Raw genomic sequence first — 72,089 nt, forward strand, 5'->3', positions numbered from 1 at the left:
GGGTGGATCAAACCAGCAGTCCCTACCCTTAGAGTTCCAATGGTAAAGTGATCACTTACTCGAGTTCTAGCGCACGCACATCGAAAACCTTAGATAACCGTTCGCATTGCTCATCATGAAATATAATTTAAACACATAATCGCTTGCATAGCTTGTAAGTATACCATGATAAAACATTATTTAAGTACGTGTCCCTCGCCCCGAAAACAGTTTAAAAACAGTGAAAACAGCGAGAATAGGGGCTGTGAGACTCACCTGTGATTCTTGTTAAGGGATTAATCGAGATTCGGGTTTTCTTGGTGTTGGCCTCGGAATCGAAGGTCTAGAATACGATTAAATAACAAGTATATATGTATTAAGATCAAGAATTAGGAGAATATAAGGGTTGGAAAGCAGATCTCAAGGTTATATTCTAGGCTTACCTGGTAACAGGATCGGAAACGAAAACAACGGATGCTTGGGAGATGATTAGTGCAAGTTGCAGTTCTTAAGAGAGAAGTTTGAAGTGTGTTTGGTGATGATAATTTAGGTTACATATTTATAGGCAAACTCAAGGGAACACAATCCCTTGCTCTAGGGGATTGTAATCTTTTCATATCTAGGGGTAATGATGATAAAGTATGGAAATTATTATTATTTATTTAAAAGTGGAGCAGTGGATAAAAGATTTTGATTTTGATTTGGTCAGGACATGCAGGTCTGTGGTTGGTGGGAGTAGGGTGGCTGACAGTTGACTTTTCATGTTACAGCGTGCTTTTTCAGGTACTTTGTCAGTGTACAGTAAAAAGTGGAAAATCTCTGAAACACGCTACCGTTTCTTTTTGGGCGGGAGTAATCTCCTTACAACTGGAGAATAGACTAAGTGTTCTGCGCGTATTACTTTGTGCGCATAGCTTTCTGCGTGAAGGACATTTCTTTGCTGCGGGTAGGTGCGTGACCTTCTCGCAGTCAGGGACATTGAGTTTCATTTGTAGATTCTCCCGGTGGTCTTGGTATTTCAACATAGTGATCAGTTATGTTGAAGTCAATTCCATCTTGGAGCTTCAGACAAACTAGCTCTCAATGTTCCCGCCATGCGGGGAGGTTAGTTCCCTTCCGCACGCGCATAAACAATTTAGGGTGCACCCGCCTTAGCATCATGCGTGACGGTCAACCCATTAGACATCATAACGTTAAGGTACATGGAAACATAAAGCCAAAACATTCGCGCATGGCGCATATAACATATGCTCACGCTGGTTCTTAACATGGCGCGCTCGCGCAGGGCGCACATAACAAATGCACGCGCTGACTAACATGGCGCGCTCGCGCAGGGCGCACATAACAAATGCACGCGCTGACTAACATGGCGCGCTCGCGCAGGGCGCACATAACAAATGCACGCGCTCGATATTTACAATCACCTAATTATTAGGTTGATTACTTAGTTTATAGGATTGAGAAATTTACCGGGTGTCACACTAACTCACGTAACTTTGCTACTAGAAAGTTTACACTTTTCTTGCTTAACAAGACCCGATTCATCTTAGTCTTTGAATATTAACACAAACCGAAATAAAACCAGATCTTTAATCTAAGACATACCTTTCTAGAACTTGGTTTGGTTTGGAACTTTAACCTCTTGTGAATCTAGACGGGTTACTTTGTTGGAATATAAATCAACCTTGCTTAACCTTGAATCTTGAGTGAAATATGGAAGGCGGAGAGTGTTTATGTGTGTACAGAGAGTGTGTGTGTCTGAAGGTTGAAGATGAATGAATGAGAGTGTTTAGGGTTTTAGTTTAAATTTCCAAGTCCATGAACCTTAGGCCGCTAATCATTCTTAAGTACATACTTAAATCCCAAGCCTATCACTTCACCCCATTAATATTTAACAGAATTACATGACAAAAAAATAAATAAAAACTTCTTTTATTTAATATTCTTAAAGTACGGATGTTACACCACCGTCTAATTGTATTCTTTCTATATAAATAAATGATTAAAGCAATTTAAATTAAAAACAAGTAGGTTAAAAAATAATTAATTTAAACAATTTAACATAATTAATTAAAACAAGTAGGTTAAAAATAACTAAGTTAAAAGAAATTAAATTTACCGATGCAAAAATTCTCCAAAGTGTCTTGCGTCGTTTTCTCCACCATCTTTAAATACTCGTAGTTGATATTGGTCGTGTTTCTGTATGCGAGAATGCGTAGCGCCGAAACACATTTTTGAATGGCGGTGAATCCTAAATATCGTCTTGCGATGCATTTTTTGTTGAAAATATGGATACTCATGCTCCAAATCTTCTGCAATGCGCAAAAATAAACATCTAGACATCCGAAAACAACGTTCAAATTTAGCGTCGTCGTATCTAGGCGCGTCGCTGAAGTAGTCTTTCATCAAACGATCGTTCACATACACACGGTCTCGAATTATATACAATCGCCTACTACGCGACCAAGAACTAGTAGAGCTAAAAGCTATCTCATTTGCTACGGCCCGAAATGCACTCATGATCTCACCTTCCTGCTCCGCTGTCTCTTGCATGATCTAATCTATCTTCTTTTTATTCTCAATAAATTGTTCCATCATGTAGGAAGTATTTGTTGAATCCATTTTGGTAAAGGAAGTTGGATGATATTGGTTTTTGTAGGTTGAATTGGTATATTAAATGGTGAAAATGGTTAAATTGGTTGGGTATTTATATTAATTTTATAAATTATTCTTTTTTAAATATGATCGTTTTCCAATGGTCAAAATAATAAGATAATATTATTCTCCAACGTTCTCAAGCGACAAATACATGTCGCCCTCTCCCCCTTGTCGCCCCTCTTATTGCCGGGGGGGGGGGGGGGGGGGGTTGCCACTTATTGCCTTGCCCACTACACTTTGACCAAGAGCATTTGTAACGGGTTCCTTTAAAAATATGGCCTAGTTGGCACTATAGACGTAGGGTATGACTATGCTTACTATTTGTTTTTCACTTTGGTGTTGGTGGGGACGAATGTCCACGGAGTAGGTAAAATGGGCCTTCGATATTTTGTATTATCTCTCTTTTTGAAACAACCGAAAAACCTGTATAAAGAATTATATAGGGGGTGTTTGAGATTCCTTATTTTTACCTCCTTATAACTTATGACTTATGATAAGTTAAAAAAAAGTGTGTGGGTTTTCTTATTATGTGAGAGAAAAGGCTGATAATTTACACATTTGTAACTTATGAATTCTCGTTATAAGTTATAAGGAGGTGAAAATAAGGAATCCCAAACGGCCCCATAATGTTATTTTTCGTTAGGTAACCTAGATTTGGGGATGGCTGCTTTAGACTTTGTGAAGTGTGTATGGTTCAACTGAAAATTTAAGAAATACAAGGGGAGAATGTGTACAAACTTTATAAGTTTATGTAGGTGTTTTGGAAGTTTTGGTTTGGTGGGTATCATTATCATACTATCATAAGATGGAACTATGAGCCATGTCGTACAGAGTATGTGCATCATTTTAGATTTTTCATGTTATAGGACAAAAGACAAATTTACTAGGATTTAGGCAAGATCTGTTTTGTGATTCTATAGCTATTGAATGAACATATGTAATCCTAAAGTTGATTCTATAAATATTTGTTGGATATGGTTGTTAGATTTGGAAATTATTGAATTGATTCGGTGAGGTCACTATTTATTTTTTAATATGTGGTTACATGGAAACTAACAATCTCACTTGGCTCCTACTTCAACACGAATTTCATCTTACTTAAAACAGTTAGAATTATGGCCTAATCACCAAATCAAGTCCCATCCATATCGAATTATGGCCTAATCCAATCTTAAGCCATCACTTTTCCATCGCGTGGTATTTATTCTACTTATGGGTTGATTCTAAGAGGTTGTTTGGAACCCACCACTTGAGCCATTAAGATTGTTGGTCGATTCAGAGGATACATTCAACATGTTTATAAATATAATTGATTCAGGGGGTACCGTTATTTATTCAGAGGTTTATAACTGATGAATCAAACGTATTTTAGTGTAGACGGATTCTGAGATAGTTCTTTAATTGAATTATTAATAAGATGCTACTAGAGAACAATAATTCATTACAATATATTGTGATGAATATCAAATCCATAGAATTTTTTTTTCCTTTTTTTCTTAGTGAATGTCAACTAAGAACTAAATCTTAATAGTTCATCATTATTGATCATAACACAAAGTCTATAAAATTACTCAAGTACTGAAAAATAAAACATTCATAAGCAGTGTTGCTAGTTCGCTTAGGTGATCCTTTCAATCCCTAACTTTCTAGTTTATTGCTATTTCCATATCTTGAGCATTCCCTTAATTTCACGTCGCTGGGCCGCTTAAGTTTCCCCAAAGCCTCAGCTATTGCGGTTCCCACTTTTTGTTGCATGTGTTATCCCTCCTAATAATATTCGATTCCATCTAGGTTACAACTTGAAATTGAAAATTGGACGAGGAATAATTTATGGAACACTTTGGAAGGATGGTTGTTGCTATCCAAGAGGATACATTTTATAAACTCAAAAAATCTCTTAATGGCATCAAACGAACATTAAAGTAACTGCACAAAATATTTCCCATAGATATATAATGGTTTAAACAAAGGCCATATGTTGATAGTTTACCTAAAGTCCTAGATAGATGATGGTTAAACATATATAATCTGTTTCTAGTAGAAAATGAACCATCTCCTAATATTGTATAGATTAATATCAAGTATGAGTCACGAGGATTATATATAAAACATTAGTTTCAAAGTATAAATGCTTTCTTGTTTAAAGATGTATGATCTTATTATGAAATTTGAAAACTGAAGTTGTTACTTGAGTATGAATCACAACTAAATAAATGAATATCACCGACGACATATATTACCTAGAGGTGTCAATCGTGTCGGGTTGGCGGGTTATCGGGTTAATAGGTTTCGGGTTGGCGGGTTGGCGTGTCGAGATTCTTCAACCCTAACCCAACCCATATATTTATTCGTGTCGGTTCGGGTCGACCCATTTAAATTCGTGTCGTGTTCGGGTTGTGTTTCGGAACAACCCATTTTATGTTCATTTACGAATATGATTAATATCTAGTGGCTTAATATTAACCTAGACAATCAATTACTCTTCTCCATATAAAGCATTTTAACAATTTTGTGATAGATCTAATTGTTTTTGTCAATTTATCTCTCATTTCCAATTAACAAACTTAGGTTCACATATTTTGCTTAAGATAAGAATAAACGAATGGAGATAATAAGAGAATAGATGGTTAAAACTAATAAAATATAAATAATGGAAGTGAAGAGTGGACAAAAATATTTAAAAAGTAATTAATTTAATTTATAAAAATTAATAGATATATGAAAAATTATAAATTAAAGTATTTAAAACTTTAAAATTTAACACTTATTATCTCTAAAATCAAAATATTAACTTCTATAAAATTTTTAAACGGGTTAACAGGTCAACCCATTTTTTGACGGGTCGGGTTCGGGTTGACCCATTTTTTAGATGGGTCGGGTTCGGGTTGACCTATTTAAGAAAACGGGTCGTGTCAGCCGACCCAAAACATATATTTTTTCGTGTCGGGTTTCAGGTCGTGTCAGGAATTGACAACCCTAATATTACCTACGGTCGATGTATAGATCTACCTTGGACATAGGACAGGCATGTGCCCACCGTCCATTCCCCGCATTTGTGAATATGTATTATGGGCCTTTTAAAAATACCAGCTTTAGAATCCGTGTAATGTACAGGGTGCTTAAAAGAAATACAATTAAAATATACATGTTAAATAACTAATTGTTTTTTTAAACCGTATATTTATCAAATTAAATGGTTTTATAAGTTGAAATTATATTTTCTAATGGTCAATTCATATGAATACGTGGTGTATTCTTACGCAATTTCTTAATAATCACGGAAACGTAAAAGATGCATCTGGTGATTTTATAAGTTGTAATAATTTTTAATAAAATAGTGAATTATAACAAAATATGATAAAATGTTTCGTTATTAATGACATAAAAAATAGCATCATATATAAAATTAGGGTTCTCAGTTTTACCCGAAACCCAACCTGAGAAAACCCGTAACCGAACCCCAAACTAACCCGACCCAAAAAACCTGAACACGAGAAAAGACTAACCCCAACCGAAGTAATTCAGGTTGGTTCTTGGGTCTGATTTATGGGTTTCGATCAACCCGACTAACCCGAATAAACTTTAAGTTTTAAGCCAAATATAATTTTAGATATAATAGGCTAAACCATAGCCGCTAAAATTATCAAAATTTGGCCTTTCCACCTATTATAGACGAATGCTTAATTAATTTATAATTTACGTTTATGACTAATGATAGCCATAATTGAACAACCCTATAATTTACAAAAAAATCACTACCTTTCTCCAAATTTACAAAAAATCACTACTTTTTCTCTCTCCACCCTATAATTTACACTCACGACCACTCACAACCACACCCTATAATTACAAACCATCCTCACATAATTTTAGGGGATGGGTTGAGAATGCTCTAATTAGACTAAAATCACTATCTTTATCTTACTTCTTATGAATTAAATAATATTTTTATACATTTATTATATTGTATTTTCTCCTTTTTCCACTTATATCCACTTTTAATAAATATTAAAAACCTAAATATGATAAACAGTGTCTAACCAAATTTACTGATGATCAGTAATAATTTCTCTTTTTTCTAATCACAACCACTCCATATGATATTAAGAACCTACTCACATAAATATGAAAGAAACAGCTATATATATGAATGCTCTTAGGTTGCTTCTTTATATTAGGAACTATGAATTTATTTTAAAGTGTTATCTTCTAAGTCAATCTTGTATATTCCTCAATCTACCACTACTTCTTTTGTCTGAATGAATTAATTTGGGTAATCTTATACGTGATACGTTTATAGGATAAGAATTTTTGATTATTACACGCATGTACTTGGTTTGTTAACATGATAGTCGGTTTAGATATAATGTAAAACAGACAAAAACCTTCTATCGTTTACTTTTTTTATATCCAAGCCTATTCGATCGACTCGCATTGCATCCCCTAGCGAAATTTCTTGTATTCTCCGTGTCTTTCTGCCGGGTTTTACCAACATATTTCCATATGAAACCCTCCCCCCCCCCCTTCCAAAAAAAAAAAAAACTATTACATTTATTTAGGCGAATGGTGATGCGATCTCAACATTCTATCATTAATACCTTGCTACACCATAGGCAATTGATGTTTGAATTTCCGATTAAGTTAACAAAATAGGTCCCGGTGTATCTCACACTAAACAATGGCGGTCACGTCAGTGCATGGAAGATCGTCTACTAGCATGGGCGAGGTCAAACGGTTATTAAATTTGTGATGGCTAAAATAAAATGTAACTTGTTTGTAAGATGTGAAAACGTAATACGATTTATCTCTAAGATGCGTGTTTAACTTCAAAATGAGTTGTTACCCAAAAGAACCAATTAACATGCAAAGGCGGAAAGGCCAATCATGGCTCAGTAGTGAACCATTAATTGTACATGTGTTTGGAACACCAAAACGATTCATTATAACTTATCATATTTTTTATTAGCAAAACAAACCCACCTAACACATGTCAAGGCCCATCATGGCCCATAACAAACCATTAATCATATATGCATATTTCATAGAAAAATAACTTGTTATGCATAATATGACCATGTGTAACAAAACCAATCTTATAAGACATTACAAAGCTCATGGATGATTTGATGTCTAATTTTTCTGAAGATTATGCTGACAGAAAGCTATATAATAATAGTAATGATGCTAAATAATCTCCATGCAAAATCAGGTATATGAAACTGATCGGAATTTGATGTTATATTAAATAGAAAAAATAATTCTCAATAATCTGCATGATATTCATACACCCCTATTAGATAATCTCCACAATCCTCTTATACCCACCTTGATAACCGATGGTTCATTGATTGATCGACGGTTTATTTACGTTGTTCCAATCTTGATCAACCTTGTATCTAACTCCCATTTCAACAATTGATCTCACATATATTCATCATACATATCATTCTCTTCTTGACCTTTGTTCATTAATGAGTTACAAATTCAATATTTCCACCGTGATGAACTGAACATTTACCTAATTCTGTACAGTAGAGGGCAATACATGATGGAAGCAAGCTTCAATACTTGAGACCCTAATACCCCATAACTATATATTGTCATAAATCATAATATATAAATATATGATGAATTTTTTAAACTTAAATATATGTTTTATTAAAAAGTAGTGTTTAGATTGATACAGATGGCAAACATGTAACAAGTTGTGTCACTAATCCTTTTGGATGACAAAACTAAGTCGTTTGAAAATAAAATTCATAGAAAATAGGGTCATAACATTACTATTCATGTCATGTTGGAATATAAAGTGCGATCTTTATTTTAAAGGCATATATAAAGTGCGATCTACAATTCCACAGTCATACATATACTGACAGTGCCAACATTTTGATGTCAGCTTTTGTTGTTGGAAGAAAGATCATGAGTTTTGTGCTTGGTTGTATGCTTTATGTCTATCTTTGATCCTAGTATCATTAGCACATTATGGTGTAGCCACATACTTCAGTATCTATAACTTAACTGAATATGCCAATGTTCCACTCAGTTATATGCAATTTAAATATTGCAATCACCAATATTCTTTCCTAGTTTCAACATGCGCAAGCGTGACGGTGGCACTTTATGGTCCAGAACTATAAAAAAATTGGCCTAAGGCAACTTTATTTTACAAAAATAAGCTGCATTAGGTGAAGTTGCATTAGACCTAATGCAACCTTTTTATCATATAACGCAACTGTTTCTTTCAAATGCAACATTTTTAAAATGTTGCATTTGAAAAAAACAGTTGCATTATCTAACAAAAAGGTTGTATTAGGTATAATGCAACTTCACCTAATGCAGCTATTTTTTTGTAAAATAAAGGTTGTCTTAGGCTAATTTTTACACGACACCCCATAATGTATTAACTCAATCCAACTGAACCACAAAGTTGTTAAAAGAACTAGTAATTATTACTAATTTTGTGATACACTATGTGAGAACTTCGTAACAAACCAAACAGTGTTTAAAACTAAATTAAGAGGAATGAGATATCAATATTAAAAGTTATCATGTGGTTGAAATTACTAAAGAGAGTATATTATTATCTTTCAAACAAATGACCGATTTTCATGGCATGTGGTGTTGTGTCGTTTGATTGCTTATTCTACCCAATGGTTATTGAAGGAGCAAGTCTTAAAAGAAACGGTAAGGTTTCTGCAATGTGACATGGAGGTCGCGGGGTCGAGCGTGTAAACATCACTTGTATAATGCAGGGGCCGATGCATACATCAGGCCAAGTGGCTTAGGAGCCTTGTGCATGACTATGTTTTCCCTACCCACTAGTTGTTTGAGTGCCGATTATTATGAATTTGATTTTCGTCCATAATTATCGCTTTTCAAATTTATGAAAGTTCTAGATGTAAACCAAACTTTGATCGACAATGCGGCTTAACAATCTATACAACCCTACAAACTTGTAACATTTGCAATTCAAACCATAAAAACCCTACAAAATGAAAGTGATTATAAAACAGTAGTCTCAACCATGTTTTTTCCTGTTAACATGTGTGGAATTTTATCAATGATACAAGCATGAATGCTTGAGGCCCCATTATAATCATAGGAATATTTGGTATGTTATGATGAGAAAGGGTGACATACATTTCCATTAAAACAGTGAATTAGTTGGTACGAAATAACTTGCCTCCATAAATTCTGCAACATCATCATAAGATATACTATTTTAGGTACCAGGAGACTTGGCCATCAAACGTGGGATGGGATGTTGAGTGTTGACGGTGCATGATTCACTACATTATAAGGACAATTTTAAGGTTAGAGTAAATCAACCTAAACCTAAACATATGTCTCATTCATTCAATTTTAACATATGATTTATAAATTCTCTCCTTTATCTTGACCCTTGAATTTACATGTTTATCATCTTTCTAGCCAAATATCCATGTTAAATTATTATGCAGGGTTAGGTTCAAATAAGAAGTTTGATTTTTCTAAGAAGGCTAGGAAGGAGGGTATTTTTGTCTTAACACATTTATATCAAAACCTACTTACTTTAATCTCAAAACCCACTTACATCTTCACTCATCTCCTACAACCACCACCACTCCACCGCTCACCGCCACCACCTCGCCGGAAAAGTCCGAAAAAACACAATGGAAAACACTATGAAAAACACAATGTAAAAAACACTATGAAAAAAAACAAAATGATAAAAACACAACAAAAAACACAATTGTATGACACAATGTAACAAACACAATGAAAAAAACAATATGAAAAATACTATTGTATAACAAAATTTTGGTAAAACACAATTTGTAAAAACCCACTAATTTTTTTTTTATTTTTATATAACAATATGGTACTCATATAAAAGATAAAAAGACACTCGTTATTATGGTGAATTTGTTTTTCAATAAAAACGTCGTAAAAAAAGTTATGGACGTTTTAAAATGATAAGGGAATTTGGCATGTGCCTTGCATGTGGAGAGAGAAAGTCAATGAAAGTGTTATTCTTTTATGCCCTTTACCTTGTGTTCACACTTGATTTCCCCATAAACTAATCTCAACCCTTCATTTTCAAAATTAATAAACAAGATTACTTCTTATCCTTCCTATAAAAATTATACTTCCTATTATAACTCAACCCATCAGTAGTCAAAATTTAAATGCTTAACTCTATACATCATTGGTTTGTAATATCTTTTGATGTTTTGTTTTTAACAAAAACTAAAATTCCATACATAATACGTACACCAAATGAAACTAGCAAGAAGTAAGAAACAAATGGGATATAACATGATATATACAAAGGAAAATTGGAGATGTTTAATCATTGTGACTGATTAAGAACTCTTTGTTCCCATCATGTTGACTTTTTAAGTGTTAACTTACATAGACCACTCCTAATGTGCGTATTTTTAGCTCACATAGATGGAATAGTGGCAGATATAGAGAAGAGAGAGGAAGAGATGCTTTCATAAAATTATAAAAATGGGACATGTGAGGAAAAGGCATTTTTGAGCCCTTTTTTTTTTATTATTATTATTATTATTATTATTATTATTATTATTATTATTATTATTATTATTATTATTATTATTATTATTATTATGTTGTGATCAGAGAAGCAAAACCTATACACGATGAACGGGAGTGACATTATGAAGTTTTTTATTCTTACTCGTTTGTGCATGAAAGAAACTACGGTGATAATTAGCTTCCCGGCTAACAATTTGCGTAGATCATGACTACATGAAAAGTATCGGGTTATTGAGTCAGTGTTGGATATTCTAGTGCTTTTGTTATTCTTTTATGTAACATCTTTGCGTATAATTCATTCGCTTATTGAAAACGTGTAATATTATACATTTGTCAAGTGATTTATATAATTGGACTTCCAATTTATATAACATCTTTGAGGGTTTAATAGATATGTGTGTATACATGCATGCATGATGTGTACACATACACATATAGACATATACATATGCGTACGCATACATATACATTCATGCATACGGGCATATACATGTAGAGAGATAGTCAGTATGCATTAAAAAGATCTTTCTTCATCGGAAGAGTGCATCATTTTAATGACTTTCTCTCTCGATGCAACCACTATTTAAAAACATATAATGATTCCCTACTCCTAGTCTCCAGTGATGATGAAGAACTAGAGGCTCTGCAATCTTCATGTCCGTTTCTTTCCAATTTCTTCACTTTCACTTTTTTATATTATGTACAAACGAAATGGATCGATTGATCACATGCACATGCTACTTTAACCTAATATATATTCTTCATAATAATAGGTGCTCGTGATTTTTTTTAATGATTAATAAAACAAACATTATATCTTTATAGTTTACAATCCCACAAATTAGAACCTATATCGTTAGAAACCGATTCAAGATGGTCGATCTTCGAAATTGGAGAAGAAGGGAGACACATTTTAGTAACTAATATTCACTCCTTTCATGGTCTTGGCTTTACAGTTCGATGACCATGTTTATATAGTCAACTACTAATTAAGACCACTAAACTAAATATTTAAACTACTCACCAAACCTATTATTACTATATAATATATAGTAATAATAGGTTTGGTGAGTAGTTTAAATAGTAATATAGTTTAGTTGTCTCTTGCATTTCTTTATTTTCTTTAATTTCATAATATATAGTATATATTATGAAATTAAAGAAAATAAAGAAATGCAAGAGACAACGTAATTCGAAGTTTTGCGTAGGATAGCATGAGACATGGGTGGTTGGCTCATATGAGTTATATTGTCGTCCCCGAGAATCGTTAAAAATTTTGGACTGAAGGCGAGAAAAACAATCTAGACCTTAAGTAAATTTTTTATTGAGTGTAAACAATTAAATATTTAAACGGGCATATTGGGTTATGGTTTGGGCTATACATTATTTTTTTCTTAATAAAAGTTGGTTTAAATGAATTGGGGTACTTGAGTTTAACTATTGGTTTAAATGAATTGGGGTTGTTGGGTTTAACTATTGAGAATACACTTAGATATATTTTTAAAATTTTTGGGCCAATCGAACCGGGAGCGGTAATGATGACTCAACCCCAAGCATGCGGGCACACATAACATGAGAACAAAACGAGGGAACTGCATGTGTGACAATGGCCGGGTTCGAGTAGGGTATTACTTACTTAATCTCATATTCAGTTGTAAGATCATGTCCCATACATGACCCAATACTTGCTATATATGAGAAAATTTCCTAAAATGACCATTTTAATCTACCCTTTCCAAGACTAACCACGTTTCTAAAAATCTCAAAATAACCACTCATAAAACTTTATAAGAACACACGCAATTATATACACATGCTCTTTGCTAACTTAATTTATCAACTCATGCTCAAGTCAAATCCATACCATGAATTTTTATGCCAGGTTCGCGTTGTGTTTAAATAATCATAACCATAGTTTCGCAATTGTTTGTATAATTAAACTCTTTTTTTTTAAACCTTATTCAGCCGGTATAAGGTATAAGTTGTTTATCTGAAATTGGTTAGTTAATAGAATATGAATCTAAGTTAAAAAGCCTATTTCACTTCTTCACATGGAAGACAAATGAGTACGTTGCCGCTTGATTTTTTAGAGGTAAAGTGTCTTTTTTTTTTGAACGGTCAACAAAAGAAAATTTTATAACTAGAAAGGAGAAACGTTACAAGCAATGTACTCATAACAAAAAACCTGTTACAAGTGAACAAACACCCAGGAGACACTCCTTTTCCATATTAAACGTGAACCCGTACCACCTTTCCCAAGTTAGCGTTGGGATTTTCTACCTATTTCTCACCCCACAAATAACTTAGGGCCTTGATTTCACCAATCATGTTAATCAAGTTAACCGGTTTCCGTTCGAGCACCAACGCATTCCTCGCTCTCCATAAACACCAAATCGTACTAAGACATACCGCATGAAACACCTTCGCCTTTCGACTAGAAAGCAATGAGTGCCTATGTAGTTCCAACACATCTTTGACAAAGAACGCGTAAATGAAAGGTACCTTGCACCATGTTTCTATGACACTCCAAACCAATTGAGCGAAATGGCAAGAGATAGTCACATGTTTCTATCAACTTGTTAGTTTCGTACATCGAAGATGGGCCCATTTTATTAACTTGCTTTTAAAATAAACACTTTATCAACTTCTTTTAAAATAAAAACTTTCTTTCACACTACATAAAATTAAATGTCGAGCCAATTTAATTGCACATTCATATTAAAATAAATAATTTGAGCCTCTGCTCATGCTCGACTTGTCTAAAACCGAGCCAAAATCGCACAAAGCCTTTTTTCAATCAAGAGTCAAGCAAGTTTCAAGCGTTGAGCAGGTTAGATAAGCCTATCCAAAATATATGAACTTATGAATAGAAGCACACACAGAAACCGGTTTCTAACCAAAAAGCTAACCGGTTACTAACCGATCCTAACTGCCGGTTAGTAAGCGGTTTATATTATTGATCTCAAGACCGGTTACTAACCGGTTAACCGAACTGGTTAACCGATTTTTTAATTAATATTTTATTAAAAACCAGTTTTTGCCTGACCGGTTAACCGATTTTTTTTTTATTTATCAAAACCGGTTAGTACCCGACCCGATTAACTGGTATAACCAGTTATTTCCCGCTAAAAAAACCAGTTAAAAAATTAACCGGTTAACCGATTTGTGCACCTCTGCTACTTATGAAGTAACATATGATAAAAGCCATAAAGCACAGTTTAACTCAAACCCAAATGGGCCAATCAAACGAGGCCCAACCCAATACGAAATGGGCCTATTGCAAATGAACCCCGTCACCGCCGACGGCCGTCGTGGCCATATTTTGGTCTAAGCAAAGCAAAGCAAATCAAAAGGAACAAGTAGAAACATGAAACTACAGGATTTGATCTAATCATTCTCAAGGTTCGATTTCTTGCTTGAAATTATCTAATATAATAGTTGGTTCTTGTATTTGACTCTGATCTGTAATATTTGAATAAGTGATGCGATATTATTATTAGTTGGGAGAAATTTAGTGTTAAATATGAAGAAGGTAATTGTTTTTGTTTATATGTGTAAATGGAGATTTGCTGCAATTACTTCTTGACATTAATTAATGTGATAAAAATCCAGATTGTTTACATAGTGCAATGATAGTGTTTATAATAAATATATAGAAGAAATCAACAACATTTTTGGGGTAAATCGGCTAATAAGAATCGAAGTCTTTATGTAAAATTTGTTAGTCACCCGCTTAACCCGAAGCCCGAAACTATAAACCCATTTGGGCTGGCTTTTAAAAAAACTACCCATTTACCCATTTTGATCTGTACCCATTTTTTGTTTGGGCTGTATTGACAAAACCTGCGATCGACCAAGTTATATTATAGTCTAGCTTAGGGGCATGCACGGGTCGGTTTTGTGCTCAAGTTGTACAAAAAACTGGAAATTTGTTTCTGGGTTTTTGACAATAGTTAGTTTTCGGTTTTTGCCATTTGGGCTTGAGCTTTTTGAGCCGAAAAAAGCCAAAATAATGAACTTTGTGCCTAATTTGTTATTTATTACACATTTAGGCCTAACTTTTGTGGTTTACATTTTTCAAAAACAAGTTACTTAACATTAAAAATAAAAAAGTTATAATCCATAAGTCCAATAACAAACCCTCAAATTAAGCGATTTAATCTATCCAACAAACGAAAGTTAACCCATTAGCGTTGAAAAAAAAGCTAATGCATTCAAACAAACATTAAGGTTTTTTACAAGTTCACTTTGGTTTTATGGGTTTGGTGTTCAGGGATGAGTACATGCAAAACTGAAACCGATTGAGAAAACATAAATGATAAAACCAAACTGACGGTTTTGGGTTGGGTTCCATTTGTTCGGTCAGTTATTTTGGTTTCATACACACCTTATACTCTATACTTCTATAGCTTATAGACTCATGCAAGAAAAGTATATCAATATTGATGTTATATGGAAATTCATTAGATACCATCATATTGAAATCCTACTTGTTTATTGTTATGCAGGACTAGCAATCAGAGAAATAAAACGGTATACTTGAATCTAAAACCGAAGACGAATATATCTTAAAGTAACATGCGATGGGAGCATCGCGAACACCAAAGCTATCAGGTATTCAAAAGCAAGTTCTTTCATTATACAGAGGATTTCTTAGAACGGCGCGCTCTAAAACTCCTGAAAACCGGGCCCATATTGAATCACTTGTGTCAGCCGAGTTTCGAAAAAATTCGCAGTTGATTGATCGCAAGAATATTTTACATATCGAGTATTTGCTTCGTCGTGGTAAGAAACAACTTGATCAACTCAAAACCGTTGATTCCGTTAGGTTATCTTCAACAAATGTAGAATTGTCTGATACTAGTTCTAACTGATGTTTGATCATCAACTGTTGTTTAATGGAGGTTGCTTGTCTCCTATAATAAGTTTAGAGAAAGCTTATTCTTGTGATTATTGAGATGTTTGATTCTGGGTTAAAGATGCCACATTTATTTATTTAAACCATTAAGTTATTTATGTTTTTTTTCTGATCATTTTAATACTTGTTACAAAATAATTTCTGCTTTTTTTATTATGGTTTCCTGGTGTGCACACAATGATAAAAATTTGACTCTTTTAAGCTGCGGTGTGGCCTAGTGTGTTGATAATGTGTTTAAATGGATGCAAGTCGCTCTGTTTAAGATTTATGTGGTTTCAGTTTTGGCGGTTTACTGGTTTATCTATCTGGCCGAGGGTTTGGAACTGGCCATGTAAACCGAATTTATATATTCGTTGGACTGAAATCCAACGATTTTGATAATAAAAAAAATATATAAAACAGCTAAAACAGTGGAAACCGAACCATCAAACTAGAGCTGCACAAGAAAAAAAAACGGTTTGGGAACAGAACTGGTTCAGATGCGACCAGACTTTAGGTTGGAATCGGGTTGCAACCCTGTATATTTAAACGGTTTGTACCCAACCCTAACAGATTAAAACCTGGCTTCAAATTGGTAAAACACAATCCTATCACCCTCAAAACTGGTTCTAACCCGACCCGGTTTGACTAGAACATGGGTTTGACTTTTGTTAACCCAATCGAACTGGTTGGTAACCCGAACCGGTTTGGGCCCAGAACCCGATTGGTGCACGCCTCTACGTCAATTCGTTAAATTGCTATAACCCGCCAGCATGGCCGGCCCATTTAACCTGGCTGGTTTGGTTTGTCGTTTAAGTGGCTTGACTTAAAATGTGTGTAAAAATTGGTGGTACTTGAGAATCATGGGCTTGGCCCGTGTAGAATATTGTTAAATGGTAACCCTTTTAAGTTTTAATGGTCCGGAAAGAAATGGAGAATTATGGGCTTGGCCCGTTCAGATATTTTAACCCATACTTTTATCTATAAAAACAATCTGTATTTAAAAGTAACAGAATGTTAACGTACAAATGAAATGAACGTGCTAATTGTGAGAATTATGTAGTTTAATTATTTATACAAGTAAAGTAATTATGTAATTAAATCGTAGAGTAATTGATTCATATAATTGACACGTTAATTTCATTTGTATTGATCTAAACAAGTAAATCTTGAAAAGTCAATAAGTCAAGAAAACTAGTTGATCCAATTGATTCACTTAATTCAACCGGTTTAGTTTGGCATTTTCTGGAATTATAATTACCTGTTTTTCTCTAAATTCTCATTAAACTCGGCTGAACAAGACCGTAAACATCCATACTTTGTTTGATCTCCATACAACCGCCTTTGGTTACGTACAACCCTTGCTCTTTTTCAAAGTTGTTCAAAAATCGAAATCTAGTTTGGGATATTTAGAAACATGGTTATTGTTTGCACGCCATCTAGAGATCAAGAAACGACATTAGCATCAACATCTTGCAAAAGAGTAACCAATTAGCCAACCACAACTCTTTGGTGGACCATCATTGGCTGCTCAATCTTCTTTCTTGTACTACTTGTACTTCCAACAAGTTAAAACACGTTTGTACTACAAATTTCTCATAATACTTTCCTTCACCAACCAAAAGATATTTTTGGAAAAAAAAAAAATCTTGTTGACTAATAATAGTTATTGATGATTTCATTAATAATTGAATCAAAGTTAGCATAGATCCTATTATTACATGAAAATGTATTCATAGAAGCATAGATTCTTCGTTCGGTTAAGGTTGGGCTCATGCATTTTCGCGTCACATGTGCCATTAAGTGATATGGTTATAGTGACTCGAGAGGTAGACAACAAAGTTATACCAATTGTAAACATATTTTGACATTTTGGCATATCTAAATACTTCATTAAATATGTATATGTTACACACGTCATAAGTCACAACATGTGATCTATTGAGTTCATCACATTACATCAAACCCTTTTTGAGTTTTTAATCAAGAAAGATAAAAAATAAAAAGGCTCAACTTTTGTCACTAAGAATGTGTTGAATAATATTCCAATATAAGTCTTTGATATAATGATGTATCTTTGTATGCTATTTACATTCATAAGTATATATAAAAATCTAACTTTTTTAAGTGATCAAGGATCTACAAAGAGAAACAATAACCACCCGCGGTGGGGATAGTGGTGGTGGAAGATTTAGGTGGCGGGGCACCTCTTGAACGATCACCAACCGCCTCCCAACGTCGTTTGAATGACGGTCGTGGGAGGTCTTCTGGCACGATTGTCTCCAATGAATTTAATTGCCATGCCGGGCACATTCTTTTATTACTCCACCTCTTTACCTTTGCCTTTGACTCTATACCGGTCTTTGGCTCAATGGCCATCGCGAGATCATGGTTATTTCCTACTATGCCCTCCATTTGTAGACCAATTATCACACATGCCATCCCAACTACACATTGCTTCTTCCAAGAAATATCCCTCTTTGGGCAACATGATCACAATCAAAACGTGTCAAATACTGTTTGATTAGATCAAAGTCATATATATATATATATATATGGTGGTTAACTCGACGTACCTGGCGGACGGTGGTGGTTGAGTGATGGCAGAAGGGGCGGTAGGTGGCCGAGGGTGGAGACATGAGGTGGTTGTTATTGTTAATACCATCTTTCTTTCTTTGTTTTGACAATTAGCAATCTTGCCCAAAAATATGGGAGATGATGGGCTTATTCAACACTTTTTATAAGGAAACGTTGGCTGGTCATCTACTCAACTATGCCACAAACCATGGTTCCCCACGTGGGTTGGATCCACAAGCCTAATTATCACATGTCACCAGAATTTTTATTTTTAAATGGAAAAATAGTTAGTGATAAAATGGTTTTTAAGAGAGAGAAAAGTTGGTGATGGTTTTGTAGGAGCTTCGCTATTTGAAATGGCGGATCTCAAATTAAATATAGTCATTGTTAGTTTTTGTTTGATGAGGTGGACAAGACACTTGTGTTTCGCCATTTGAAATGGCGAATCTTATATATTTTATTCATGTTCCGCCATTTCAAGTTGTGGATGCCAGTTTATAGTTGATTGGCTGTACGCCTAACTTACCCCTATATGTCAAAAGCATTTTTGATAGACATCCGTCATTTGAAATGGCAGGTGTCTTCTTGACATCCGTCATATCAAATGGCAGATATGTGCCATGTACTTTCTTCTGACCACTTATTGACAACCTCTTTGTATTTTATTATATTTGACAGACATCCGTCATTTTAAATGACGGATGTGAATAGATACTTGATTTGACAACTCTCCTTTATCTTTTTATATATTTTTTAAAAGCTAATATGTAGCCTGTAAAAAAATGAATGTAAATTAAATTCATTTTCTTTTATCATCATAGACTCAAAGTTTTAAATCATTTAATACTTCATTGCATATCACTAAAACACTTATTTTTATATTGTTTTAATATGAAACCAAATCATATAATAACTAATGTTTTACTTGGCGCGTTGCGCCGGGGTAGGTTGGTAAAATCCGGACGGTGGTAAAGCCAAGCGTTGTTGGTCCTGAGCGTTGAGACGGTAAGTCGACGCGAATTCGATTAGTTTTGATTACGTGCTTTATTATACTAGAACTAAAACCAAATATAAAACAAAAAATATCAAAAAATTTAGGTGGACCAATGAGGTGTAGCCGGTTGGTAAAACTCGAGCGTTGGTAAAACCCGATCGTTGTCGATCCCGAGCGTTGAGGCGGTGAGTCTACGCAAATTTCGATCAGTTTCCGTCAAGTTCGTTATGGTACTAGAACAAAAAAATCGGCATTCGGTCGGTTTTGGTTACGATCGTCAAACTTGAGCTAAAACAAAATGCGGTGACTCTACACGAATTTGATAGGTTTTCGTCACATTTGTTACGGTAACTAAACAAAATCATATAGCTACGGAATGTCTTCGACCAAGTGGTCCAATGAGGTACTATGACACCAAAACTCTTATTTATATTAACTTATTTAAACAAAAAACTCAAATAAAATATTTAAAAAAAAATAAAAAGAAGAAACCAAAAAAATATATATTTGAAGGAGTCTCACTTAACAAAAGTGAAATGTTAAATGTTGCTCTATGTGTCTTGAACTTGAGTAGCTTTATCATTACCAAACATTAACAAATTTAATATCAACCAACACAACAAGATGTTACAATTGATTAATCACCAAAATGACCAACGACGCTTGGCTTTACCACCGTCCGGGTTTTACCAACCTGCCCCGGCGTTACGCATCAGGTAAAACTAGTTATTATATGATTTGGTTTCATATTAAAACAATATAAAAATAAGTGTTTTGGTGAGATAAATATTAAATGATTTAAAAACTTTGAGTCAATGACGGTAAAAATGAATTTACCTTACATTCATTTTTTCTTACAGACTCCATATTAGATTTTAAAAAAACATATAAAAAGATAAAAGAGAGTTGTCAAATCAAGTACATAATCACTATTTACATTCATCATTTGAAATGACGGATGTCTGTCAAATATAATAAAATATAAAGAAGTTGTCAATCAGTGGTCAGAAGAAAGTTTATGGCACTCTTCACATCTGCCATTTGAAATGACGGATGCCGAGAAGACGCCTGACATTTCAAATGGCGGATGTCTATTAAAAATACTTTTGACATATAGGGGTAAGCTGGGTGTACCACCAGTCAACTATAAATTGACATATGCCATTTGAAATGGCAGAACACGAATAAAATATACAAGATCCGTCATTTCAAATGATGGAACACAAGTGTTTTGTCCACCTCACCAGACAAAAACTGACAAGACCTGTATTTAATTTGAGATCCGCCATTTCAAATAGCGGATCTCCTACAAACCATGCATCACCAACTTTTCTCTCTTCTAAAAACCATTTTATACCTAACTATTTTCCATTTTAAAAAAAATTCCATGTCACTATGCTATTTTTCTAATTGTGACAAATATGATGATAATAATATTATCAAAACCGTTGATTTTACAAAATAAACATAAAAATAGAAATGAAATACACACAAAGGTTGAAAACTCAAAAACTTTGAATACTAGCTAGTCGTGTAGTGTGACACATGTTTTCCAATTTGGCGTGATGGGCGACGGTACTCTTCAATTGACACGTTAGAGACTAGGGGTTACATGCTCGTACGCTACCTTATGGAAGGGACCACTTGATTTTGAAGCTAGCTAATTTGGTTAACTGATTTGTAATTAACAATTTTAACTAATGATTAAAAATACATAATATTAACATATTAAAATATAGGCTTTAAGTTCTTATATTAACAAAAAAAAATAAAAATAAAACGTCACCCCTTGTTTTGGAATTGAATCCACAAGTCCAAAACCTTTGGTTCCATTACGCCAAAAAGAGTCATTTTACTGTCTGCTGTTTAAAAATTATAAACTCCCTTCCCCAGAGAGTGGGCCTTGTGCACCATCTTGCTACTTGATTTAGTTCATGTAACTCAATACATCCATACAAAATCTCTTTTAGTTTTTTTGGGTTATCTTTTGTAAATCTTATGTGCTAATGTACTTGCACTTTGAGTAGAAATCCAGACACAGTTTATGTATTTGATGTCCATATCTTTGGGTTATTTTTGTTAATATTTAGCGTTAGGATGCTGTTAAACGAATCCCCTCCATCTCATTTTAACTAAATATACGCCCTCCCTCAAGTTTCATGTTTATACAATTCAAACCTTATTTATTTATTTATTTTTGTCATTTTGTTATATTTTATTATTATTGTCTTCAAAACACATTTTTTAAGAATATTTTTTACTATTATATATTTTCAAAACGATTCTGTTTTTTTTTAAATAGGAAAAAATATTATTTTTTCTTAATTAAAATAAACATTTTTGATAATTTAATAATACATTTTTTTCTATAATTGTTTAGAGAGTGTTTTTTTAATAGTTTTTTGAAGCTAGTGTGCATTTTTTAAAACAAATTTCTTAATGCTTGTTAAAAACTAAATAGTGCATTTACGTAATAAAATGCACAAAATTTATGTTATAAAATAAAAAAAAATGTTATAGGGGAGTAACATGTTAAATAAAATTGTTAAATGAACTGAAAATTTAGAAGAGAAAGTATGACAAGTAAAAGAGGGAGTACATTTAGCTTAACCCTTAGCGTTAATGGTTCATAATGCGTGCTTTGAGTAGACATCCACGCACAATTTATGTATTTGATGTCCCTATCTTTGATTTCATAGTCAAACTTTTATAAAATATATTAGAATTCAATTTTAGGAGAAAAGAAAAAAATAAGGGAAAATTCCCAAAATAGCCCCTTTTAGAGAGAGAGTCCCTATTTTAGCCATTTTTTCCTCAAAATCTTTTGTAATTTGGACTGACCAGACGTTTTGGGAAAAGATAAAAATAATGAAGGAGCAGTCCAAATTTTGAAGGAAAGTCAGGTAGGAGACGGGATTTATGGAAATAATGAAGGTAAAGTCCAAATTATTTTGTAATCTTGGAGCAAAAGTCCAAATTTTTCCAAATCTTTTTTATTCATAAAACCGTCTTGAGAGACTGTTTTTTTATGTTTCCTACCTTTCCCGTCCACATTTTCAAATTCTTGGAAAAAGATATTTTGAAATCTCGTCTTGAGAGACGCATTTAGGATGAATTTGTTCTTAATAGACGAGATTTCTTACTTTCCTACCTTTCACGTTCAAATTATATAATTTAATATCTATTTTCGTTCTTATCAATCATCAATCTTCTTCATCGTCGGTTGATCTTGAGCCGGCCTTTTAACTTTACCCTCTTAAAAAGTAATTATTATTGAGTTAACCGACTAATAAGTAATGATTGTGATATCATTTAAAATAACTTATTTAAGGAAACAAACGGTTTAATTTGAATATCCATCTCGACTCCGAGATTATAGCAACTTGTAAGTTGTAAGCAACCCTCAGTTCCCTTAATTATATATTAATGATCTTCACAGTACTCCGTCACAACGTAAAACAAACAAATTAAAATAGCTATTCTCTCTTTCTCTCTAAATTACACCTGTCGTTCTTTTTAAATTCTTAAAATCATACCGGAAATGTACGGAATTGAACAATATACTCATTACGGAACGTTGAGATTATGTTGCCGTCGTAGTAGGAACCAATGAACCCGAAACCTAAATCTTTAACTTCCACATGATCTCCCCTCTTAAACCTTGTCATTTTGGCTAGCACAAGATCAACCGACGATGAAGAAGATTGATGAAGAAGATTAATGATTGATAAGAACGAAAATGGATATTAAATTATATAATTTGGATGTAAAAGGTAGGAAAGTAAGAAATCTCGTCTGTTAAGAACAAATTCATCCTAAATGCGTCTCTCAATACGAGATTTCAAAATCTCTTTTTCCAAGAATTTGAAAATATGGACGGGAAATGTAGGAAACATAAAAAAATAGTCTCTCAAGATAGTTTTATGAATAAAAAAGATTTGAAAAAATTTGTACTTTTGCTTCAAGATTACAAAATAATTTGGACTTTACCTTCATTATTTCCATAAATCCCGTCTCCTACCTGACTTTCCTTCAAAATTTGGACTGCTTCCTCATTATTTTTATCTTTTCCCAAAACGTCTGACCAGCCCAAATTACAAAAAATTTTGAGAAAAAAAGGGTTAATATGGGGACTCTCTCTCTAAAGAGGGCTATTTTAGGAATTTTCCCAAAAAATAATAAGACATAATTAGCATTAATGTGATATTTTTTTCTTTTATCAAAAAGCATTTGGTTCAATGGTATCAAATAGTGTAATGAGTGCTTCCTCTCTTTAGAGGTTGAGGGTTAAAATCCCATAGTAGGATAGTTAGATGGATTTAGGAGTAGAATATTAGTTGTTTAAAAAATATGAAAAATATTTAGAAAATAAGATATAAATTTAAATAATAACGAGTTTAGGTAAACTATAAATAGTTGAATGAAAACCTAATGCAACATAAGTTGGGCTTTGCGTGATGTCTTTGTAGCTGTAATTTTTACTTTTTTCAAATAAAAGGAGAAAATATCAAAAAACTAAAAAGCAAAAGTAACAAAGATGAAAGGAATGGGAGTAAGTACACTACCGTAAAATACCAACTATATTTTTCTACCAATCGACCATCTAGTGAAACCTCATTTTTACTTAAATTGGTTGCATCAGCCTCAAATGAACCCGGACCCGAACCCAAATTGCAACCCTTACATATTTTTTCATCATTCAAACTTCAGCTTCACATCAGGTTCACGAACCTAATCAACCCCAAATGGTTAGGTTTGCTTAGAGATGCTAATCTTTTCATGCTTGCAAAGTGGCGGTGGAGATTCAAATCAGAAAGATAGGTTGTGGAGGAAATTTGTTTGGTCGCTTCATCATAACTCAAGATCTTGGTTACTTGGTACGTGAAAATACAATTTATAAAATTTATTTTTGGTTACTTGAATTGATAGATCAATAGTTGGGATATTGGGCTGTGGGTCCAAATTAATTTCTTCTTAGACAGTTGGGCTAGGCCGGAACCATTGGCTGAAATAGGCCAAGCCGTATTCGAGTTGGAGTTGAGCACATTTTTTGTGTGTAGGGGATCGGTTACCACTTACAACAGGTAGCTGGGGACTTTAGTTGGCAGTGGAGTTGGAAAAAAAAAACTCCTAGAACTGATAGGGAGTTAAGCGAGTTGGATAAGGTGGTTACGTTAGCAAGCTCGGTGGTTGGGAGTCCTGGATGTTGGCGTATCCAGTCATCTAGAATTTTTTCTTTAGGAGTATCCCAATTTTAGTCTTGAGGTATCCTAATATTTGCTCAGGGAGTCAGGGAGCCCGATACATAAAACTAAGAAGAATTTTTTTTTTTTGGCACTTAGCTGTGAAAGTTGAGGGGTATCCCGGACACCATAGGTGGAATGATAGCTAGTTGTCAATGGTGGCTTTTTGCGATTAAGAGCATTAAGGTATTGATTCGGGATTGCAAGTTTGTTGCTTCAAATTACGTTTACCTATGGAATCATTTGATCCCAAAAAAAGTATTTTTGGGTGAAGAGTGAGTCCAGATCGATTACCTACCTTAGTTGCCTTGGCGAAAAGGAATATTGTGGCTCCTTTGGTTAATTGTTCTATGTGTGGTGTCTAGAGGAAACAACGGAACATTTGTTCATGGTTTGTCCGGTGGCAAATTTGCTTTGGCAAGTACTTATCTCACAATGGTGTAAAATTTGGTGTTTTTTTTTTGCCTTTGGAGTTTGAGGTTAATTGGATATGCACAAATTTGTAAGGTTAAAGGGAAAGAAAGAGAAGGTGATACAAATTATTATACTTACTACGATTTGGTAGAAGAAATTAAGATTATCGATCGAATTCCTTTTGATTCGGAGTTGATCTAAAGACATCATGTTAAATTATACTAGCTAGGTGCCCGCGCGATGCAGCGGAGCATGTATGCAAACATGACATCGAACACGTAACCGGTGTTACTGTATCAGTAAGTGCGTGACTTCACAACACTACGCGGCAACCTGTCGATAGTACGCTCATAATGCGGCATTAGAAGCTTAATCAGTGTTAGTAAGCACGTCACACAACGACTGTGCGCGCGCAATCAAGTGTTTGTGCACACGTAACGCTACATTAAACGCATCTTGACACGCAATACGTTCCGCCTTGCACTGTTTTAACACGAAATCTGTTCTGACTTGATCCATTTCGACCTGAACCCGTCCCGACCCAACCTCACCTTTTTTGTATCGACCCATTCCACCCTTAACCTTTTAGACCCATGACCCGAACGGCCCCGCCCGACCTGTTTTCCAGCCCTTAATGGTAATCACGTAACACATTAAGTTTTTAAAATGAAAAAATATAGCAATACCATGCTCAATTTAAAGAGAATAAAATACTCGTTTTTATGGTATAATGTTTTTTTTATTAAATATTAACGTGTGAAAAATTATAAACGTTTAAACGTCGTGAGGGTAGTTGGTTTAAAATAAGGAATATATATGTAACTATTTTGTAAATTAACAAAATGTGATTAAAGTTAAAGGATTAAACTTGTAATTATTTTGAATAAATTAAAATTAATGTACATAATTTTGCTAAAAGACAAAATTGTCAAAAGACAAAAGTGCCCCTAAAATGTCTTAATCCTATGCATTATGCTTTGTACTTAAAGCAACCACTTTGGTACCTTTTAAAAATTAATAGGTCCCTCACTCATGCTTTATATATATATATAGGGGATGGATGATGAGAGAAGTCAAGTTATAGAGAGAAGTGCGAGAAATCAATCTGAACCATTGATTAACAATGACTATGTGTAGTTAATGGATTGGATTAGTTAAGGTAAATTTGTAATTATGAAAATATCAATTTACTAAGAATTTAATTAATAAGGGTAGTTAGGTCTTTAACTTATGGAGTGTTTAAAGTGAAACTTAAGTCATTAATATCATTTAATTGTTATTATTACTAACTAATTGAAAGTTACATGTAAATTTTTAATTTATTCTATTAATCAAACTAATGTTAAACAAATATAATTTTAATCAAATACCATAATGTCTTTAATTATATTTATTCAAATGCATCAAATATCATGTATTGCCTACAAATATTCATATATTATGTAGGTGAAGTCACGAATGTGTACGTGAAAATTTTACAACGGTAAGCTATTAATATGATACGCTATTTATTATATGTGCTTTAATATAAAAAAATAGTTCATTTTACACTGTGTAGGGTTTATATATGTATTGTGTAGGTGGTATCACGAATATGTATGTGAAAATTTTACAAGTGTAGGTTATTAGTATTATTCATTATTTATTATATGTTGTTTAATGTAATAAATAAATGATTATTTTGTACTGTGTAGATTTATATATGTACTGTGTAACTGATATTTCGAATTTTGTATGTGTAACTTTTATCGTGTATAGGTTCATTTATGTACTATGTAAGTTCATTTATGTACAGTACGTATAGGCGGTATTTTGAATTGCGTGTGTAATTTTTATCGTATGTAGGTTCATGTATGTACTATATATGTTTATAAATGTATTGTGTATGTGGTATTTCTGAATTATGTATTATGTACTGTGTAGGAGGTATTCGAATTGTGTACGCGTAATTTTTATCGTGTGTAGGTTCATTTATATACTGTGTAGGTAGTATTTTGAAATATGTATGCGTAATTTAGATTAAAATATTGAAATTAAAAATAAAATGAAATAGATGTATATTTGTTTGTTGATAATCTATAAATAGAACAATATCGATTATGGGAATTTGAATTGTGAATATATCATAATAAAACATGGTTAAATTTGAAATTAAAAAAATGCTTGTTTGTTTGTTATAAAAAAATAATAATAATAAAAACACAAATTTGTTTGTTGATTTGTATTGATATGTGTTTTATCAAATGTATGAGGGGTTAGAACGCTATGAGGTTGGATCAAATGTAAAGGTGTTAAATGATTTTGAAGATAAAGAAAAATAAGAATTTTAAAATTCATTTTGTGTTACTTTTCATGAACCGGATAAGTTTGATATGTGTTATACTTATTTTAAAATGTTGGTTTTCATGTACAACATATATAAATAATTTCATGTTTTAATTGAGTAACCTTTTGTAAATATTTAAGAAAAATAAATTGTTATCCAGAAACCTCCTACGACATTTACTAGTTACCATATAAACACATCTGTAGAGATTACAACTATACCCTTTTATATAAATTAAAGATAAAATTACAAGAAAATTTATGATTGGTTATAATGACTTCTCGCACTTCTCTTCCTAAAAATACTTCTGAAATGAACATACCTATGTGTGTGTATATATATATAGGGTATGATTATATTGAAAACTCTTATAAGTTGAAAAAACTTTGAAAACTCTATCATAGCCCTTGATTAATAACATCTACGATCCACATTCTAAGATGGTTCTTTTATTGATAAATACAATATAATATTAAGAATAAGCACAGATAAGGGTAGTTTGGGAAAAAAGAATAATATATTCTCTCTATTATGGTATTCATTAGTTCTACAAAAATAGATTTTCATCTAATATTATAATCCTTTTTCTTTCTTTGTGGACGTAAGCTTTATCTCTCTCTATCATATATAAAAATCAAAATCATTTTATCTCATGCTCAAAATCCAAATCAAGAAGTATGAGCACCATTGCTACTCGCAAGCCAAAATCACGACCACAGTTCAAGAACCCGGATTTATCTAGCGGCTGTTGGAAGATTTGGATTTCAAGGTACTCGTTTTCATTGTTCTTAAAAGCTTCCATGTGTGTAGATTTGTGTTCTTAAAACCCATGCTTTTCTCTCCGTAAACTGTGTGTTCTTGGTGTTTAGGTGTGTTCTTGAAAGCTTCTTTATAGTTTCGTTGTTTTTTATGGATGCGGAGTATACACTTTCGATTTCTGGTGATCCCCTCGTCATCACCGTCGTTTCAAATTAGTTTCAACGCCATCCTATGTAACATTTTGGTTTTATCCATCTTTGTATGTGATTTACTTTTGTAATAATAATATAATATGCTTTTAAACATGGTAATTTATGGTAGTTTATGAGAGAGTGAATTGTAATTTGTGATGAACCTAATAGAAGAGAGAGAAATTGTGACCCTTTATTCTAGTGGCTTGTAAATTAGGAAAATATTATTTAATTCTTTTTTACTATTCTAATTTGCTTCAAAAGAAATATAAATTAGTAGATGAGTAGATGTCAGTAGACTGAAAAGAAAGGATATTTCTTTTTTATTCGAAGGACAAAAAAAATAATATATCTAATTCACCAACAATCTTTTAATTGTTATTTAAGATTATAAATTAAAATACTAAAACGATAGCAAACATGTAAATTACAATGTTATATAAATTTACATTATTAAATAGAGGTTACATTTGTAAAATAATAAAATATTACAATAAATTAAAATATTAAAATAATACACAAGAGTGAATTTACATTTGTAAAGTAAAGTTTACATATGTTAGTTATATAATTATAATACTCTATAAATTTACATTTGTAAAATAGAGGTTACAAAATTTACTTATATTAATTACAATATTATATAAATTTACTTTTGTTAAACAAATGTTGCAAAATCTTGCTTATATAAACTAAAATATTTCTTGTGTATTGGTTTTAACTACATTTGTAAAATAAATGTTGCTTATCTAAATTACAATATTATTTAAATTTACATTTGTAAAATAGAGGTTACAAATATTACTTATATTAATTACAATATTTTATAAATTTACTTTTGTTAAATAAAGGTTACAAAATCTTACTTACATAAATAGTTTTTGTTTAACGTTTTTAGCTATATTTGTAAATAAATGTTACAAAATGCTACTTATGTAAATTACAATATTATATAAACTTAATTTGTAAAATAGAGGTTACAACTATAACAAATATAGAATATGTAACAGCTATATTACAATAAAGTTACAATAAAATATAAAATATGCAACAAAAAAAAAACATAAACAATTAAGTTACACAATAATAACTTGAAAAACAAACTAGAATATGTAACAAACATACCCAAGAACTCGTTAACTATTAGTTGTGTGATTTAATGATTGTAATAAAATAATATAATATTATAAAATAAATTATAATAAAATTCATATATCATATCGAATAATATAGCCCTAATATGGTAATATGGTAGGCATCAAATATAAGTGTTAAAAATAAATCAATAATAGTACCGGACCTAAAAATTTATTAATAAAACCAATAATCTAGAATTTGGTTGAAGCATGTGTGAGAAGACATTATAAAAAGAAAGTAAAAGAAAAACAATAAAATAAATAAAGTATTAACTTGGCCTTGGTGTTAAAGCAAAGATCATATAACAATCTACAAACATATACTTGGATAAAATAATTACCTTTATTTTTTAGATAAAAAAAATATGGTGAAGTGATGTGTAAATATTGGTTTTGGAAAGAGAAAGAAAATGATTGATTGTCAAAATGTGATAGAAACATGACAAAAATGCCCTTCTCATTTAATCTTTTAACATGTCAAAAGTGATGACTTGGTATCATGGTATTCACAACATGAGTTTTTATTATATATATATATAATAGGTTATCAAAGAGTGGGAATTCATCTGAACCATCCGAATTCAACCAAAGCCATGAAATATCATAAATAAACAGTTAATTTATTTTCCATCACGTGCGTTTGCTCTTCATTTCAAGGCGTACGGTCCCAGCAGGGCAGTTTTATGCGATTACCCTTCCCACGCTTGCTGCTTTAATTTCTCTCTCTCTCTCTCTCTCTCTCTCTATATATATATGTATATACAGTTTCTGTAAATTATATTGGGTAAAAGAAAAACTCTAACTTAACATCATTAATTATTAATTAAGTTTGACGTGCATTCAAAAAAACAAATAATCAAATATGGTTGGAAAATGATCCACCAATTAAACAATTTAAGTAGTGAACTATGTTGTAATTTAACTTTATTGTTTGTTATGCTTGCCACGTGGAATTTATAACTTTTTTTTAATACAATTTAGAATTAATTTTTTTGATATTATGTATTAAAACTCGTATGTAATAACATATAGTTTGACCTTTGGAGTTAAGCCAATTACTTACCATATAATAACTTGATATGCATTTATGTATGAAAACAAATAAATTATAGCTATGATCAAAATTAAAGAGTTCACGCCCTATCTGAAGTTGAAAAACAACTCAAAATTCAAATTGTACACTTTCTATAAGTTTTTTTTTCCTAGAACCAATAACATTGTTTAAAATCAAAATTAGATTTTGAGTCGTGAAGTTAATCTAGATACATTGAACGCGAATGAAATTGAAAAATCAAAAAAACTTGCAGAGTCCCCCTCCCAAGAATATGAGGAACAATTGACAACATATCACGAACCATGCAGATGAAATTTTAAGGCATAATCTGCTGCTTTAACAGTCTTTTTTTTAAGACAGTAGTTGCACAATGCAAGAGGAAAACACTTGAATTAACCCTCAAAATGAAATAAAAACATCTAGAACTTGACTATACCACTAAACCTTGTATGCATTACATAAAAGTGAATATGCGATGCTTGAGGTTCTCTACTTGGTTCTGCAAAGATTAAACATAATTGATAATCTCATCCAACACATTACTGCCATGCCCATTGACTGGAATTACAAAATGTAGCAAATAAATCTTTTTTTTTGAAAGGCAACTTTATAAAGATCACAAACCCGGTATAAATCCTTTAGTAAAGATTACTTCCGAGGGCTTATCTCATGATATATCCCTGAAAGGTTTTCCTAAACTTTAAACCCCGACCGTTATAATTAAACAACAAATTGCATGTTTAATTAATGCAGCAGACGAAAGCAATTTGCATTCTAAACCAAATTAGTATTTGTTAAAGATAAATGCACGACACAGTTAATGTGTGAACTGACCTACTACGCCAACCAAACGTAGGATTCAATTCCCATCGGATGGTTCTTAGCATATCAATGCTGACACATGTGTAGCTCCAACAGGATGCAATTTATGTATATAATAAGTTCATTGTGATTTCTATTTCGTATTCTTTGAAATAGTTGAAATATTAATCTAAACTAATTTTGACTCGCTAAAAGAAACTGATGCTTCTATTAAATTAAATAGTAATGCAGTGTGCACTTTGCAGTTTGCAACATGGTTGAACTTATAGAAAAGCAGGATGCTTATAAACTGAACTGAGTAACATTGTAAGAACTTAAAATACTTACAAATAATTAACAACAAACCACAAGGACTTGATAATATTTTTGCGATGATCTTGAAAACTTATGCACGTGAGATGTTTGCAGCAGGCTCGGATAGTTCTGCAATGACCATTGATGGGTGATGTCAGAGCTAATGAAGAATCCATTTCAAGTTCAATATTTGTAGATCATAACAAAATACACTTTTTTTTGGTCATTTGCTGTCACAAGGGTAAAATGGTCCAGTTAAAGTTTAGTAAGAGCATAGTTTGAAGATGCATTAATCCGTTAACGGGAGACCATCGATCAACATTATCAAACTCACTCTTCCGTTAGTCAAAAGTACCAACGTTATCACTAAAAATGTCATGGAAATCTTCTTTGACATCACTCATTGCACTTCCTTTTACTGTGGTACTAATTTCTATGCCTAGCTATGATATCTTATTATAATATGTTAAAAAAATAAAATTCATTCTTTGACAGTAATTAGTTAATTTTAGCTATGATGGATCAATCAATTCATGAAGGCGATATTCGTGTAGCGATGGCTGACTTGAGGGCGAAATTAAAGTCGTTCACGCTGTATGAAAAAGACTCTTGAAAGCATATACCTCAAAGGGAATATGCCCGGGTTGGAGAAGATGGAGGTGACTAGTGAAGCCGTGTGTGTATCCTTAAACATGCCCAGGTTTGAGATTCAGGACGTGGAGTGCCATTTTGTTGAATACAAGACTTAGATGATTGAAGGAAAAAATAAGAAGGGGGGACTGTATTGAGCATTTTATGACGGGCATAAGAACACCTGAGGGCTTTCACAGGGAGGATCATATGATCAAGCGAGAGATGGAAGATGGAATGTATAAGGTAACTCTACCCCATGCTGATGTGATCAGTGAAGAGGCCAAAAAGATGACTGGTGCACTTTTTTATAAAGTACGTCGCTACTAATTAGCGGTTATGGTTCCTGACTATGTGATAATGTTAGTTCTAAATCTAACTACTTAGGTGGAAAATCAAACTGGTTGTAAACTTATTTTGTGATCATTTGTAAGGTTTATTTGGATCTTGGTCTTTTGCGTTTTGCACTAATAGATGGTTTCTATATCTATGTAAGAAGTGGTTTGCTATTTTGATCTTTTGATTGAACCAACTGTTTTCTAGGAGATGGGTAAGTGCACACGCTTTTGACTTTTTAGGTCAAATAGACTATTGTTTTTTTTTTTTCAATCACAACTTTGTTAAATTATCAAATTCAGTATTAACTTTCTATGTTTTTATTGAAGCTCGTAAGTCAAAATGTACATAAGCAATGTGCTTGTTTTTATTGTTTAGGTACACCAGTGTATTAACTAACCTGGCTGATTTAACTTCTTGAGGTCAAAACTGGCTTCATTTTTTTCTTTTTCTAGTATAACATACTAGAAATCTGATAGTTTTATTAACAACAAATCTAATATTGTATTACTCTGGCTGATTTGAGGTGAAACTTTTATTAGAAATCTTTTCTCTTGCTAATGGAATGGTAAGCAATTAAGCATCTATTCAATTAACCGGCAATCTTACAATTTTCATGTGTGACTCGGTGGATCAAATCAGTTTCTTTAGCTGCTAACTATTTGTGATTTTGTGTCGTATAAAGCACTAGAAGTGGAAACTTTGACCCAAATACTCATTATTGGAATAATTCGGTCAATTTAATTAGTAACTTTAGCTAAAGGGGAAAAGGTCAAACTGAGTTAAAAATCTCTCAAAGCCAATTTAACATTTTAACCTCCTGAATCATTTCAGTACTTACTCAATTAGAGATGCACATTAATATTTTATTTTGTACAACAAAAATTCTAAGTAAAGCGCACTGCTAGTGATTAAAAGTAAATACAAAGATGAGTAACACAAACTCACAGAAGTAAAGCGTGCCTCAACAAGAATATCAACAAAATATCTTACCTTTTGTGAGTAACACAAAGCAACCGTTATTCTTGTTCCTTCATATGGGAGATCCGAATAATATAATAATGAAGATAGATGTTCTTCAAGTTCAAAAATCTTGGTGAATTGAAGTAATGTGGTCTCTCTAAGTTCACAAAGGTTATCCAAAGGGTTGGTTTCCTTGTTCTTGGGTGAATCAAGCCTGAAGCGTCAAAATCAGTATGAGCGTTTGACATTCCGTCTCAGGAAGGCTCACTCGGGTATTAGGGGTGGTTCCCAAAAAAAAACCTCAGGGTATAAAAAATTTGAAGCCTGTTTGACCTCAAGAAGTCAAATCAGTCATATGAACTATGTCTAAGAATTCAGCACATAACACACTTTGCTGCAGTGATATTTTAGAACGCTTATGGACTTATGGTAACTACAGTTCCCAAATTGGCAATAAAATCTATGAAAACTTAGAAAAGTTAAAATTCACCAATTGTTTCAATTTCATGCCTTTATATAAGTTTGGTTTTCTACCTAGCTAGTTAACTGCTTTCTTTTATTAGATACAGTATTAATATTAATATTAATATTGATATGTTTATAAGTTTCAATTGATATAGAAGTATAGAACTCTCCATTAGCCTTCTTTTTCTCTCGCTCTCCCTCTCCTCCATCTCCATGGTCAATGGTCATAAGGAAATGAGTTGCTTTGTACATTCCGTCATTCATCTCCGTCTTGATCGTATTATCTTCTTCTTCACATAGCCCTCTGGTATATGTATATGCCCCGTATAGTGAGGTAGGTGGCTTGTTTGATTCGGGCCTAAGTTGGAACAACTTAACAAGGTTGAAAGTTTGTTATGGGGTTAATATGGCAATCTCTTTATTTCTTGTGGTTATGACAAAAAAGTGAATGCGTTTTATTTCTTACAAGGAACAAAGATTACCAGATACCAATATCATTGAAGCATCCCACACCTCATTCATCTTTTCAGGAACTTCAATCTTGTTTTCGCATTCCTGCATTTTCAAATCAAGGGGGTTTCGGTTGGACCTTTGGATTTTAGAACCACTAGGCTCACGGGCTACTGATGGGGCCTAAAATATTGTTTTAGTTGTGGATTTTTTTACACTAATGGATTATTTTTTCCATACATCTTTTTGGATTTCACGTTTTAGAAATAGTATTACCCTTAATTCCAAGAAAAACAAGAGGTGACAATTATATGTGATGATGTATAACTATTATGTTTTATTAGGACTCCCGGTAGGCGTAAAATGGTTAAAATTTGTGGGGTTGTATGTACGCATCAAATATTGTGCCATTAAAATATGTTATATATAAAAGTTTATATTAAAGAATATTACTTTTCCAAAAATAATTGCGGTCAAAAGACATGCGCACTAAGCTCATGAATTATTGAAGTCAATATACAGTTTGATCCAATATGATTGAATTAATTAATTAGTGTGCTTCCCATTTCTTCTCTCTTTCTCTTCTATCTTTCTCTCATTGTGCTTTCGTCTTTCCTACTATGTTGTTTCATCCTATCTTCTTTTCAGACTGATTTAAGCTGCTTGCTAGCTTAGTTGAAATGGAAGCAAATATTCATTTGTGGCTCCAATTGTATCAACAACTCTTAGCATTGATTTTGATTCTATTTATTCCTTTCATTACTACCAAAACCATAACATGCCTTCCATAAAAGAGTTTAACCACCTTAGAGTTCCCCTTGATGATATAAAGTTGGCCACCAACAACTTCAGTGCAAAAAACTATATCAACAAAGGTGGATTTGGTAAGGTTTACAAAGGAGAACTTATGCATCGTGGAAAATTGGTTATGGTTGCTATCAAGCGCTTGGATCGGACTTATGGACAAGGTTCACCCGAGTTTTGGAAAGAAATCATGATGCTTTCCCGTTATAGACACAAAAACCTTGTCTGTCTCTTAGGTTTTTGTGAGACGAGAAGAGAGAAAATACTAGTCTATGAGTATTTGTCCAATAAAAGCCTTGACATGTATCTAAGTGACTCTAACCTCTCGTGGATTCAGCGTCTGAAAATATGCATTGGGGCAGCCCGTGGTCTAGAGTATCTTCACAATCCTAGTGGGACCATGCAAAGAGTGTTACACCGTGACATTAAAAGTTCCAACATATTGTTGGATGAGAAATGGAGTGCCAAGATTTCAGATTTTGGGTTATCCAGATTTGGTCCCGCTAACCAAGAGCACACGTTTCTTGTCTCTGATGTGGTAGGAACGATTGGATATTGCGATCCACTTTACATTGATACGGGGTACTTGACAAAAGAATCTGATATCTACTCTTTTGGGGTAGTGTTATTTGAGGTCTTGTGCGGAAGGCCCTGCATTATGAATTATGATGATAGTCGGAGGTTTCTTTCTAAGTTGGCGCAAACCTGCTACGAAGAAAATAAAATAGGTACAATTGTAGCTGATTTTCTAAGGGAGCAAATAGAACCAAACTGTTTAAAAAAGTTTGCAAACATTGCGTATCAATGTTTGCGAAAAAATCGAAATGAACGTCCATCAGGAGCCCACGTCTTAGAACAACTTGAAATTGCACTTCAGTATCAAGTAAGTTTTATTATTTCAGGCATAAATGAAGTTGCTTTTATTCAATATCATATTTGAACTTTATTTCCCACATGTTTAAAGTATGTTTCAGTAAACAACTTAATGTTTGTGTATTGTAAACGTACATACTTTATAACTGAATTTTGTAAATAAGGACAATACGAAATTAATACTTTAATACATATACTGAGAATCCTTTGTTTTTTTATTATAGTGCGTTCCCTCATCAAGATTAGAGTATCCTTCATTCCATGGGGATGAGTACAATTTGATAAATGCCCCAGCAACTGTCCGGACAACTGCTCATGCTCGTGCCCGCACACAGGCTGCATTTGGAGCCCGCTTGTTTAGACCTCAAACAAAAGAAGCTTCGGAGTACTATGATATTGATGAGAAACAACACTATGTCATAGAGGCTATAAAGATTCAACGTGCATATCGGTGCTACCGAAAGAGAAAACAAATGGCAGCTGCTGCACACATACAATATGTTTTTCGTAAATGGAAAGCAGGAAATGTTTATAAGAAAGCAATGTTATCAAGTAACCAGCATTCATGTAAGATCTCCCATAGTATATATATACTTGCACCTCCATTTAGTTAACGCATATGATGATCGGCCTTACTTATTTTGTATTAATTCAATGCAGGACGTCATCATATTCGCACACAATTCATGAGACTTGGGAGCAAATTAATTGAAGCTAAAGGATGCCAGTGCTAAAAAACATATTTTCCATCCACTTTTGCAAACATAGTGATAAATCAGCAGCCCCAACAATATCATGCATTCATGTGTTGTCACGTGTCACTTATTGTAAGCTCGCTAAATTTTTCGGCGGGTATCACTTCTTGGTAATAAGATTGGAAGAATTCTAGCCTTTCTTGAGTTTAGAATGGAGCTGTCACATGTAGAGAAATCCCTATATGGATGAGGAGCCGGCATGCTATATATGAGAGCCAGGGCCGGCCTAACTATTTTTGTGCCTAAAGCGAATAAAAAGTCTGGGGCCCTTTTCAAAAATGTTTGGGTTCTTATTTTCGATTTCTATCTGATTATCTAAGGAACTTATGAGCTTCAAACCAATTTACAAAATAGGTTAATATTTTCTTACAAAATAAAGTTCGTAACCAACTTATAAACTACATTTTGAAATAAAATAGGCCGAGTTCGTCAAATAAAACAACAAATGACAATAAAATATTATAGTTATCTCAACACGTTTAGGATGGTATTTTATGCAACAATAACGTTTTTATTTACATGGTTGAAGCATACTTGAATAACAAAACTATTAAAAAGTAGAAATTTATTATACGTCTGATCTCTTTAACATAGTGTTAAACCACTACACCACAAACGAAAAACAAAAAAAAATGAATTGTCCTACATTTTTTTAGCATTTTACCCAATGGCCTATGCTATAATTAATGTATTATAAAATCTTGGCTACAAAAGAAAAGAAAAGAAAAAAAGATTTAAATGTTTTCCATTTTTTCATTTCAGCCAATGGCATATGCTGCAATGTATTACATCTCAAGAAAAAAAATTACAAAGGGATTCGAACATTGGACTAGAGTTTGAGTTGTTGAAAAGTTAAATTTTACCAGCTACCACTAAGGCAACATGAAAATTAATTATTGATCGAGTAAGAGAGAATATATATTAATTATATATATTTCTGAAATGGGGGCCTCAAATATTTGGGGGCCCAGAGCCCTAGCGTGGGCTTGTAATGAAGTTGGGCCGGCCTTGATGAGAGACAGTAGACTAAAACTTTGACGTTAGTTCGGCTACAAAAGCATCCAAACACAAACTTAAAATGGGCATAACTTTCGTGACATCTGAAGTTATGGGAGCCGTAGGTAATGGACAAAAACATCACAACGGTCAGATTATTTGAGCTATGATTTCCAATTGAACAAGTTTTCCCAATTTAGCAACTTAAATTTATTTATTTTCTATTGTAACGTGCAAAAATATTTTATTGAGTAATCTACGTGTTTATTTAGACAACACCAATTATAGAAGAGTTACAAGTGTAGGTCCATAAAAACGGATCAAACACTCTTAAATCAATTTCAATTATATGCTAGCAGAAATCACATGTAGCCAACCGAGATCTCGAATTTTGCTTGTGTTGATTATTACCCGAAATAGTAAGGTAAAGAGAGTTGGTGAAGAGATAAGGTAGAGAGAGAGAGAGAGATTTTCTTCAAAAGTTGTTGGTTGCATGTGTATACTTCACCTTTGATAGGTGAAGCCATGCTTCCTTCTATTATAACGGCCCAATGGGCTTTTATTTACAAGGGCCAAACTTATAAGAGAGATAAACGAAAGCATACAAAACACAACGTTAATCAAACTAAACAAATACAAAAGACTTAATATAAGAAATGGGCTCAACAATCTCCCTCTAGTCTTTCAGTATTTGTTGTAGCTTTCGTCTTCAATCAGTCTCGTACTCGAAGGGGGGCTCATAGTCAAATAGTTGGTTGTCAACACGTGGAAAACAGAATTGAACTTCCCAACGATTGCATCGGTGTTTTCTTTCCCATGATCTTCAAGAGTACGCATAGGAGACTTTTACAGCTTCAATGTATCCTCCTTGCTCATACCCATCAACTCGTGCTCGTCAAACACACGAAGATGATGCATGCATTTACACCGAATAACCGCTTCGCCAGTATCATTATCAAACTCCCAGCAAAGGAAATCATGAAGTAGGTTGGTCTCAAAAGGTTCTCCATGATAAATCTCATGACCCTCCTTAGGCATTTTGTATCTCCATGCCTTTCTTCCCTTGCTGGTAGTTGGATCGATCTCGGTCGAATGCAGGTAGGTTCTCCTCATGCTAAGCTTGAAATTGGGATAGTCTTTTTTTGCCTCTCGGTGTAGATGTCTCTTGAACCAACTCTCCAGCTTCTTCTCACCAATACCTTCACCAGCTGTTCTCCAAAAGAAATTCATGTCGAGATGAGACCGCGAATGCATCTTCATATGATGCAAGTAGGCGAGGTCTCCATTTGCACGTTTGATAGCCCAAGACTTGCTGTCGGCATGCCATTTGTGATAAAGGATGAGAGAGTCATCGTGGTACGGGTAGTTCCTGCATCTAATACTGTCACGTCTGCTGAGGCAATGCCACTTCCTCTTTCTTGTCTTGGGCAATTGCGTAGTATCTGCAGCAATAACTGGAAGTGTAATAACAACATCAGTTTCTAGGGCATCTCTGACTTATGGTTCTGGAGTATCCGGATTTAGAGAAAAGTTGAGGTAATCCTCATAGTCAGAGTCCATCTTCTTTCCCCTTTCATCTGGGTCAGTACCTACAAGATCGTCAACACCAAAAATAGAATGAAAGTCTTCATCCAGACCGGCATCCCGGTCTCTTATTTCTTCGCAGCATCATGAGCCAATCATGATGGGCCATATCATCATGATGGGGCTTCACTTCCACCACCAACACCAGCACCTCCATCACCACCATCATTATTTCCGCCATCAGATTTGTCATCATCATCATCATCATCCGACTCGTAATTTATTTCACCTTCTTTTTCCTCCTCCTCCTCATCATCATCTTCATTGTCATCTTCTTCACCACCAACAGAAGATCCACCAACAACAGTTCGAACAACAACTGCCTCTTCACCAGTCACACCAACACCAGTACTAGTACCACTACCACTACCACCTGCACCGCCATCACCACCCGTAACTCCAAGACCAGTCATAGCAGACTGTTTCTTCTTATTCTTTTTACCATAATCCTCATCATCGGAATTCACCCAATTTCTTCCAAATACCATCTTCAACCAATCATTCAGATCATCAACATCTTGATTAGTCATCTTTATTATTTCAGAGGCGGCCAGATATTTACTGACTAGGTCCTCATTGATCTTGATATGAGCCTCGTTCAAATGACTCTATTCTTCGATATTAGCTTTTAACTCGATCTCTGACTTGTCTAAAGACCCTTGATTATTTTCAAGGAAGGCGATCCTTGATTCCAACCTTTCAATTTCAGCCTTCAACCTGTCAACCTCAGAAACCAACTCAGTTGTTAGACGTGCAGCGAGGGACGTTGATTGGTTGTTCATCAAGATTTGTTGACTTTCCGCTCACGACTGGAGAGTTGCAATCATAGTCTCGTATCTTGTAATCTGCCATTTGTCGGAATCTCTTTCTTTCTCCAATCTCTCAACTCTTTAAGTCATCACAACCTTTTCCTTCTTCGACTACACCGTCTTCTCTTTTCGTTTCTTCACAAATTCCAACATCACTTCTCCCGTTCAGCCTGTTTCTCATTAGATTCCTCCAGAGCCAAAATCCTATCTAAGATAGGATCTGTGTATACTGGAGCGTTTTTATACTTACCACTGGACAACTGTTTTGGGGTTAGGATTTGTGTTAAGGGTGGAGTGTTGGATGGGGTATGTTGGTTAGTTGATTGCAAGGGCATGGTTATGGTTTGGGTTTGTTAAGTGGTGAATTGGGTTAATGACAGGGTTTGGGCTTCAGTTGTAGTTTGATTAGTATAGTGAGAGGTAGGGAAGTAGGTGAGGAAGTAAATGTGGAGGTCTAAAGGGATGTAGTCCTAAGGGGTGAGGTAAAGAGATTTGGTGACTTAGGTGCGGAGGTTAAATGTTGGCCAGGTGAGATGGGTAGATCTAAGGTTGAGGTAGTATGTGGTGGAGAAAATGGTTGGTGGAAAGGTGAGGTTACTATGGGTGAGGATTGTGGATTTGGTGAGGACGCAGGGCTCAGTGTTGGAGAGTCATGAATTTTAAGGGGTGAAGGTTTGGATTTGGGTTTGGTTAGGGGAACTTTAGCTTGTTTTCCTTTAAGCTTGGCTAGTCCTCGTTTTAGCGAATCAGGGGAGGCTTTGTAAGGATCAGGTTAGGTGGTTTGTGGCGGAGGAGTGGTGGTTTATGTCCCAGTGGTAGCAGAAAGCTTCATAACCAAGGAAGTGGGCTTCTTGGAGTCCCTAATCTTTCTTAACCTTTTCTACGGTTGCTCGGGCTCTTCTTCTTTTTATTCCTCTTTATGAGAAGAACCACTAGCAGAAGGCTTGCTAGCAGCCTTCCTTTTCTTCTCCTCTTTCTTCTTCTCAGGCTTAACCACATTCTTCTTCACAACCTTCTCAGCCTCAGTCTCTAATGTGCTAAAAGTAGTTATTAATTTATTAACTAAATAAACGCTAATCTAGACACTAAGTAATAATTCTAGACTCTTAACTTAACTAAAACTACTAACCGGCAAGTGAACCGGTCGACTTTAGTACAGCTAAGTAAGTCCGGATATCGAACCCACGAGACTCTTTTAATTACGTTAACTAGCTAAATTAGACTTATGATGTGCTTGAAGTAGTTTAATAATTATTAACTAAATTAACTAAAAATAAACACTAAGTAATACTCTAGACTCTCTAAAACTCGACTAAACTACTAACCGGCAAGTGAACCGGTCGACTCTAGTAAAGCTAAGTAAGTTCGGATATCGAACCCACGAGACTCTCTAAATTATGTTTATTAGCTAATTAGACTCGACTACAAAACACGACTTATTAATTATATTTTTTTGGGGGGTTTTATTTAAAATACTAATTTAATACTATAATTAAAAACTAATTAAGAAAACAAGTAATTTAAACAAAAGTAAGAATTTGTTATTTAAAATAAGATGATGATGAGAAAACTACCTAGGCTAGAATCCCCTAAATTTCAGTTATGACTTAAAAGAAAACCCGAACAGGACCCCTGACCCTTCTCAAGAAGACACCTATGAGTTTCTAATAAATTTTAACGCACACCAGTATTAAAAATCAAGTTCCCTTACGGTCACCTAATTAATTATGATTTAGTTCCTTTATACGAAATCCCACCTTACAGCGCGGAAATCAAAGGCAATTTAAAATATTTTATTGACTCAATAGACAATAATAAATAATCAACCCTAGACGGACTCCTTACAAAGAACTAAATCTAGCAAGATTAAATAATAAAGATCTATCAATAACCTAGCACTTTACAGATTTTAGGTTAGCAGCACACTTAGGTTTATTTGACAATATTATTCCTATGATCTTATCATGAAATCAATCATAAAATAATCAAGAACACAAAGTAATTGACCTAATAGCAACCTATCATATGACAAACAATAATCAAGGAAAACTATGGAATAAAACTCATCAAACAATCCTAAGTATCCATATGCATCAATTTAATATAAGTAAATCTTTACTAAACCATAAAAACCATAACAATAAATAATCCCAAGTCAAATCAAAACATCAAAGTAGGTTCATCATAAGCCTAGGCGGTCTAAGGGTTTAGCCAACAACCATACTCAAGAACAAAAGAAAGTAAATAGGTTTAAACAATAAATTCATGACGAAAGTAATGGATTCAAACCAAGTAATAATGATTCTTGGATGAGTCGGTGTTGAACCCGGACGCTCGATGCTTGAACCAAAGTACTTGCTCTCTCTTTGCGGCTGACCTTCTGTCCGTCTCCTTCGTGCTTAGGGTCTTTCTGCCTTTCGTCCGTGTCTAATTATTCCATGACTTCCAAAACAATCATCATCCCTCCTGTCAACTCTTTCATCTCTTTATATTAATATAATATGGCGGCTTATCAACCTCCCTATTTTTATTTCTTTTTCCTTTTTTTCTTTACACGCCGACTTAATATATGACATAAATAATACAGGGGACAAATAATTCTCATCACTTTGAATGATCACATGCATATTTTGTTTTCTTTCATCTTTCAAAAAGTGAATTAATTTCACTTTTTCACAATAGCCCCCTCATGTTTCCTTTCATATTTATTTGGTTCTCAAAGTAATTTCTATTAATAGTTTCGATAACCACTTTAATACGCGTACCGAACGACATTTTATGAGAATTTGGGGCGTTACAACACAAAGCTTCCATTTTGTATCTTTAACGCATCATAACCTACAATTCAAAACAACGCTTAAAGTATCCACTTTCTTACTAATAAACTAAATAAAACTAATAAAATATTAAATAAAATGTACACGGGATTTATATATATTAAACGTTATATCAACTTAACTACGAACACGACTATTTATTTATTATTATTTTGAGGGGGTTTTACTAATAAACTAATTTTAAACTAATTAATAAAACTAAAGACGACTAAACTTAGAACATGGACTTAATTCAAATGATAATAAGCAACTACCTAGGTTAGAATCCATAATGTATCAATTATCAAATAGTTGGAAAATGCTAAGTTATGGAACTGGGATATTAAATTATTCACTTAAAGAAAACCCCAACAGGACCCCTACCCTTCTCAAGAAGACACCTATGGATTTCTATTAAGTTCTTAAAAACACCAGTTTAATTAGACTCGTTTACGGTCGCTAACTTATTTTATGACAGGTACCTCCAAACGAAATCCTACCTTACAGCGCGGAAATCAAAGGTAGTTTAAAGCATTCACTCGACTAGATAAACTAGGCTGAAAAATCAAACCTAGACGGACTCCTTACGAAGAACTAAATCTAGCAATCTTAAACAACCAAGACTTATCATATAATCTATTGCCTTACAATTATTTAGATTAGCAGCACACTTAGGTTTATTTAATTTATTAATATTATTCCTATGGCTTTATTGCAAGTCAGCCATAAACTAGTCAAAAACACATAGTAGATGACCTAACAGAACCCTATTATATGACAGACAATCACCAAATAAACTGTGAAACAATAAAATTCACCAAACAATCCTAAGCACACATATGCATCGAATAAATAACAAGAAACCTCTTACTTAATCATAAACCATAACAAAAGCAAAGTCCAAACTAAAATCCAACGTCAACAAAAGTTCATCATAAACCTAGGTGGTTTAGGGGTTTAACCAACAACCATACTCAAGAGCAAAACAAATAAATAAGGTTCAAAAACTGAATTCATAAAGAAAACAATAAAATCAAACCAATAATAAGGATGCTTGGATGAGTAGGTGTTAAACCCAAATGTTCTCTGCTCGAACCAAAGTGCTTTCCCTTGTCTTTTTCTCTCTTCTTTTGCGATCCCCTCAGTTTTGTCCTATCTGTCTCTCCCTTACGAAGACAATAAATTCGGCCTCTTCAAGAATTTATATCTCATTCCTTTAATAGTCATAGGTTAACATAACCTCATTCCATCGACTTAATTTTGGGCTGCTAAAACAGTTAAATGTGGGCCAACAATAATTTCATTTCTTTCTTGAGGTCCTTTTAGTTTTTCTTTTATTTGTGGGCTCAACTGCATTTGTTGACCAAGACCTATAGCTTGAATAGCATCTGCCTGCATTGTTGATTAAATAAACAAATAGTATCATCATCTCTTAATTAAATTAATTGGCAACAATAAAGAGAATTGATTGTCAATATATATATTTATGTTTCCTCGTAGCTTTTGAAAACCATTTATTAATTAATAATTGCAACAATAATCAAAACTCTTTTTTTTTTCTTGGAATAGCTCGTTGTCTCAAATTTATTATAAGTACTTCATTTTAGCTTATTTTCTTTTGAAACTATTTAAATTTAAATATGAACCAAATAATAATAATGTTCAATAAAAACTTGGCTCAAAAGTGCACTAGCCGTTTTTACGGTTCAAAAGTTCGTTTTTGTGCACTAGCCGAAACCCTAAGTTAAGGGCTTTTATGTTGATGAAAAATTGCTTGGTTTGTGATATAGGACTTGTATCTAGTTTTCATAGAAGCACAAGAACCTGAAAACTTGATTATAAAGTCGGAAACGAGCCAAACCCGCTAAGGTAATGCCGAAACACTCGCTTATGGGCTGTTTGAGTTAAGGTTGTGATGTGCATATTTTTAGACCTTGAAATTTTTCAGGAACATCAGGGACCATGTCAATGAGCCCCTTTTCAAATTTGGTAATTTTTCGACCATCCGAGAGTATTTGGCAAATTTATTACCGAATTGGGACGTTTAATTGGGAAAAATAGCTAAAATACTTCAAAAATTATGAAAATTTTCTGGGAACTCAGATTTGATGTATTTTGATCACATATGAATTTTGGGATCATTTGGAGAATTTTAAAGGTGTTTTGTTTATTTGCGTTCGTGTGAATTTTTACAGCCGAATTTGGGCCGAAAAGAATATCGCACGAGCTTTTTACATTCTAGAATTGATACAGGTTGTTTTGGGACATGATTTGAGTATTCAGGAATTTTTGTTGAATTTTTGGAAATTTTTTGGGGTAAACGGACGATTTTCAGGCCAAATATAGCCGATAAAATGAATTTTTATAAATTAATAAGTCAGTAAATAAATTCCAGAAATATTTTTTTAAAAATCTGCATATTCTAATTGATAAGTGGTTAAATTTTCATAATTTAATGATTAACGGTTAATTAATTATGCTAATCTGAATATTAAACAAATTCAGTTTTTATAAAAACCGGCAAGTTCGCGACTAGTGAATCTGCGGGAAAATCAAAACACCAAGAGTGATCAAAAATCATATTTTTGGACTAATTAAGTGAAAATGAACTTTTCTATGAGAAACCTGGACAATCCGGGTGGATTGTGTGCGTTTCTTCTCAAATAATGCTTAATATTATAAATTGTTTATTGGATTACATCGAAACAGAAGGCAAGCGGGCAATAAGCTGCGCCGCTACCCCTTTTTGAATCGCAAAACCCAATCTTTTAAAAACTATATTTGCTGATCTTGGAGTCGTAACATTACTATGCATGACCCGCTAAACACGGGTAAGTAGCTCCACAGCTTCAGGCGCGAGGAAACCAAAAGTGTCAAAAGCAAAAGGAATAAATACATGTTGGTTGTCAAGACACGCCTTTTCATGTTTTGCCACCTTACCTGAAGCAGCTTTTAATGCGGCTTGACCGACCGCGAAACCACTTATACCTAAGCCCACCAAAGGAGAAACCCCTGTTAAATCCACACACACGTGTTTCCCTCCTATCCATCCAAACACCAAAATGTCAGCCGGTCGAAGAGATGATCTTCCCTCTGACGGGTCAGTCAGGAAATTCACAGGTGCTTCTTTCTTAACAGAAATTCCAGCTCGCCTGAATATATCAAAGAGCACATCCCTAACCAGATCGTGTCGGTACTTGAACCCCGGGAGCTCTTTACAGTGCACCGCGTGCTCCCCATATGAGTCTAAACACGCTTTACGACAAACAGGACATATCTCATCAACCGGAAATAGAGGAATCATAAGGCGATACTTAAGGATACTACGATACTCTACTGGAGACATATGCTGGCCTAACCTATCTATAGGGATAGCAAGAAGAAAATCTTGAGCAAGTGGTGCTTGTAGACACTCAAAAATGGCTTTTTGTCTGCTTGTCATGTTAAAGTGTGACTCCAGGTCGTGAACAATTTTACTAAAAAGAGTGCTCGCCAATGCATGCTGGGCTTTAGAGGGGGCGGTCTCAAATCAAACTGAATAAACGGAAACGGGTCCCGTGGCTAATCCGGGACCCTAATAGGTGATCCTTCTTTATAACTTAATCATTTTATTAACCAATACATTTACTCAAGCTTATTTTCCCATAACTGTTTTCTGAACGCGTAAACGAACAACTTGGCCCAGCTGGGAAAACGGGAATCTGAGCCAAGTTCAGTTCTAAGTATTAGACATTGAACAATATCACAACCTAAGCCTATTGCCACTTTCTGGATGTTCCAGCTACACCCAGATTAGTTATACAACCCAGTTTAGTATTGAGATTATAATAATATTAAAATATTAATATTATTATAATATTGATTATAGGAACTACTGATAGCGGACCGAACAAACCACGAGCTGATACAGTACTGAATATCTACTAAACCGTGAGTTTCATGACCCCACTTTTAAACTGTTTTACGAACTTTTGGGGTGAAAAGCATTTTTGCTTATATCTATATAATTATCTGAAACATGTGATGATGTGAATTATCTAAGTGCTAAAACATGAAAGTCCCCACTAACACAGTGATTAACTTCGAGCCGGTGGCTTGTGAATAGTACTATTGGTTTGACAAACCCAGGCGGGGCCAGCACGGTTGCTGAGACATTATCCCGTTTGCACATGTCCATATTTTTACGAACCAGCTATGTAGTGTTAGACATAGCTACCGGGGCATGTTGTGGGCGGAAAGGGGCCACAGTGGTTGATTGAGCGTGGGAAATGGAGGCACGCAGCACGAACAGTCCAGGCTTCACTGTAGCTTAGCATAATTACATCACATACATCATTTACATACATACATACTTTTTTCATGATTACAAGTGTTGACTTGTGAATGCTCATTACTGTTTTCTTGAAACTCGTGAAACTCACCAGCTCTAGTAGTTGACCCGTTTTAAACTGCTTTTCAGGTGCACCTAAATCGGAGTAATCTGGTGATCTGTTACTTGCCTGAAGTGTGTGGTTGATGCTATGTGAATAGAGGCAAGGGTGTTAGTAGTAAGAATGTTTAGTTAACGAACTAGTTTTGTTTGTACCACCTAGACTGTAAAACAATGATAGAACAAAGAAATGTAATATATTGTTAATTAGTTTATAATGTTTCTTTATAAACAATGTGTTGATACCAGAGGTGTCTGTTACATTCCCTTTTTACGCTTCCGCATTGTGCTAGTCGGGGTGTGACAGAAGTTGGTATCAGAGACATTGGTTATAAAGGATTAGGTTATCCCTTAGGGTACCTAAAATATAACCGTAGGCTCGATTAACTCTGGGAAATATTTAAATAATAAATTAATATAATATACTGATGGATGTCGGGATGAACTGGTAGGGCAAGTGAGTTATTATGGTCCGGAACATAATAACATACTTGCTTGTACGAGAGAATTATGGGAGAAGTAGCGGAACGTGTGGTTAGGTAAAAATGGCAACATATGTGTATAAAAGATAATGTGTAAGTATATATATATGTAACGCTCATACGTGCTTATGTAGAACAAAGTGTATGAATACGTGTACGTACGATACTGTTGATGACGGTACATTTTACTATGAATATTATATTCATTTATATTCAATATTGATTTAAATAATAATAATAAATAAACATTTTAATAAAACTAATATTATATTCCGATATAATTAATATTAAAATTGGTTTAATTAATTAATCTCCTCGACAATAGTTAGCGATAGCAATAGATATTATTCTTATAATTAACCTTATGCAGAGTCATGTCAAGGAATAACGGCTACGTACCGGAAGAAGAACCGGTAATATCTATAGAGGAGAATCCCGAGGAAGAATCAAAGGAGGATCCAGAAGAAGAGGATCCAGAAGAGGAGGACCCAGAAGAGGAACCGGAGGAAGAAGAGGAAGAGGTGGAAGAAGAAGTTATCTGTAGAGAGCTACCCAGGAATGTGCCTGATCTATCTGGTTACAGATGCGATAGTTATCCACCCAGGTCACCACGCAGGGATCAAGACGAAGTTAACAGTCAGTATCGTTCACCTGCTAGAGTAGCCAGATTACCCACTCCACCTATACACCTGTCGCCGATGACTTCAGCTACTGCGCGAGTCCGGCAGACTGCTCGTATTCGGGTAACCCCGATTGACCCTACCTCGATTCCATTCAGATCTACCCATGACCGGGGAGGACCTTCACGCCCTAGGATAGATACTTCATCTTCTAGTTCATTGAATATACCTACTCCTCGCCCTGACCTCCCAAACGCAGGAAACAACTCTTGGATTGCTGTCCTGACTGACCGTGTGATAGACCACTCGATAGCCATAGCTAACATTAACCAGGAGAGGAGGGACGTGACCCAGTACTTATCGACGTTACATCAGATAGTACTGAACTTGCAGCAGTCAGATGCCTACCACCACTGTTGTTTGGATAGGGTGATAGTTCGGCTGTGGAACTGTTACTGGGTGATTACGGTGCTGTTATTTTTATGTTTGTGGTTAGCCTATCGTCTGTATGGATAGATGCGGAATATTACAATTACGTGTACATGATCTTTTGATACCCCATGTATGTATATAGTAGTATGTTATGTTAATATGGGGCACAACTTTGTACATTATTACAAGCACTGACCCTTATAGGGTTAAGTCTAACAGTCACTTAGTGACAGATTTTGATATATACATGCAAGCACTGGCCTTTATCAGGCTAAGTCTATGTACTTTTTGATATCAATGTACAGAACAATTTGTGAAATGTTAGTATGTTATCTGGTTACCTGTACAACATTGATTGTGATTATTATTACACAGTGCCGTAGACTGGAATTAGTACTAATTGGCTTATATTTGTTTATCATTATAGATTGGCCCCAAAGAAAGCAAACCCTATGACTGAGGCAGAAATAGCCGAGATGATTGCTCGGAAAATGCAGGCAGTGATCCCACTTATCGTAACACAAGTGACTGCCGGTGTAAATGCGAATATGCAAACAAACCAACAACAAAACAATAATGCTCCCCCAACCAACAATGAAACAGTTACGAATAACAATCCCCCACCTAATACAAATACCCCTACCAATGCAAATAATCCCCCACCGAACCCAAACAATAACAATAACAACCCTAATCCCCCTCGAAGGGAATATTCGATCAAAAACTTTATGGCCTGTAAACCGATTGATTTCAAGGGCACTGAAGGGCCAAACGGGTTAATCAAGTGGATCGAGAAAACTGAATCTGTTCTCAATATTAGTAATTGTCCACCGGAAAACATAGTCAAGTATGTTGCTTCTACTTTTACTGATTACGCATTAATGTGGCGGAACACTACGGTACAGATAAAAGGTCAAGATACGGTGAATCGCATGACATGGGCTGAACTCAAAACACTGATGCTGGAACATTTATGCCCAAAGAACGAAATTCAAAGGTTAGAACATGAACTTTGGAGTTTGGAAATGAAAGGAGCGGATCATTTGGGATACACGAACCGCTTCAATGAATTGGCCCGTTTAGTACCATGGTTAGTAACTCCTGAAGATAAAAGAGTTGAACGTTATATTTGGGGTTTAGCCCTGGAAGTGAGGAGTTTGGTGAACTCCGAGGGGCACACATCATTTGAGAATGCTGTGACCCAAGCCGGAATTGTGACTTTCGATTTTGGTAAGGATCGGAGTGTTGAGAATGGCCGGGGAATCATCAGGTATGAAGCGAACCAATTATGGATCAGGATCACAAGGAAGGCCAACAAATAAGCGTGCACGCCCAACAATACAGAATTATGTCATGAGTAGTTCTGAGGTGAAACGAGACAGGTACAAGGGACCGTGGTCAAAATGTGATAAATGTAGTTTTCATCATGTGGGTGAGTGTAGACCGATAATATGTCAAAGGTGTGGAAGGACTGGACGCAATGGTGGTCCCAATTACCGAATCGGTATGGAGATTGTAAACCGACCAGCCCAGACAACCCAACCCCGTCGTCCCCAACTACCAAGACCGCAACCAATTCGTCAGCAACCAGCTCAGCAAAACTCAACTGTAGTGAATCGTCGTGCTTGTTTTGAATGTGGGAGCACGGAACACTTTAGAAGGGACTGCCCCAAGCTGAATCGAGGAGCAGTCACTGATCAAAACCAAGCATCGACTTCAAATGCGTCTCGGGGACGCGCGTTCGTTATCGGGTCTGGAGAAGCACGACAAGACCCGAACGTAGTAACAGGTACACTTACTGTTTCTGATCAATATGCTTCTGTGTTATTTGATACTGGTGCCGATAGAAGCTTTGTTTCCACTAGTTTTGTATCCTTGGGTAACATGCCAGTTAGTGAACTAACAAATCCCTATACTATAGAACTCGCTAACGGTAACTCTATAACTGTCAGCCAAATAGTCCAAAACTGTTCCATCATTCTTAATGAACACCCATTCCTTATTGACCTACTCCCAGTAGAGTTAGGAAGTTTTGATGTTATTGTCGGCATGGACTGGTTAACCAAGAATAAGGCAGAGATTGTGTGTAACGACAAGACAGTTAAAATTCCCTTTTCGAATGGTGAGGTGATTGTAGTACAAGGAGAGAAGTCTGGTTCGATATTGCCTCTCGTGTCTCATCTCAAAGTGTTGAAATGTTTACGCCAAGGTTGTATGGCATTTTTGGCAAACGTGACTATAAAGAACCCTGATGAGAAACGCATAGAAGAAATTCCCGTTGTACGTGAATACCCCGATGTCTTTCCTGACGATTTACCCCGATTACCACCGAACCGACAGGTTGAATTCCGTATTGACTTAATCCCAGGATCAGCCCCCATTGCTAAGGCACCTTACCGGTTGACACCCTCTGAAATGCAAGAATTATCCAACCAATTGCAGGAATTGTTAGATAAGCATTTCATTCGTCCTAGTCATTCTCCTTGGGGAGCACCGGTATTGTTCGTAAAGAAGAAAGATGGAAGTTTTAGAATGTGCATCGATTACCGGGAATTAAACAAAGTTACTATCAAGAACCGATACCCTCTTCCACAAATAGATGATTTGTTTGACCAACTCCAAGGGGAAAACTATTTCTCGAAAATTGACCTTCGATCCGGTTACCATCAAGTTAAGATTCAAGAGGAAGACGTGTCTAAAACGGCGTTCCGAACTCGTTATGGCCACTATGAATTCTTAGTTATGCCGTTCGGACTGGCTAATGCTTCCGCAGTTTTCATGGACCTTATGAATCGAGTTTGTAAACCATACCTCGACAAATTCGTTATCGTGTTTATTGATGACATTTTGATATATTCGAAAACCAAGGAGGAACACGAGCAGCATTTACGTACTATTTTGGAGCTGTTGAGGCAGGAAAAGTTGTATGCCAAGCTGTCAAAGTGTGAATTTTGGCTACAAGAAGTACAATTTCTAGGACACGTTAACCGACACGGTATCCATGTAGACCCGAGTAAGATTGAAGCCATCAAAAATTGGCAAGCCCCAAAGTCACCAAAAGAAATTCGCCAATTTTTGGGTTTAGCTGGGTATTATCGGCGTTTTATTATTAACTTTTCCAGCATAGCCCAACCTTTAACTCTTTTGACTCAAAAAGATCGTGCTTACGTTTGGGGAGAAGAACAAGAAGCTGCTTTTCAATTGCTGAAACAGAAACTATGCCAAGCCCCGATACTGAGTCTTCCAGAGGGAATTGATGATCTGGTAGTTTATTGTGATGCGTCCCAGAAAGGTTTAGGGTGCGTACTTATGCAAAGAAACAAAGTCATAGCATACGCTTCTCGACAATTAAATGTGCACGAGAAGAATTATACCACCAATGATTTGGAACTAGGCGCGGTTATTTTCGCACTCAAGATCTGGAGGCACTAATTGTATGGCACCAAGTGTACAGTATATACCGACCACAAAAGCCTACAACATATTTTCGACCAGAAAGAACTAAATATGAGGCAGAGGAGATGGGTAGAATTGTTGAATGATTACGACTGTGAGATTCGATACCACCCGGGCAAGGCTAATATAGTGGCAGATGCTTTGAGTAGAAAAGACAGGATCAAACCACTACGGGTCCGAGCACTTGGAATGATCGTCCAAACCAGCCTCGCCGAGAAAATTCGTATTGCTCAAAACGAAGCTCTGAAAGGAGATCACTTGGAAAATGAAAACTTGCATGGAACCAAACAAAACTTTGAAGAAAGAACTGACGAAATTCTATACTACAAAAATTGAGTTTGGATTCCCACTTTCAGCAATCTGCGTGACGTGATCATGGACGAAGCCCATAAGTCTAAATACTCCATTCACCCAGGAACAGATAAGATGTACAAGGACTTGAAGGAGTATTATTGGTGGCCCGGTATGAAGAAGGATATAGCCGCGTATGTCAGTAAATATTTAACTTGTGCGAGGGTTAAGGCTGAATATCAAAAACCTTCGGGAATGTTGCACCAACCGGAAATACCACAATGGAAATGGGAACAAATTACCATGGATTTTGTAACACATCTCCCAAAAACCTCCCGAAGAAACGATGCAATATGGGTGATAGTTGACCGATTAACCAAGTCCGCACACTTCCTTCCAATCCGAACCACGTTCACCACCGAAAAACTTGCTCACATCTAAATCAATGAAATCGTATCCCGACACGGCGTACCCGTTTCAATTATTTCTGATCGCGATAGCCATTTCACCTCTCGTTTCTGGCAAGCCGTACAAGAAGCTTTGGGAACCCGAATTGACCTAAGTACCGCCTACCATCCCCAAACCGACGGTCAATCTGAGCGAACCATTCAAACCTTAGAAGATTTGCTTCGCGCTTGTGTACTAGACTTCGGTGGAAACCGGGATCAACATCTTCCACTGGTTGAATTTTCGTACAACAATAGCTATCACAGTAGCATTCAAGCGGCACCGTATGCGCTGTACGGACGAAAATGTAGATCACCCTTGTGTTGGACTGAGGTTGGAGATACCCAAATTACACGATCTGACTTGATTCAAGAAACCACCGACAAAATCCGTAAAATCACAAGCAAATTGAAAATCGCCCGAGATCGACAGAAAAGCTATGCTGATGTTCGTAGAAATCCGTTATCCTTTGAAATAGGCGACAAAGTTTTTCTGAAAGTATCCCCGTGGAAAGGCGTCATTCGATTCGGAAAAACCGGTAAACTAGCTCCGCGATACATTGGGCCATATGAAGTCATTTCCAAGATAGGTCCGGTAGCTTACCGACTGAAACTTCCTGTGGAGTTGAGCTCTATTCACGATGTCTTTCACGTTTCGAACCTGAAAAAGTGTCTTACTGACGAAACCGAAATCGTGCCATTAAAAGACTTAAACATAAACGAAAAACTGAATTTTGTTGAAGAACCGGTGGAAATATTAGAAGGAAAAATAAAACAGTTAAGACACAACAAGATCTCTCTAGTAAAAGTTCGGTGGAATTCACAAAGGGGACCCGAATTCACATGGGAGCGGAAATCCGAATTAAAAAAGAAATACCCGCACCTGTTTCCAAACAAAGACAAAGTTGAATAATCAAATTTTGGGGACGAAATTTTCTAACGGGGGGAGAATGTGACATTTGAGCCAAAACAAGGTACACCTCAGTACGTATTTACCGATTAAGCAAATAAACGCCTTTTGCGTAACAAACGAACGATTAACCGAACGGGTCGGGTTATGACCCAGATATCTCGGGGGGCCATTTATAAGTGATATACGATCTATACAAGCTAAAATATTAGAAATATGGTCTTAGTTTGATAGCAAACAAGTTAAACGAAAACATGCTCGTTTAACTACCCGCTATAGATTTAAACGCGAAAGATAGTTACAAACCAAGCATTGTATCATCCGTTAAGCCGAAAAAGACTTACCAAACACTTATTTGAAATGTTTTAAGCGATCCGTGAAAATATTTTTGATTTTTACATACATATAGTATGTTTTTATAATTTTACACAAAACTAGCCGAAAAACACTCGTTTTCGCGCTGTTTAACGCACCCGATAAGCTTTTCGCGCCAAAAACCGAACCCGAACTAAATTTTGACCGGGCTTTTCGTATTTGGGCTTGAGAAATTAGAAATTTGGGCCGAATTTGGGCCGAAAAGAATATCGCACGAGCTTTTTACATTCTAGAATTGATACAGGTTGTTTTGGGACATGATTTGAGTATTCATGAATTTTTTTTGAATTTTTGGAAATTTTTTGAGGTAAACGGACGATTTTCAGGCCAAATATAGCCGATAAAATGAATTTTTATAAATTAATAAATCAGTAAATAAATTCCAGAAATATTTTTTTAAAAATCTACATATTCTAATTGATAAGTGGTTAAATTTTCATAATTTAATGATTAACGGTTAATTAATTATGCTAATCTGAATATTAAACAAATCCAGTTTTTATAAAAACCGGCAAGTTCGCGACTAGTGAATCTGCGGGAAAATCAAAACACCAAGAGTGATCAAAAATTATATTTTGGACTAATTAAGTGAAAATGAACTTTTCTATGAGAAACCTGGACAATCCGGGTGGATTGTGTGCGTTTCTTCTCAAATCAAACTAAATAAACGGAAACGGGCCCCGTGGTTAATCCGGGACCCTAATAGGTGATCCTTCTTTATAATTTAATTATTTTATTAACCAATACATTTACTCAAGCTTATTTTCCCATAACTGTTTTCTGAACGCGTAAACGAACAACTTGGCCCAGCTGGGAAAACGGGAATCTGAGCCAAGTTCAGTTCTAAGTATTAGACATTGAACAACATCACAACCTAAGCCTATTGCCACTTTCTGGATGTTCCAGCTACACCCAGATTAGTTATACAGCCCAGTTTAGTATTGAGATTATAATAATATTAAAATATTAATATTATTATAATATTGATTATAGGAACTACTGATAGCGGACCGAACAAACCACGAGCTGATACAGTACTGAATATCTACTAAACCGTGAGTTTCATGACCCCACTTTTAAACTGTTTTACGAACTTTTGGGGTGAAAAGCATTTTTGCTTATATCTATATAATTATCTGAAACATGTGATGATGTGAATTATCTAAGTGCTAAAACATGAAAGTCCCCACTAACACAGTGATTAACTTCGAGCCGGTGGCTTGTGAATAGTACTATTGGTTTGACAAACCCAGGCGGGGCCAGCACGGTTGCTGAGACATTATCCCGTTTGCACATGTCCATATTTTTACGAACCAGCTATGTAGTGTTAGACATAGCTACCGGGGCATGTTGTGGGCGGAAAGGGGCCACAGTGGTTGATTGAGCGTGGGAAATGGAGGCACGCAGCACGAACAGTCCAGGCTTCACTGTAGCTTAGCATAATTACATCACATACATCATTTACATACATACATACTTTTTTCATGATTACAAGTGTTGACTTGTGAATGCTCATTACTGTTTTCTTGAAACTCGTGAAACTCACCAGCTCTAGTAGTTGACCCGTTTTAAACTGCTTTCAGGTGCACCTAAATCGGAGTAATCTGGTGATCTGTTACTTGCCTGAAGTGTGTGGTTGATGCTATGTGAATAGAGGCAAGGGTGTTAGTAGTAAGAATGTTTAGTTAACGAATTAGTTTTGTTTGTACCACCTAGACTGTAAAACAATGATAGAACAAAGAAATGTAATATATTGTAAATTAGTTTGTAATGTTTCTTTATAAACAATGTGTTGATACCAGAGGTGTCTGTTACATTCCCTTTTTACGCTTCCGCATTGTGCTAGTCGGGGTGTGACAAGCTGTGAGCAATCGGATCACGCCCTGGCATTTCTGTCTTAGGTTGGGGTGTGACATTTCAACTCGTACATAGCTCGAGGATCTGCAGGTAACTTCCTTCTGTCTTCATAATCAGATTCGGTATCCTTAGTATCACCAACCACCTTGTCTTGATCAGAAGTAGCAGAATAAACTGGCTGTGCAGCAGGAGTTACTTCTGGTGTCACAACTTCAACTTTGACCACCTTCTTCCTCTTCTTTTTGGCAGGTTTATGTGACTCTTCCTCTTCATCACTTCCAATCTTAATATAGCGTTTACACCTAGCCATTTGTACAAATTCAGCCATCCTCACATTTTCATCCTCTCGATCAGAATCACTACCGTCTTTCCTCCATTGATTGTCTCTAGGAGCAACATATTCCTCATTTTTCAAATTACCAAATAAACTCCTAAACGTGGGTATTTGATCTTCAGTTTTTCCTCGATAGGATGCCAACTTTGCACACGAGTTACCCGTTATATGATCCAAGAAAACAATCTTGCACTCCTTTTTTACAGGAAACTAATCTTCTATAATCACCTGCAAGAATCTTGGATGCATCAGCCACTTATCTTTACCAAGATTGAGCTTCAAATTATCATACACCATCCGAGATAAATTGTATCTCAAGTTTAAGCATAATGCAGCCATAGTAGACATTTGGTAATCGGGAATCTGTTCAAGTCCACCTATCCTTCATCCTAAACAATGAACAACAACATGGGCAAGGAACTTCTATGGCCTTGATAAGTTTGTCTTCATATAAGAAATAGAATTTACTGGCCCTTTGTACCCCATCCTCATAAAGAAACCCTTTACCATCCTCTAATCAAGTGCAACCGGATCTGTTTTATCATCTCCAAATTCCAAAACCTTATGAATAACACTTTCGGAAACAACAATCGCCTTTCCTTGCACCTTAGATTGTATCTCATCACTAGAATATATAGTGTTTTTCCAGAATTCTTCAATAATGGACTCGTATGGATCACCGTGCTCTGTGATTGCTTTGAAGATCCTTGAACGCTTCAAGAACGACATCATCATCTTGAACTGTTTAACTTTAGGATCTACCTCATTCAGATATGCCACAATGTTATGCTCCGGATTTGTGTTCTTCACCATCTGACAACATGAAGAAAAAACAGTTAGAAAATTTGATTGCTCACGAATTACATGTACTATATAAGTATTTTGAACTATCCAGCGTATATGTCAAGTTTTAGACTTACCTGTCGTATACGATTTATCAAAAATTATCCGGCGTATAAGAAAAAAATCAATGTATAAGTCCAAATGTATTGCATTTCACCGTATAAGTACAAAACCAAATTACCTAGCGTGTAAGTTTTTCAGCGCATAAGTTTAACAATGTATAAAACAAAATCTTGTTTATACACCACATAAGTCAAATTTGACTTATCCAGCTTATATGTGCTATACGTGCAATTCTTGATCTAAAAGTTAATTTGAATCGAAACTGATTGATAACATGATCAAAACACGAAATCTTTGCCTACAAACACCGATCATTATAATAATGTTTCAATTTTGATTTTTGAAATGTTTAAGTCCAGTTTTTAACTGAAATTAGGGTTTTCATTTTATGATTTTCTATTGAGTTCACATTAATCGATTTAGAAAGAAGAAAATGGTTTGTCTAAGATCGTCCAACATCAATATTCTCAAAATGGTAAAAAACCCTTTGAGTATAACCCTAAATTATCTAGCTCTTGATTCTCATATAACATGTACATTCAAACTAATTAGTCAGAACAATTACCATACCTTTAAACGTTTACTTGATGTGCAAATCACTAAATAAACCAAAAAACGGGTAGCGTAACGGTATGAACAAAATTTTCAAGAGAGATAAACAGTCTTGGTGTAAAAGAATATGGAGATATACGGCGTGAATAACTAAGATATTTATAGTTAAACATATCAGCCGTATACGTTCTATATAATAGGGCGTGTAAGTTTCGGAAACATATATGCCATATAAGCCTTGACTTATACGGAGTATAAGATTTTAAAAACTTATGCGATGTAGCAGTATTTTTGAAATTCGAACATTCATACCCATGCGTTTGACCAAGTCCAAGTTAATGACCTTGGTTAAACAAGAATAACTTAAATCCTTTAACCATTTATCTAAAAAAAATATTGTTTTAACAAGTCCAAATGGACCTTGTATAAACAATAGACATTTTAGCTTTCAAACACGTTAATGATTTAGAAACACAAGCTCGGTTCATCATTCCCCGTAGATTTTTATCTAAGATAGAATCCCAGCATCAGAGCCGAAAATAAATCAGAAATGTAAAATATTTTTGGTTTAACGAAAAGCAGTATAGACTGAAATGTAAAGTAGTAAAGTATTTCCAAACAATGAACTTTCAAGCTTGTAAAAACACATATTTTTGTGAGTTTCTGCAGGGAATCATATTGACCAAATTGCCCTTCCATCACAGTTTTTGGTTTAGCTTTATTATAACTAGTGTTAAGTCAGTCATTAGTATTATTGTCCACTTAAACCTCATAACAAATTTTTCGGAAATTTCTGTCATACAGATTATGGTACAGTTAGGGCAAACAATATATGTGAAGGTATCTCAGCATCATCAGTGGTTGAGTGACCACAAGCATTACCAGCACCGATATTCCCATCACCGCCATCATCATTACCATCATCACCTTCATCAAACAAATCATAAACATCATCGTTCTCATCACCATCATCATCTCCATCATCTCCATCATCATCATCATCATCATCATCATCACCAGAACCATCATCAAAATCATCAGCCTCGTCATTGTCCGATTTATCTTCCTCTTCCTCAACTTCCCGTTGTGCAGCAGTACCAGATGTACATGCACCTGTATCACCTCCAACATCACCACCAGAAGAACTATCCCAACCGCCAAAGAACTTCAACCGTTTCTTCTTCAAATCCTTCATGTTATCATCACCAAGATCGATCAGCTCACAAGTTGCCTTAAATTTTTCATCAATTTCTTTGTTTACTTTCTATCGTTTGGCAATTTCTGCTTAAAGAGTGTAGGGCCAATATTATATATTGTTTTTAGGATTGTATATGTCGTTTTAGTTTGCTTTTGGCCGGTGTAGTATGTACTTCGTATGTTTATTTTGTAAGTTTATTATGTAAAGTTTGGAGAAATGGGGACCATATAAAAGGGCCACTTACCCATTTCTCCACAACTCCAACCCTTTCACAACTCAAGACACCACACTTGGAAATAAAGTTTTCTCTCCACCCTTTCATCTTTTTATCTCTTTTTACATAAACAAAACTAAGATCCGAGATCCGAGTGTCGTTGGTGATTTCCGCTAACCAACAACACGGATTGATCCGAGTCAAGTTGTGAGATCCATCTAGAGGACCTAAAATTGGTATCAGAGCTTTGGCTCAACTAGTTGAGGTTTTGGATCACAACCTTGGGTTTTGATCTTGTGAAAGTGTAAAGAAACTGGTGTTTAAGCTTGTTCTCACGGGTTCTCACAAAGAAAACTACAAAAATACAAAATATTAGGGTTTGATGTTCTACAACATGACTTGAAAGGTGTTCTTGGTGAAAATCATAAGTACAAAAGTTGTTAATCTCAAGAAATTGGTGTTTAAAAGTTGTTAAAATTTGGTGATATGAAGTTCGCATTCGCATGTACGTGAAAGTGGTTGTACTAACCTTTGACAAAACTCAAAAGTTAGGTGAAGTACAGAATAGATCCCTAAAAAGATTGATTCTAGAAGATCCTGAGAATTTGCATTCGCATTCGCATGATAATGAATTCGTATCGCATAAGAAGTTTCGCTTCTCAAAGTGTAAGGCCCCGAAACCCGGGAACCCCCTGGTTGGTAATCACGTCCACAATTTCACAATAATTTAAAACCAAACAATTCTTTGTATTTAAGACCGGTTCAGAGTGAATAACAGCGGAAAAAGTTTAAGTATTAAAAGTCCCAAACACGGGTACAGGTGTCCAAAATCAAATGTAAATAAAATATTTGTTTTATTGAATTCCTCGACCAGAAATGCCTTCAACCTCCCGAGTAGCATCCAGCACGTCCAAGCGGTAGCATCCACTTCTTAACCTGAAAGTCAATCTAACATACACACAAAGTCAGCTAGAGCTGAGTGAGTTCAAGTTTTCATAAACGACATTCATTAAAAATTTAAATTCCATGAGTATGGAATGTAGGGGAAAAATCATGGGTCCATAAAATCATAAATAGCTTTTCTTAACCAAATCATAAGTAAATAAAACATTAAACATCTTTTCACGCAGCACGGCCTCCTCACCCCGGGTCTTCCCCGAGTAATATATTTAACCCAGCCGTGGTTTACCAAAACCGTTAAAATCATGCAACACGAGCCTCCTCACCCCGGGTCATCCCCAAGTAATATATTTGACTCGGTCACAGTTTAATAAAACGAAATCACGCAACACGAGCCTCCTCACCCCGGGTCATCCCCAAGTAATATATTTGACTCGGTCGCGGTTTAACATACCAAACACGTGATACGGGCCTCCTCACCCCGGGTCTTTCCCAAGTAATATATTTGACCCGACCACGGTTTATAGAACGGCGGGCCTCCTCACCCCGGGTCTTCCCCAAGTAATATATTTGACCCAGCCGCGTCATAAACATGCAACACGGGCCTCCTCACCCCGGGTCCTCCCCGAGTAATATATTTGACCCGGTCACAGTTTACTATCACATACACATTCACATCCACACATACAAACATCTAATTCAAACATTCAACCAACAATATCACCACATACAATCCATAAATAATGGATAATCTAGGCATTTAATACTAAGCCTAATAGCAACCTCGAGGCTTAGAGCCCAAGTATAACCTTAAGGGATATATGACCTTAAACGAGTCTAAAATATCCTAAGGCATAAAATATAATTTACACATGTATTCATAAACGCACAACCACAAACAAGATCATACAATACCAAACCAATAGTTTAAACGAATTAAAATCGGTTAAAATCATAATAAGGTGTGTATGCTAGCCCAAAACGTAAAAAGATTAAAAAGGGCATCATGAACTCACCTGAAATCAATCGAAAACCTGCAACGAGCTAGGAATCCCTAAGTGCACAATCACAAGCAAGGGTCTGTAAATTATACACAACACGTTACTAAACTAGACGTAAGAACACTCTTGCCTAATGGGCCGTTCAAGCCCAACACTTTGGCCCAAGGCCTAACAACTTGGCCCAAGGCCCAAGGGTAATCAAATCGGGTCGAATGCGTGTGTAATAAACCTTAAAACCATTTGTTAAACGAATTAGACCCAAATTGACCAAATTCCATTTTAAATCTTTTCATTCATCAAGATTATGTCACCCGAGTTGATAGGGTTGTTGGTGCATAAATGTCAGTAGTTCATAGTCTAGTGTCTGTAATCGAGTCTGTAATGTTATTTATGTTTTTGTTTAAGCGAAGTTGTTAACAAGTTCGCCTAGGCGAACTTGTTGAACAAGCGAAGTTATGGACAACTTCGCCTGAACATATCAGGCGAAGTTGTCGTGAGTTATATATAGGTTAAGGCTTGTTTTGGGGTGAATCGTTAAGAAGTTAGTCGTTTTTGTTAATCGAGTTCATTGTAACGTGAGGACGAGAGTCTGTATCAGTGATTCATATCACGTGAGTTCAGTTATTAATATATAACGTGTTTCGGTTTATTCGTGTGTGTTTGTTTGGTTTGCTTTCTACGCTCGTAACGATCTACGCAGGGATTCTGCACCTGAGTAGACCGAGATATCTCGTGTGATCCGTCCAGGGAACCTACAAGGGTTGACGGTTCCTTTTTACAACTCTTACTTTAACATTTAAACGAAAATTCGCGCACCGCTGACTCGATTGACGAAGCACCAACCAAAACAGCCCCGAGTAACAAAAATATAATTTTCCCACAGCCCTTAAACCCCCCTAGGGCTGTACAAACTGATTCGGTCGGTCATCGGATCGCTTAACGCATCAAACTCAACAATTGCCAATCCTACACCCGATAAACCCTAGTTTTCAAACTAAAATCGATTGACCGACCTAAACACCTCCATTGACCATGAATTTTTAGTATGATGTAAGTGACATACCTAGTAAGATTTTGGTGCAAAAACCCTAATCAAAACAGCCCCTAAATTCCTCAATTGGACAGCCACCATACAAGTCTACAACAAGTCGTTTAACGATCAATATGCGATGTATAAGGATGGTTTAAGGTGTAAAAGACTAGAGGGGAGATGGGACTAACCTTGAATTAGATTTTTACACCTTAATGTTGGCTAGAAAAAAGAAAATCGAAGGCCTAAACCCAGTTGCTGGGTTGCGATCGGCCAGGCAAGGAGGAAAAGAAAGCTAGGGTTTGTTTTATGTTATAAAATAATAATTTACACTCTAGTCCCTTCAGTGTGAAGTGTGTAGCAACTTGGGTGAAAAGTTAAGTGAGAAACGTTTACGAGGGTGCCCAGGAGCTCTCGGGAGAATGCCGGGTCAAGCCCGAAGGTGTACGCAATCACTACAAGGCTAAATCTTTTTATCGGAATTTACGGACGTTACACAAAACCAGTTTCGCATCGCTTAAGATTTAGCTTCGCATCCGAAGATTTCACTTCGCTTGGTATTTCGCATCGCATCAGAAATTCGCATCGCTTGAGGAAATTAATTCGCATCGCTTGAGGATATTTTTTGCATTCGCACCAAATTTCGCTTCTCATCAATTTTTCGCATTCGCTCCATGTTTATTCACTTCGCTCAAAGAATCGCACAGAATATTTTCGCATTCGCGTACCAAGCGAATCTTACCATTCGCTTCGCATTCAAAGGATTCGCATTCCATGCGAATTTTTTGAGATTATATTCTGTTCGCATCTTTCGCTCGGTTTTGAGAAATTCCAGCTGTTTGAAACCTTTTTAGTGTTTGAAATTGTGTGTATTCATGTCTTGCGACTCAGAACTATTGAAGAGTTACATGTTGCTTGAGAACCAAGCGGGAACCAACACCAAACCTCCTAAACTCATGACACTAGAAGATAACTTTGTTGACTTTAAATGGAGGTTCATGAATTTTATCTCATTAACTGATCTCCCTTGATGAGATGTTTTGAAGAAGGACCACATGTTCCAACGACTGACACTCCAAATGGTCCTTGACCAACACAGTTGTTGATTACAGTGAAGCTGACAAGGCTTTGATAGAACAAAACAATAGAGCCTTCCTTACACTCACTGTGTGCTTGTCCAATGAAATCACTGAAACACTTCGTGTGCACACTACTGCTAAGGCTTTGTGGGAAGGATTGGTTGAAAAGATTGAAGGTAATCCTGAGATAAGAGACAGCAAGAGGGAAATCCTAAAAGAAGAGTTCAATATGTTTAACCATAGACAAGGTGAAAGTATGGGGGATTTGTCAAGAGGTTTGAAAAGTTCTTGGCTAGGGTAAGGGCAGCTGAAGTTAACATTATGAGCTCTGATACCAATTGTAGGTCCCGAAGGGTGGATCTAACAACAAATCTTGGACCAACCAAACACGGTGCTAGCGGAATATCACACTGGGTCACCTTGGTCTCGGATCTTGGTTTTATGTTCGGCTTTTGTTTAGCGAAAAAAAGAGAAAGATAGGAGAATGAGAATGATCAAAAGCTTGTGTTCTCATGGCATGCTTCCTATTTATAGGATGCATGCATGAGAAGTTCTTTTCATTTCATATTGCCCAATGGGCTTGTTTACATGGCCTTAGGCCTAACAACATACAAAAACAACACATACAAGCCCAATACATACAATCCAATATAAAAGACTTAACAAAAACAAAACGGGGCCCAACGGTTACTAGCTGAAAAGGACCCTTGAGTGCGTTTATCTGAATACGTTGGTTGTTACCAACTGGAAAGGACCTTGCTTGCGTTGTACACATGTTCATAGGATTGTATGATTTTCTTTACGTTTTTATATCAAAATGTATGATTCTCACCAACTACTTCTTAATTGACCATATTTTATATACATGCTACATGTATGCTTATTAGAGGTTGAAGCGCAACGAGGGAACTAGACTTAGGTTACAAGAATAATGGACAAGTTGATTTAGTTTTTTCGTTTATTGAATGTATTTCCTTGTTTTAAACTTGTGCATTTGAAGTTTGAATAAATTAATGATAATATTGTCACATGTGTTTTGAACAATATGTACGTCATGCTCGGGAGTTTCTGCTTAAGTCGGGGTGTTAAATCAGCGTTGTTGATGATTATGCGAAGACCACATTAACAATGCAAACTCTTACTAAGTTCGCCAATGAGAGATTCCGTTCCAGCCTCGGAGAATACAAGGAACAAATTGATAGGTCAATAGTGCAACTTAGCAGCATTATTGAACCCCCAAATATGGTTTACTTCAGATCCGAAATCCAACAAGATGATGAGATTAACAAGGCTATGGACGAACTTAACAAAGCTTCCCTAAAAGCCACAACTATGAAGATCGATTTCCTGGATAAACTTGTTCGGTTTTAGGGATTTTGTGGTTTTTACTTGTATTATTTATGTTTCATTGTATATTTTATTAGCTATGAAATGAAAGATGTTTATTATATTTAACCGTTTAGTTTTATAATTCAAGATTTAGAACAACTCAGTAGAAGTGTTGCTGCAATATATGAATATTTGTAATGGTTTATTTGTACATATGATCGTTTTATTATGCTGAAATTGTTGCCGCTTTAAAATACTCGTTAAAAACTTGTGTATAACCTTTTTTTTCATTAAAAACGCTTATTGCTTTCTAATTTACAACACGTTTGGAGAATTCTTCATTTTAAAACGGTTCTTCACATTCTATTCCAACAGTTGAACTTCTCACCGTTTTAAATACTCGTTAAAACCGGTGTGTAAACTTTTGTTCAATAAACGATGCTTGTTTCCTTCTAATTTATAACAGGTTTGGAAAATTCTTCATTTTATAGCAGCGTTTTACATGTTATTCAACGGTTGGTCTTCATATCATTGTAAGTTTTCTTTTTGACCGGTGTTAGTAGGCTATTCTGTAGTAGTGTATCATGTTGTATCTTTGTATTCTACACACCTGATTAATGAAATCTCTCTTTGTTACTATATCTTTTTCTCATATTTATTTGCTATTAGGATAGCTAGTTTCACAACATATTAACAGTTATGCTTGATGAAATTAATCTCTTTTTATTTGGAAACTCTTTACACGTTCAGAAACATTTGTTGATGTTTACGAAAACGTTTGTTAGGACTGTTAAAATTAATATGAACAATTAACATTCACTCTTACGAAATTTTACTCGGCTATCGGAGATATTTCTAAACATATTAAAAAAAAGTATGTGTCGATGCTAATTTGTTAATACAGATGTAGAACTTAAAACGATCTTTTTTATGACAATATTTAATGTTCTCTCTATAAAGTCAAAGCTATTTGTCTAATGCGGGTGTTGTCATGTGGGCTCTTAGTCAATGTTGATATAGTCAATGTTATTTTGTTTATACATAATGCATGTGTCATGTAGGGATGGTATTGGATCGGGTTTGGGTCGGGTTTAGGTATTCCCAAACCCATACCCGGTTATAAAAGTCCGTCCCAAACCCGTCGGATTTTAATCGGACAATTACCTGTCGGGTTTCGGGTTTTCTCATCAGGTTTCGGGTTTCATATCGGGTTTTGACAAACAATATATTTCTAGACCGACCTACTATAATAATTCCATAAACACCTATCGAAGATATGGCAAACAAATAAAGTAGCCATATGTTTGGATCTGACAATACCATACCATAATCAAAAGGTACAACGGCCCGAACGACCAGACTTAACATAAATGTAGGCACTGAAGCCATTCTAAAAAGGGAGAAATTTGCACTACTTGGTGAAATAGGTTCTTTTATAATCAATTTAAAACCTCTAGTAGCCAACTCGGAAGAACTATAGGCTCGGGTAGGTCAAGCGAACTGATTCATTTCATTCTTCGCCTAGTCTTAGCACCCGCAAAGTAGAGGGGAATAAGCATTCCCTTTCCGACAAAACTAAGCGTCTTTAAGCTGGGTAAAGGCAAATAGGAGGAACCCGGGTGAACGGTGATGGTAGTTTAGTTGTTGAAGAAAATGTCATGGTTACCATAAAGGTAAAATATCTCAAATAATTGACATAAACAAGTTTCGACAAATAATATATTTGGAATATAGTATATATATATATAAAATATAATAAGCTATATCAGGTACATCGGGTATATAATCGGGTAAATGGGTCTATGTTATCGGGTAATCGGGTATAATAGAAATCCCAAACCCGTCCCAAACCCGCGAAAAATTTCAAAACTAATACCATAACGGGTCGGGTATTACCCGTCCCATTTATGTCGGGTTTTGGGTTTTCCCATCGGGTTCGGGTTTCATTGCCCTCCCTAGTGTCATGTGAGTTGTTTAGTTGTATTGAGTTCACAGATATATTTTATATACATATATCCTGTCGTGAGGGAACTTAATGAATTGTAAGAACTTTAAAAAGTTAATATAGACCACACAATTATTTAAATGGGTATAACATATGCGGTTGAGATTAAATCTGATTAAAAGATGAATTACGAGAGAATATAAAGATGTGTGATGATTACATTAGTGTAAACATTAATTACACCAATGTAAAAAGTCGATTCTGTGTGTAAAAAATAAAATATGGTAATTATTATACGTATATGTAACATACATATTATATATATGTAAAAAAAATTCAAAAAAAAAATTGTTACGCTGAGTTTTTTCGAGTTCTTAAAACTCAAAGTGGTTCTCAAAAAAATCGACTATATATATATATATATATATATATATATATAGGGTTTGGATCAAATACAAATGAAATTAACGTGCTAAACGTGAGAATCAAGTAGAGTAATAATATATACAAGTAGAGTAATTATGTAATTACATCATAGAGTAATTATAATTACATAATTACTCTACGTGTATATATAATTACTCTATTTGACTCTCACGTTTAGCACGTTAATTTCATTTGTACATTAACTTTCCCATATATATATATATATATATACGTGGTTAGGATAAAATAAAACTCATTTGAGTAGAGAAAACTCTAAAACTCGTTCTCAACCACATGTTTTTAATTAAAGCTTGAAACTTGTGGTTTACCATTAAAGTTAATAAAAATCTAAAAGTAAATAACATTTTTTTTCTCCTGAAAAATATGTTTAAAGGTTACAAAAAATGTAAAAAAAAATACAAAATAAATTTTTCTTTATTTTTTGATATTTTGTATTAAATGTAACAACATATATTATATATGTAAAAAAAACAGAAAAAAATAATGTTATATAAATTTTTCATTGGTTTCTCAATTCAAATGGATTTTCATTTCTATACTTATCCATTTTTATTTAAAAGACATTTCAGTAAATGCAACCTCACTATTTTTTTTAATTTTATTTATTTTTAATAATATTTTCCCTCTAGTACTCATTATCTAATTAGTATTTTAAGAAATTTGGTATCACAATATATTGCTTATATGTTTTAGTATATTTGTTAATAGTTTTGTTCATCTACGTTAAAAAAGCGTTTAGTTGGATGGCTGTAGTGTTTGCTTTTGAAGATGAGGATGTTTGTTACCTTGGTTCGAGGGTATGCTATTGCATAAATAGGTGATAATTTTTTAGTGTCTCTTATTACTTGTCTTTAAACATTAGATAGTGGCTGATGATGAAAGCTTTGACCACCAACTTCTTGGGCTAAATTGGGTTGAAGATATTTTATGGTTACCTGGGGAAGGAAACTGGTTATTTATTTTAATTCCGGTACTATAATGAACATGAAAAAATAACTGAATTCGCGTAGACTCACCGTGTTTTGTTTTAGTTCCGGTATCATAACGAAACATGACGGAAACCAAATAAATTTGCGTAGGCTGACAGCCTTAATCCCCAGGATCGACAACGAATGAGTTTTACCGATAGACGCCATCCCATTGGCCCGCCTTGATTTTTATAACTTTTTTGTTTTATTTTTGGTTTTAGTTCTGGTTCAATAACGCACGTAACCGAAACCGACTGAATTCGCATCGGCTTAGCGACTCAACACTTGGGTTTTACCATCGCCCAGGTTTTACAGACCTGCCTCGGCACATCGCGCCGAACAAAACACTAGTTTAGAATAATCAAGTGAAGAAAACCTTGTTTTAATATGTTTGGCATAGAATTATCGAGTGACTATTGATTACTACTAATGATTTGATAAAGATTGGTTTTCCATTAGAGAGAGGATTGCTATGTCCTCATCCTCGTTTGCATATTTGACCAATATCTTTGCTTTTCTTTTTTCCATCACTGCCCGCGACACAGGATCTAGATGCGATAGATCTTTTGTGAGGAGCTCGAATTCCTTTTGTTGCTTTCGCTTTTGGTGCATCGCTTTGTAATCCGCAAGCATCGCCTTTCTTTCTTCGTGCATTTTCATGAGGCCCCCCTGTTTTTGTTTTTTAATGTTGGCAATCTCGGCTAGCCTCAGCTCCAAGTTTTCAAGATGCGAGCTCATGTCGGAACTCTTAGATGATGTGGTGCTGGACGAAGATCCTCCACCTCTAGCCGCCGCCTTGGCTTTATCTCTTCCTACCGGCCGTGGCAACTCATCCGGTTCATCAAAAATTAATTCCGAATCCAATTCGTTTAGATTAAGTTGACAACGACCATCGGACATGGGCTGAGACGGCGATTGATTTGCCGAAGTAGACGTTGTCTTTGACCATTTTGACTGTCGCGGTGGTGATGATGTCAGGACCGGATGTCACTTTGGCGAGCTTATGCATTGTCTCCAAATATCCAACATGCTAAAATCTGTTTTATAAAGGGCTTTGTATTGTTTTAAGCAAACCTCCAACACATCGGCATCGCTCATGCGGCTTTTCTGTTGTTCACAACGCGGGTATGAACGCCTGTGAAGTCGGTTATTTTTGTGCGTAATGACTTCCATTTGTTGTAGACGGAATCATTCCCGCGATACTCTCCTCGTCCCATTAAAGCAAAGAACTTGGTGCGTATTTGTACCCAAAACTCCAGCGAATGCTTTCCGTCACCTTCGATACATATAAAAGCTTAGTATTAGTAAACAAAAAATATAACATGGAAAACATATAAATATTTTTATAATATACCTTGAATCGAATCTTCGGAAGAGTCGATCCACGCTAACGCTAACGCCATTTCCTCGTCCGCTTCCCACAGTTGTCGTTCGACCTATTCGAACGTCACCCGGATTCTATTTTTTTATGACTTCTTTTTGGACGCCGGACTTGCGTTTCGGGTATTTGGGTTTGTGGTACTTGCGAGGACGTATACGGCATTGGCGCCCGAAAGAACATATTGGGGGTAAACGATGGCATGTGTGGAGGAATCATCAGTCGTTGTTAGTTTGCATAGAACGGGTTGCTAAGGTCGACGTTATTTGCGAGCAAACTAGCCCACCACATACAACTCGGATCCCCTGGGTTTTGGTTCGGGTTCGGGTTTGGGTTCGGTGTTGAGCTTGAGCTCGTGTTCGGGTTTGGGTTCGAGTTAGGATTCATGATTTGGTGTGAAGATGAAAGTTGTGAAGATGGTTAAATTTGGTGTGAAGATGAAAGTTGTTTGAGTAAAATTGAGAAAAAGGTTTGAATTTAATAGAAATGTTAATTATAATTTTTTTTAACGGTTCTACTTTTTACCGTTGGAGTGCCCCCCCCACCTCCATTCCGCGCCCGCCTTCCCCTCCACTGCTACCCCTTCCGCACCCGCCTTCCCCTCCACTGCTACCCCTTCCGCACCCCGCCTTGACCGCGCCCCTTGCCGGTGTTTCCCTCTCTTCCGCGCCCCATATAACCCCTTTCACGCCCCATAGCGACTAGCCTAATAGTCCCACTCTGGCAGTTGCTTGAAAACCATGTGTTGGAATTTTATCAAAAATCCAATCCTATACACCAATGAAATAGCGATTGATAACCAATAGAATAATGGACACAGATCGACAAGCCTAAGAAGAATACGTGAGAACCTTATCGAAAATCTATAAAGCATTATCAGCTGAGTACCGAGGAATAGTCCATTGTAATGCTTTCACAACTAACTAATGACATTTTGAAATAGCCTAAATCTAAAACCATTTTAGATTTTTACGCTCTTCTACCGTTTATTAGTCATTGATTATAGATGTTATTGTCCTAGGGATAAGTGACTGGGATAAGTGACTGCAGGTGATTGTCATTAGTTTAGTAATGCATCTATCTATAATATACATAAACGAAGACCCTAAAATCCTAGGTGTCGCGTTCTGGTCACTCCCCCATTTTTTGGAGTCACCGGATTTGCTTGATTTGTAAACGGTGAGCTCTCATTGATTTAAACCGGTTTCAACCCGTTTAAGCTTTAAAATTCGCAGGTCACGGTTCTGATGGGTTTAATCGGGTCAAACTATATCCTCTAAACCCTAACTCTTCCATTCCTTCATCACCGCCCCCTCATTCGGAACGGAGACACCGAATCTACAAGCGGAATCATCCTAATTTTATCAATTTTACGATCAAATTGATTCATCATTGATTTCAATTTCAAGTTCTAATTTTGAATGCGATTTTTTGCGGTAAGGGCGGGCTTTTTGGTATAATACTCCATCGTCATCTACCACTAATGATCAATGGTATGAATCAATCAACGACGGGATGATGAAGAGTGCGTTTATCTAAGCAAATTGGAAGTCGTATGGTGTTTCAAGTTAGAAAACTTGAGTAAGTCTATTACTCTGATAATTTGCTCAATGATTTGGCTTAATTAGTAGTTGAACTGATACGTCTGTGACCAAACTGTTAGTAGTGTAAAATCTGCTGATTGTGTTTTTCATTTATTCTTTTTTCTTTTAATAATGCAAGATGTAGTTGGGTGATTTAGGCATACTATCCTTGAAATCTTGCTGATTATGTGTATATAAATCACGCTTAGAATAATTTTCATTTTTATTAGTACGAGGGGGTTTGCATAAGAATTCAATATACTCCTTGTAAGAACCAACTATTGTTTCAAACTTTTCCTCCCAAAGATCACTGTCTTTTTTCTTTCTCATTTGATTATCATGAATATTTTTATATAAATACTCATGTAGCTAATTCTGCTTGAATAATGATACATCTATAATTTGGTTGTGTATTATGTCAAATGGGTCTAATAAAAGTGTGACCAAAGTCTACTTCTAACGCATTTAGTCTTATGAATTGCCTGATTCAAAAAGCTGCTGGATTTTTATGCAGAAATCAAGTATAACTTCTCATTCCTAGCGTTTACGGTTCAATTT

At 35.2% G+C, this 72,089-nt stretch overlaps 1 protein-coding gene across 1 annotated transcript; it reads left to right on the top strand.

Annotated features, from left to right (window-relative positions):
- Positions 1 to 35,510: 35,510 nt before the first annotated feature.
- Positions 35,511 to 37,143, top strand: LOC143568995 (receptor-like protein kinase FERONIA). Its single transcript, XM_077055007.1, has 3 exons — positions 35,511 to 36,419; positions 36,634 to 36,961; positions 37,070 to 37,143. The coding sequence occupies exons 1-3, from the start codon at positions 35,511 to 35,513 to the stop codon at positions 37,141 to 37,143; spliced, it is 1,311 nt and encodes a 436-aa protein (XP_076911122.1).
- The last annotated feature ends 34,946 nt before the right edge of the window (positions 37,144 to 72,089 follow it).

Source organism: Bidens hawaiensis, unplaced genomic scaffold (genome assembly GCF_021521415.1).
Source record: "Bidens hawaiensis isolate Kalapana, Puna unplaced genomic scaffold, B.hawaiensis_p1.1 tig00024283_1, whole genome shotgun sequence".
Taxonomy (NCBI): domain Eukaryota; kingdom Viridiplantae; phylum Streptophyta; class Magnoliopsida; order Asterales; family Asteraceae; genus Bidens; species Bidens hawaiensis.

Bases quoted from the DNA above. Each gene is read 5' to 3' on its own strand.
- LOC143568995 (XM_077055007.1), top strand. From the start codon at position 35,511: ATGCCTTCCATAAAAGAGTTTAACCACCTTAGAGTTCCCCTTGATGAT. The intron at 36,420-36,633 runs GTAAGTTTTATT...TTTTTATTATAG, and splicing joins AAATTGCACTTCAGTATCAA to TGCGTTCCCTCATCAAGATT. The intron at 36,962-37,069 runs GTAACCAGCATT...AATTCAATGCAG, and splicing joins TAAGAAAGCAATGTTATCAA to GACGTCATCATATTCGCACA.